This window comes from Eubalaena glacialis, chromosome 13 (assembly GCF_028564815.1).
Source record: "Eubalaena glacialis isolate mEubGla1 chromosome 13, mEubGla1.1.hap2.+ XY, whole genome shotgun sequence".
In the NCBI taxonomy this organism is placed as follows: Eukaryota; Metazoa; Chordata; class Mammalia; order Artiodactyla; family Balaenidae; genus Eubalaena; species Eubalaena glacialis.
Genome location: NC_083728.1, coordinates 15647247 through 15717827, shown reverse-complemented (window position 1 = coordinate 15717827; position 70581 = coordinate 15647247). Strand labels below are relative to the sequence as shown.

Genomic DNA, 70581 nt, shown 5'->3' with positions numbered 1-70581 from the left:
ATGAGAATCCCAGATGTTGTAGGGTTGACATGAGGCTAAATGAAATCATACATGTGAAATGTCTCAGGAGAGAGTAGACCCTCCACACAGAGTGGCTAGTTTTGTGAGTACCCCGCTCCCTCTGAGGGATTCTCCATCTCTGGCCCTGGCGCCCCCTACGGGCCTTCAGAGAGCCCCGCCTCCAGACATGGGGTCCCTGCACCCCACACAGGAGTGACCTAGCCCTTGGCCTCAGAGCCCTCAATCCTTAGGTGACCCCGCACAGCTGAGCATCTAGGAGCTTCTGATGTTTAAGCAGGAGGTCCCCTCTCTGGCCACTGAGTCTCAATGCTTAGCACAGAGCTTCCCCTCAAATGTCAGCCTTCAGTGGTCTCCCCACCTCCAGCACGTTGTACCCCACACCTGAAGCTCCAAGGGTCATCACTTTTAGGCACCAGAGACCCCCAAACTTTATTCACCACGGGTCTCCCCACTCTGGCCCTGGGGATGCTCGGTTCTCTGTTCCCAGAACTAAGCCTTTGTCATACTGTGCCAGGCCTCTCCCCTGGGACCTGGTGGGGAGGCTCAGCAGCAGGTCAAGGAGGAGGCCAGCAGCGAGGGGACCGGGGCTGCACGTAGGCATAGTGCTTGCTTGCAGCGGGCGCAGGAGTGAGGGGCTGCCCACGTGGAGGTTTTAACGGTGTGCCTCGGGGGTAGGGGGCAGGGGAGTAGCCTGGGGGGGGCGGGTCTGAGTCAGCTGGAGTACAGGGCTCAGCGGACAAGGCAGGCCGGCTGGCTGCCACCTTTGCCATTTCCCAGTCCCCGGGGATCAGGTGTCACCCTGGCCCCAGTGGGAACCAGGAACCTAAGCTGCTTCCTGGCCGGGTGCAGCTCCACCAGCTGCAGCTGGACCCTTGTCCACTCCTCCTTCCCCACCTCCCTCCTGGGGCCCGTGGGCAGGGCAGCAGGAGGCCAAAGGCTAGATCCAGGACTCCGGGGTTCCCATTCCAAGACTGAGAGGTCCCGTGGGAAGGTCCTACACAAGTCCCATTTGAAGCTGTAGAGAAAAGGTTTGATCCCAGGTCTCTATCCCACCAAGCCCTTGTTTTTTCCCTTCCATCATATATACTGCCCAGGTGTCTTCTTCGTGACACATCTAGGGTGCACAGTTGGTGTAGAGAAAGTAACGAAAGGAGCCCTCGACACTGGCCTTGGGGTGAAGGCTCTGGGTTTGTCTCCCACCTCCACCACCTCCCAGCTGAGGGTCCTTGAATGAATCACTTCCTTGTTCTGAGCTGCCACGTTGTCACCTCCAAAGATCGGTGAGTGGTGGATTTCCCTGGGTGGCGCAGCGGTTAAGACTCTGAGCTCCCAATGCAGGGGGCCCGGGTTCAATCCTTGGTCAGGGAACTGGATCCCACACTCATGCCACAACTAAGAATTCATATGCCATAACTAAGGAGCTGGCGAGCCACAACTAAGGAGCCCGCCTGCTGCAACTAAGACCCGGCTCAACTAAATAAATAAATAAATATTAAAAAAAAAAAGAAAAAAGATGTGTGAGTGGTCCAAAAATGGTGTCTCCTGTTAGTAAGGAGACTGCTGAGTATACACCAAGCTTTACCATGCAGGCTGGTAAATGCCAAAACACAGTTACCCAGCAAGACGTGCCTTCCAGCTTCCTTTCTGACCCAAAAATCTGAGGTCTGGGGACTTCCCTGGTGGTCCAGTGGGTAAGACTCCACGCTCCCCATGCAGGGATCCCTGGTCGGGGCACTAAATCCCGCATGCCGCAACTAAGAGTTTGAATGCTGCAACTAAGACCCGGCTCAGCCAAAATAAATAAATAAATAAAGATTACAAACAAACAGACAAAACCCAAAAATCTAAGGTCTGTAAGCTCCAGGAGGTCTCTGCTGCTGGAGGGCAGAAGGGGTCGGGGGCAGTGACCACTGGGATGACAGGTGAGTAGGAGCTGGTGACAGAAACACATCCAGCCACTGTCCCCACAGATGGGTCCCAGGGGAAAGAGGCTGAGAATGCCTCCCCACTTCCCATGTTCAGCCTGGGGACTGGAGACAGGTCTTGGTTGAGAGGGGCCAGGGCTGTTTACTCGGCACAGGGAACAGTCAACAGCCATGACGCAGGAGCCAGGTAGGGGCGCAGCCCAGGGCGGCTCCTGGAACTCAGTCTAGGGCAGCAGAGGACCCTTTGATGAGCAGCCGGTTTTAGCCTGTGGACCCAGCTGCTTACTGGAACTTCAGCTTTGGACACTGCTGCCCACGGATTTCTTCTGGCACCTAGCCAGCTCCCCAAGCCAGGAAACTGCCCGGCCTCACCCCTCCCCAGCACTCTTGGGCTCCCCTGCTGACTTGATCTCTTTTACAAGAATGTGGATTTTCTGAAGCCAAGGGGATGGGGCGGGGCACACGGATGGAGGAGAAAGTTTTTGCCTAAGTGTTTTACTGGCGCCATGGACTCAACATTGACCAGACTGAACTCTTTGCCCTTCCCGCAAGGACTTGCTTCGCCTCCCTTCTCCCAGGAAGTTGCCTGCTGTCCGTGCTTCTTCCCTTTCCTCACCCCCAGGAACAATCTCGTAGCAAAGCCTGTTGGTTGTTCCTCCTCACTGTCTCCTCTGCAGCCTCTGCTCTCTGCTGAGTCCAGGACACTCTCGTGTGCCCTCTGGACACTTGTCACGAACCCACTGCCTCGGCCCCACCCCCCCTCTCCATCCTCCACCAGGGTCTCCTAAGCTGTCCAGGTCCTTCCTCTGGCTTCGGATAAAGCCCCAAACTCTTAGCTCGTCTCACAAGGCTCCTCAGGTCTGGTCCCCATGTTTATACCCAGTACCATCTCGTCCCATCCTCCCACTCATTCTCACACACCTTCTCTTCCTCCTCATTCATCTCTTGCTTTTCCATTTGCTGAGAACACTTTCCCCACCTTCCTCTCAGGGCCTCTTGCTCATCCCTCAGGCCTCAGCTGAAAGTTCACTTCCTCAGGGCGTCCCTTCATCCAACTCCCACCACCTCCACACTTGTCCAGTCCTCTGCTAACCCTCCCTTCACACCCTGTGCTTCCTTCTCAATAAAGTGATCACATTTCTTTCTTTTTTTAAAATTAATTAATTAATTTATTTTTGGCTGGGTTGGGTCTTCTTTGCTGCACACGGGCTTTCTCTAGTTGTGGCAAGCGGGGGCTACACTTCGTTGCGGTGTGCGGGCTTCTCATTGCGGTGGCTTCTCTTGTTGTGGAGCACGAGCTCTAGGCGCGCGGGCTCAGTAGTTGTGGCCCATGGGCTTAGTTGCTCCGCAGCATGTGGGATCTTAGTTCCCAGAGCAGGGCTCAAACCCGTGTCCCCTGCATTGGCAGGCGGATTCTTTTTTGTTGTTGTTAAATTTTTGAATTTTATTTTATTTTTTATACAGCAGGTTCTTATTAGTTATCCATTTCACACATATTAGTGTATACATGTCAATCCCAATCTCCCAGTTCATCCCACCACCACCCCCTCCCCGCCACTTCCCCCCTTGGTGTCCATACGTTTGTTCTCTACATCTGTGTCTCAACTTCTGCCCTGCAAACCGGTTCATCTGTAACATTTTTCTAGTGGCAGGCGGATTCTTAACCACTGCGCCACCAGGGAAGTCCCATGACCACATTTCTTATTTGTACATTATCTCAGAATTTCTTGCTGGAAAATGGACTACAGGAGAGAAGAGACTGAGTCAGCTTTGTGTACTTCAGTAGCTGAATAAATATTATAAATTAATTATTCATGTTAACCTATGATTTATAAACCCACATTGTGTACACACAACAACAACAGTTTTTAAAGGCAGTTACCCAAAGACTTCAATATTCCTGCCTCACAGGGAAGGGGGTGTGCGCAGCTTCAGGTGGAGGTCGCACTTCCTCATGCTGCCTCCAGGGGGCAGGCAGGGCCTTCCTTAAAGTGTGGTTCCTAATGGCTGAAGAACAAGTGACCTGATCCCAAAGAGAATCAGCAGAAGCCCCCAATCCCACCTACATTTCTGAGACACCAGAGCGTCAAATAAAGGGTGGGATGAGGTGGGCAAGGAACTGGAACTGGGTGAGACCTATCACTGAAGCAAAAGGGCTTTAAGTGACCTCTGAGGAAGAAAGGGACCATTTCAGGAAACAGTGACACTCCTTGGGCACTGAGGAATTTCCTGAGGGGGCTTATGAAAGGTGACATCCCCCCAAATTCTATTTGTTCTTTTTTTTTAATGCAGTGGACAGCACACTTTAAAAGCAGCCAGGGGGGCTTCCCTGGTGGTCCAATGGTTAAGACTTTGCCTTCCAATGCAGGGGGTGTGGGTTTGATCCCTGGTTGGGAAGCTAACATCCCACATGCCTCGGGGCCGAAAAACCAAAACATAAAACAGAAGCAATACTGTAACAAATTCAATAAAGACTTTAAAAATGGTCTGCATCCAAAAAAAAAGAAAAATCTAAAAGCAGCCGGGAACGAAGGAAACCAATACTCCATGTGCTTTTAAAAATGGGTTGGTCACAAAGCACTGAGCTGATCTCCCTGTGCTATGCAGCTTCTTCCCACTACCTACCTATTTTACATTTGGTAGTGTATATATGTCCATGCCACTCTCTCACTTCGTCCCAGAGGGGTGGGATAGGGAGGGTGGGAGGGAGACGCAAGAGGGAGGGGATATGGGGATATATGTATACATATAGCTGATTCACTTTGTTATACAGCAGAAACTAACACAGCATTGTAAAGCAATTATACTCCAATGAAGATGTTAAAAAAAAAATGTGGGTTGGTCTGCATGCACAAAAATAAACTCAAAATGGCTTAAAGACTTAAACATAAGACATGATACCATAAAACTCCTAGAAGAGAGCATAAGCAAAACATTCTCTGACATAAATCGTACAAACGTTTTCTTAGGTCAGTCTCCCAAGGCACTAGAAATAAAAACAAAAATAAACAAATGGGACCTGACCAAACTTACAAGTTTTTGCACAGCAAAGGAAACCATAAAAAAAAACCAAAAAACCGAAAAGACAACATACAGAGTGGGAGAAAATATTTGCAAATGATGCAACAAACAAAGGCTTGCATCTTTGTAAATGCAAATCAAAACTACAATGAGGTACCACCTCACACAGGTCAGAATGGCCTTCATTAAAAAGTCTACAAATAACAAATGCTGGAGAGGGTGTGGAGAAAAGGGAACCCCCCTACACTGTTGGTGGGAATGTAAGTTGGTGCAGCCACTACGGAAAATAGTATGGAGGTTCCTTAAAAAACTAAAAATAGAATTACCATATGACCCAGCGATCCCACTCCTGGGAATATACCCAGATAAACTGTAATTCAAAAAATACATGCAGGGACTTTCCTGGTGGTGCAGCGGTTAAGAATCCGCCTGCCAATGCAGGGGACACGGGTTCAATCCCTGGTCCGGGAAGATCCCACGTGCCATGGAGCAACTAAGCCTGTGCGCCACAACTACTGAGCCTGCGCTCTAGAGCCCGCGAGCCACAACTACTGAAGCCCACACGCCTAGAGTCCGTGCTCCGCAATAAGAGAAGCCCCCGCAATGAGAAGCCTGCACGTCACAATGAAGAGTAGCCCCTGCTCCCTGAAACTAAAGAAAGCCCGCGTGCAGCAACGAAGACCCAACACAGCCAAAAATAAATAAATTTATCAAAAAAAAGAAAAGACTATAGCCAAAAAGACAAAAAAAAAAAAAAAATACATGCGCACCTATGTTCATAGCAGCACTGTTCACAATAGCCAAAACATGGAAACAACCTAAATGTCCATTGACAGATGAATGGATAAAGAAGATGTGGTACATATATACAATGGAATATTACTCAGCCATAAAAAGAATGAAATAATGGCATTTGCAACAACATGGATGGACCTAGAGATTATCGTACTAAGTGAAGTAAGTCAGAAAGAGAAAGACAAATACCCTATGATATCACTTATATGTGGAATCTAAAATATGACACAAATGAACTTATCTACAAAACAGAAACAGACTCAGAGAGAGAACAGACTTGTAGTTGCCAAGGGGTAGGCGGGGAAGGAGAGGGATAGACTGGGAGTTTGGGGTTGGTAGATGCAAACTATTAAATTTAGAATGGATAAACAACAAGGTCCTACTGTATAGCACAGGGAACTATATTATATCCTGTGATAAACCATAATGGAAAAGAATATAAAAAAAGAATGTCTACGTGTGTATAACTGAGTCACTTTGCTGCACAGCAGAGACTGGCACAACATTGTAAATCAATTATACTTAAATTAAAAGAAAAAAAGTGGGTTGGTCAGAAGTGTTCAAAGAACTTCAGCACCATAATCAATGTAGTTCCCAAAATACCCGTGTTTTTCTTAAGGCAGATACTAGCATCCTATTTTTCAAAGAAAGAAACTGTGGCTCAGAGAGGTGAAGGGACTTTCCCAAGATCACACAGCAACATCCACACCTAGTGAAGTCAAATTCCTCTGATTAGTAATAAGTCCTTTTCCATTACACTGTTATAAAATAATAATTATTAATATATTAAATAAATTATTTGTTACAATTTGCAACTTATTTACTACTTTTATTGTTATCAGAACAGTCATTCATTGAGGGCTTAGTCTCAACACTTGTGCAAGGCATTTTACAAATATCACATCCTCTTAATTCTCATCATAGTTCTCTGAGATTGATAGAGAAGGAGAAAAGCAACCTCTGATTCGGGGGCTGACCTGGCACCATCACTGGCCTTAAGTTCTCCTGATGAATGTAAACATTTCACAAGACATCAACATCAAACAAGGCCATTCTGGGACCATGATATATCATGACAAAAATAGGACACTCTGTAATCATGTTTAAACACAGACAAAACCAGCTAAATTATACAAGCCACCCAAATGACCAAGCATCCCCCTATTCTGCCTCATATGAGTAACTGATGCTGCTTTACCAAATACAGCTCTAACTTCTATCTAGTCTTCCCTTCTTACAGTTAAGATAAAGACACCCATTCGGAGAACTGCCCCACTTCCTGACAGCATTCATCCAGAGGAAAGCCAGCTTCCTGAAACCCTCCCCAAAATCACCCAACACAAGCCCACGTCCTGTAAGTTCTTTCTAACATTCTCTTAATAAGATACCATATTGTTTTCCAAGGTGATTGCTCTTCCTTGCTGCAGTGAGTAATAAACCCAACTGGTTCAACTAGGAACAGGAGTGATTTTAGTGGTCTCTGGCTAGAGACATTAGCAAGTACAAGCATTATCCTTATTTTAAAATTAAAGAATGTAAAGCTCAGAGATGTTGAGAAATTTGCCCAAGACTACAAAGAAGTGAGTAACAGAACCAGCACTAATCTGTATCCTTGTTTATTTAAATACTACACTTTTTGTGGTCCCCGTGACTCAATTTCCTCATCTGTAGTGAACCAGATACTCTCTGTTCTCCAAAGGTGCCTCCATCCCACATCTTCCCAGAGGCAGGAGCATGAAAACATTGTCAAAGTCACTCTACCTGGGAGAGCTTGGACCTCCTGTGTTAGGAAACTCATACAGCAGTTAAGTGACATTGCTATGTCGCCGTTTCCTCCCTTGAAGGATTCTTAGGATGATTAATCGAAGAATGCAGGCAAAATGCTAACACAGAGCCTGGCGCACAAAAAGGGTAGTTGCCCTTCCTTAACTGAAGTAAGAAGCCCCCTCTCCACATGTGACCTCAGGCAAGGGGATTCCTCAGAAAAATGGACAATTAAGCCACATGCTTCTTCTTTTCTCCTTCTGAGAGTCCAGGAGAACAACATGCACCCAAATTTGACCTGGCCCAAGAAGTAAGGAACGAAAGCTTTCATGTTGAGGTGTCTGTCCCACGGGTTTTTGTGTAGCTTGGGGTGGCCATTAAGAGGTAGACGGTGCTGTAATGGGTTTGCTTCCTATACCTGGTAGGGCCCAGTCTGAGGACAGGAAAAGGGGAGGTGACAACTGCTCTGCAGAATAGTGAGAAGGACCACCATTTCCATGGACCCTATTGGTTCAGGTTCTTAGTTGCAAACCACAGAATCCACTCCACTTAGTTTAATTTGAATATGAATTTATTGGAATATAAGACAGACAGTTTGAAGCCATAGAAAGGAAAATGTGCAACATCACTGTGAGGGAAAGGGGCTTCTTTATTGAAAAGATCTCTCCCACTGTGAGGAATGTGCATCTGCATTCATTCCTTCCTTCCTCAAATAATTATGGATGGTCTCCTTCGTGCCAGGAACTGTGCTAAGTGCTAGGGATCAAGGGAAGACTTGTTCTCACGGTGCTTAGAGCCGACTGGACGAGACAGAGCTAAAGCAAGTAGACCCATGGGGGGAAGGAAAGAGGCAGGGTTCTGCTGAGGAGGGTAGGGTTGAGAAGGACTCAGAGGAGACTGAACTGTTTCAGAAGCAGCCACAGCCCAGCCCCGTGTGCGTCCTCCTTGGACTTCAGAGTTTCGGGGGAGCACAGTTCGCAGGTCCTCTGCAAAAAGAAAGGAACTTGCTGATTGACATCTCTGAAGCCCCAGACCTGGACACCGCTGACCTTGACAGATCCTAGACTTTCCCAGAAATATGCAGCCAAAGTCCGCTCCAGAACCGGAATGACCAACAAGAAGGAAGTGAGTTTCCAAGCCTAGGTGGGGAGTTCAGGAGCTCTGCAGACCTGCTCTGTAGGGTGGCTGACTCAGTGTTCCCATCTGAGAAAAGGGGAGTGTGTGAGGAGGCTCAGATTCTCATGACGGGGCTTCTAGGGGTGACCTTCTGCCAAGCTGGCCCGTGGAGGACGTGCTCAGTGTGTGGTTTCACAGGACTCTGCAGCCACTTCTCCTGGGTGGCAGCGAGGAGGAAAGACACTGTGCAGGTGTGAATGGTGTGTGGCCCCCTGAGCACCATCTCTTTCCCCAGCCCTTCCCCTCCCACCCCGCCCTGCCCCCTTTCTTACCCCCGGATCCCCGCATGACCACCGCAGGTCTTCATGCAATCCTCTGCTGTCAGGAAGTTGTTCTTCTTCCCACGGCAGCCTCCATATATAAAGATCTCGCAGTGCCCAGACTTGGCGTTGTAGAAGTACCTGATCTTCCGGGCCCTGCAGGGACCCGTGTAATGAGGCTCCAGGCAGAAGGCAGGCCGAGAACCTGCTGGGATGGGAGGGGCTATGGGTCAGTTATGAGGGTGGTCATCACAGCTCGGTCTACAAGGTCAACCACTGAAACCACCAGTTTTCGATAGAGAATGTTAGGGTTCTGGGGGCTGGTCAAATTGAAAAGGTCATTGACAACCTGCTTTCTGGGACATTATTATTAATGTTGCTAGGCGTGACCACGATATGGTAATCATGTAAAAGTTTATATCTCCTGCTTGAAGTATTTAAGATTAATTGGTATGATGCCTTTGATTAGCTTCAAAAAACTACCCATGTTGGGGCTTCCCTCGTGGTGCAGTGGTTAAGAGTCCGCCTGCCAATGCAGGGGACACGGGTTCGAGCCCTGGTCTGGGAAGATCCCACCTGCCGCGGAGCAACTAAGCCCGTGTGCCACAACTACTGAGCCTGCGCTCTAGAGCCCGCGAGCCACAGCTACTGCAGCCTGTGCGCCTAGAGCCCGTGCTCTGCAACAAGAGAAGCCACCGCAATGAGAAGCCCACGCACCGCAACGAAGAGTAGCCCCCCCCCACCCCCCCGCTCACTGCAACTAGAGAAAGCCCACGTGCAGCAACAAAGACCCAAACCAGCCAAAAACAAACAAACAAAAAAACTCTACCCATGTCAATTATATCTCAATAAAGTTGGAAGAAAAAAAAAAAACCTCTACCAAAAAAAAGGAGGGCACAGGTAAAAAAATATTCACCATATATCAATAATTACTGGAGCTGGTACCTGGGTTTTATAATACTATTCTCTGCACTTATGTGTATGGTAAAAGGTTTCCACCATTAATAAAAATGTGAAGACATCAGGCTGTAATGGAGAAAGGCATGAAGAAAACATACCAGTGTGTTCACTTTTGTTACCTCATGGGGACTGTATAAATTGAATATTGACACTATATTGATATTGTGATTTATAATAAGAAATATATACATTTGTTCTTTGTCATTTTCCTGGCACGGAGTTCCTAAGAACCTTGGTATTTCTTAAATGCTGAGAGCAATAATGGTGTCTTTTGTTATGTGAAGTAGGTGACTTTTGGGAAGACCCTAGTAACCCCAGAATGGGCTCTGGTTGCCAGGGGAAACCACTGCCTGACAGGAAGTTTGCAACTTTCATTCCTACTCTCCTCCAAGGCCTTCCATCCACCGTCCCCCAACCCCAAACCTCAGGGATTGGAGAGGAGCTGGAGGTTGAATAGTCACCAATGGCTAATGATTTAATGCATCATGACTAGGTAATGAAGCCTCCATAGAAACCTAAACACAGCAAGACATTCATGTTATTCAAAAGAACTGGCATCGACCCAAGGTACAACATAGGTACACGTTCTATCATTGCTCGGCAGGACCACTGCAGCAGCCTGCTCCCTGGGCCTCTCTGTCTCTGCCCTTCGCCCCCTAGAGGCCATTCTGCACACTGCAGCCGCGGGGATCCTGTTACAACTTGAGTCCTACCTCATTGCTCCCACGACAAATCTCTCAGTGACTCCCCATCTCTCTGAGTCAAATTCTGATTCTTATAAAGTCCTACTTGCCCCCACGGCCTCTCTGCCTCATCTCCTTCCACGTCCCCCCCACCCCCACCCACTCAGCTCCAGCCACCCTGGTCCTGGCTGCTGCTCAAACACACCAGGCACGTTCTTGCTGCAGCCTCTGCTCCAGTGCCTCCTCATCACAGACGGTTTCGCTGATCAGTCTACAGAAAGAACACAGCCTCCTTTATCCCCATCACTCTCTACCCTCAAAACACTCATAACCTAGCATAGTATTTCCCCCTTTTGCTATTGTCTGTCTCCCTCCTAGAAGGCAAGGTATTTTGCCTTTTTTTTTTTTTTTTTTTTTGCCATATTTTGTCTACAGTTCTTTCCCCACACCAAGAACCATGCTTTGTAGGGACTTAATAAATATATGGCAAGGGAATAAATCTCCCATTTCATGCTCACGCCAAGCTCACAGTCACTGAATAGAATGGATATAACTGAATTCCTGTTAGTGCAAAGTCTACTTGATGATGGGGCAGGTCTACATAATTATCAATCTACCTTTAACATTCTGTATCTTAAAAGGATAATAAAATAATAGTCAAAAGGGGACAAAGGAGGGACTTCCTTGGTGGTCCAGTGGTTAAGACTCTGTGATCCCAATGCAGGGGTCCTGGTTCAATCCCTGGTCAGGGAACTAGATCCCACATGCTGCAACTAAGAGTTCAAATGCCACAACTAAAGATTCTGCATGCCCGCATGCTGCAACCAAAAGATCCTGCATGCCACAACTAAGACCTGGTACAGCCAAATAAATAAATATTTTTTTAAAAGGTTGGCGGGGCAAGGGAAAGGGCCTTGAGCCTTTACGAAGATTGTATCAGCCTTGGTCCCAGGAGCCAACTCACACAAGCGCTGTGTTTCTTGCTTTCCCTGCAGTTGCTCAGCTCAGTGGTCCCACAACTTTCTGATTAATTTTAATACTAAAGGAATAATCATTATTTGACACCTAAATATTTTTTCTTGCCCAAAGGAGGTGGGTAGAGAAATTTTTTCAGATTAACACACCTTGGTGGAAAACGGACAAAATTGGCCATGAAGTGTGATTAAACTCTTTAAATTCATGACTGGTAAGCTGTTCAAAGAACCCATGTAACATGGTTCCCCTGTTCAGTGAGGAAACTGCAGATGACTTGCCCCAGGACACATGGCATGTGGGTCGTAGGGTCAGGACAAGCTACCATCATGCCACAACCCATTTGATAAACTACCTGATTCTGCCAGGAATTCTGAAAATACAGATAACTGGTAAGAGTTTCTGGGTGCAGTGTCCCATGTTCATTACTCCCCTATCTCTGAGTCTCACCTGAGCCCCCGAATCACAGGGAAGAGTGAGTCTGGGTTTTTCCCTGACACAAAATATGTGGTGTCTCTACCAACATTTACCAATTCCCCAAACATCCACTGGGCATCCCACAAGTCAATTCACTTCTGACACTAAATCCGTGGAGTTAGTGCATATCCCACAGGTTGAGGGCTCAAGACTGTCCTTGCTTCAAACGCCAGCCATGTGATCCTGAGTTACACTTGTAACCCACTGGCTAAAAAATCATAGGTTCCATGACCCCACCTCCATGTTCAATAACCAATAGAAGCGGTGACCGAAATCAGGAAAACACTTTACTTACCGTTCTCATGTTATTATAAAGGATAAAACTCAGGGACAGCGAAATGGAGGAGATGCGTAGGGCAAAGGGGGAGGAGAGGTGTGCAGAGGCTCCGTGCCCTAGTGGAGCACACCACCCTCACAGCACCTCCATCTGTTCACCACCCCGAAAGCTCTCTGAACCCCAATATTTATGGATTTTTATTGAAGTGTCAATAAATAGACATATTGATTGAATCATTGGCCATTGGTGATTGATCTCCATCTCAATACCCTCCCCTCACCCCAGAGGTGCTGGGATGTGGGGTGATGAAAGTTCTAGCCTCTAAACACATGATTGGGTTTTTCTGGAGACCAGCCCCACTCTGAAGGTCTCTCAGGTCCCATTCCTTTACTCACCTCATTACCATAAAAAAGACAGTAAATTCCAGGAGTTTCAGGAGGTTTGTTCCAGGAACCAGGACAAGGATCAAATATTGACCTTTTTATTACACTACAGTGAAGTTCAGGGACACGGCACTGACCAGGAATAGAGGGTGTCAGAGATGGGATTCCTGATCTGGTAGAGGTCAGCGGGATATATATTTAAAATTTTTGACTTTTAATTTTTTTCCTATTGAGAGTCATGAAATGTCCCTGGAGTTAAAACTGCCCAACTTCCCAGGAGAAATCCAGAGAGGGCTGTCAGCACCCACCCCACCCCTGCTCCCCAGCTCCTTCCATGGACTCCCCTCATCCCCCCCAGCCTGCAGAGGTGAGGTGAGCTGGGACTTACCTTTGGCATGGCTCTTGTGTTTACCCCCCAGGGTGCTGGCCACCAGGGTGACCAGGAGGACGAGAAGGGTGACGGAGAGGCAGAGCCGTCTCATGTTCGGGGCCTCGCAGGAGGGCTTCTGAGGAAAGCTGGGGGCTGACAGAGCTTTTCATATCCCAGCTGAGGGGTGGGACAGGCAATAAGGAGGGGAGTGAGGAAGGGGAGGAGCTGGGGTCAGTCCTGTTTATTGCGTAATCTCCCCACCTAACCAGGCTTCCTGCTTCTGCCTGCTGGGGCCAAATGCCCAGTGACAGCACTTCTCAGACTTGACTCTGCCTGTGGGTCTCGTGGAAACACAGATTGTGATTCCAGAATTTTGGAATTTTGTCCAATATGTTGACTCAGGGAGCATCCCAGCACCTAGAGCAGTGCATGGCAGGTGATGGACGGTCAGTGAGTGGATGAGAGCCAATCAAAGGACAGATAAGTGAACAGAAGTATGTTAGCTCAGGTCCTTCTTTTCAGCTCCTGCAGGTGTCATCCCATCTCAGCATCAATACATGTCACCTGCACCCCTACCCCTACCTAACTCAGAAGACAGGTGTGACGCAGGACACCTTCCTGTAACCGCTGCCACAGCTTCTCAACTGGATGGACACTTGCTGTTTACCTGGCACTGAGGTCCAGGTTGAAGCTGAACTGGAGGAAGGCGTGTCCTCTGGGGAAGCAACCGTGTTTTCTGGGTAGAAAAAGGAGTAAGGGGTGTGGGCAGAGGGGGAGCAGGGAGCTGAACACATCACCACAGCACGACCTCCCACCGCCCCTCACCTGGTTTCAGAAACAGGAGAGCTGCCTGCCTGAGTGGACCTCAGGGGAGCTTGGAAGATCACCTGCAAGATTCCCCCTCCTCCTGCTCTCTCCTGCTGTGGTTTTGGCAGTTTTAGACCTCAGTTTGGGTACCAGCTCTGTCTTTTCCTAACTTTGTGCCTGAGGACTTAAACCTCCCAGAGCCCCAGTGTCATCAGGTGTCACCTGATATCTGTGCTGCCCACATCACAGGGTTGCTATGGAAGCAGTGGAGGCAACAGACATAAATTCCTTCTCCCTGCAAAGTCAAAGTCCTTGTAATGAGAATAATAGTGAGTAATGACAGCAGAAAAAACGTAGCTTCTTCTATGTGTCAGGCATTATCCTAAGCACTTGACACATATTAACTCATCAAATCCTCAAAAATCCTAAAAGAGGGGAGAGAAACTGTTGGTACTTCCTCATGTTACAGAGGAGGAACCTGAGATAACAAGAAATAATTTGGCTAAAGTCATACCTTGTAGAGAGAGGATTTGAACCCAGGGATCTGGCTTCCGAGTCTGTGCACGTGCACTCTGCTGCATTGTAAGCTGTAAACTATAGTGCACGTGTGAGGGCTTACACACCCCCAGTCTCTTCACTCACTCCCATACATTCACTCCCAGTTACAACCGTGTAGCACCAAGCCCCACCCCCCTCACTCATCCACACACAGACACGCATTCTTCCACTAACACACACACACACACACACACACACACCCCCTGCGCTCCACTTCCAGGGTCAAGGAGAAGGGAGCTGGCTCAATGCCCAGAAGCCCCAGGAGCAAGCCCAGCCAAATGTCAAACGGGCACAGAGCTGGGTGATGAGCTGCAGGGGACAGGAGGGGCTGCCTTCCTGGCACAAAGTCACCCTTTCCCTTGAGAAGGGCAGGAGCTCTCAATACCTAGCTGCCCCCGCACAGAAGGGCATCGGGAGCGGGGTACTCACAAATCAAGCCACTGTGTGTGGAGGGTCTACTCTCTCCTGAGACATTTCACATGTATGATTTCATTTAGCCTCATGTCAACCCTACAACATCTGGGATTCTCATCCCATTTTGCCAGCGAGAAAGCAGAGGCTCAGAGAGGTAAAGCGACTTGCTCAGGACCCACAACCAGCTGATGGCACAACTGGGAGTCTAGCTCAGGAGGCCCTCTGGTCCTGCCCCCTTCTTGCCTCAGTCTGTCCATCTGAGACCAGGGTGCAGCAGAGACCCCCCCCCCTAACGGCAGAGACTCCTCTTTTCTCCCCCCTCCCCTCTCATCTGTCTGTCTTTCTCTCCCAATGTCTTCCTCCCTCTGGTCCAGGTTAGAGGCCCCCAGACCCAGGAGCCCCCGAGGGGCCTGTCCTCCCTTCACCTCCCACCTCCCTGCTCATGAGTGACTGAGTCTCTAGTTTCAAACCTTCCCGGCCCCTGGGGGCATCTTCAGAGAAATCACAAGGCGGGAACATCACAGGGGTTGTATTCTGGATAAAGACCAGTGATCCCAACACTGTGGGACCCCAGGTCATATCTCTGCTTCTAGTCTTCAGTTTTTCCCTCTGAAAAATGAGAAACTTGGATTCCATGTTATCTAAGGCCCCTTCGTGAAATGGATGGAATGCACCCGGGGCAGGCAGAAGATGTTTATCTTTTTGTGACGCTGTGCCCGGTGAGAGGTACATTCATATCCAAGACTTGGGTGTCCACTTTCTGGCTACGTGATATCACAGCACCTCACTTTTTGGAGCTACATAGTCTTCCTCCTTAAAACTGGTGTCATGGGGCTTCCCTGGTGGCGCAGTGGTTAAGAATCTGCCTGCCAATGCGGGGAACACGGGTTCAAGCCCTGGTCTGGGAAGATCCCACATGCCGCGGAGCAACTAAGCCCGTGAGCCACAACTACTGAGCCTGCGTGTCTGGAGCCTGTGCTCCACAACGGGAGAGGCCGCGACAGTGAGAGGCCTGCGCACCGCAATGAAGAGTGGCCCCCGCTCACCGCAACTGGAGAAAGCCCTCGCACAGAAACGAAGACCCAACACAGCCAAAAATAAAATTAAATAAATAAATAAATAAAAAGTTGAACCTTCTTTTAAAAAAAAAACAAAACTGGTGTCATGAATACTGTTTTTTAAAGGATTATTTTAAGGATTAAAAGGAAAAGCATAAAGCACAGGTTCAAATCTGGCTAGAATATAAGTATTTTTAGCCCACACAACATTTTACAATTTTGAAACATTTGCCAGGATTTAACAGCGGGGAATTTCATATAAAAGTATATTTCTAGTATTGTTGGAAAAAGTGAATGATCTGGCTACACAGTCCTGCAATTTAACAAGAGCAGTGGGTCTCAAACTTGAGTGAGCATCAGAATCACTTAGCCAGTCGTTCAAACACACACTTGAGATCCCACCCTCAGAGTTTTGATCACTAGGACAGGGGTGGGACCTAAGTATCTGCATCTAACCAGCTTCCGGGGCTGCTGACGGCGCTGCTCAAGGGACCACACTTTGAAAACCATGAGCTAAGCTAAGTAGAGCTGCTCTCTTCCCATGAGGGGAGCGTTCCCCCCAGTTTCCATAATCCCCACCATGCCTTATGGTCCCCGCAGCCCCACTCCCACTCCAAATATTTCCGTCCACATCAATCACCTGGCCTGGAAGGAATTCAAAATTGTGACCCCTGGGCTGGGCTCACAGTAAGTGTTCAGTAAAAGGTAGCTTGTTCTTATTTAACCATCTTATGAAGTAAGTATTATTATTCCTATTTTACAGATGAAGCAACTGAAATTCAGCTAAGGGAAAGTGATTTGCTGGAGGAAAAACAGCAGAAAATCAGAAAGAAGACACTTGCCAAAAACTGTAAGTCGTGGCCCCGGTTATTTCAATATTACAAATACACAAACACACAAACAGCACACAGGCAAATGTATCTGATATTAACATAGATGATGCATCAAAGATTGTGGACGTGACTTCATGAGAGTAAAATCATATTTATCAAAAAAGGAAGAAAAGAAATAGAAAGGGAAAAAAGAAAGGTTAAAATAGGAGGAGACATGAGTCAGCTGTAGACATGCCCACTTTAAGGTGATTGTAAACAAGAGAACATTGAAGATCTGAGAAATTCCCAGGAACAAACAGGGTACTTTTCACCATACAATGGAGCTTTCTCCTCTTGGACTCTTGGATACATTCAAACTCCCTTCTCTCCATGGAAACTTCTCTCTCTGAGTATATGGGCTATTTTGTTGCTTTGTCACCTAGCATCTGTTTGTCCTTTTCCTGATACAGTAGCCTGATTTTGCTTGAGGAGTGACTCTTCCTCCACCCAGGACTGGTGGGATTGGGCCGCCTGTCAATCAAAGTGCCTGCCCTACCCCCAGACCAAGAGTGGCCAATCAGATGCTCTCCCTGGAATTTAATCTTGATCAAGGAATCCCAAAAGACCTAAAAATGGAGGTCATTCAGAGGCGGCCTGGGAAGACCTTAGTTCTTCCTTGCTTACCATCCTTTCCAAGCTGGGATCTTCCAGCACGCCCTTCAGTACGTGAGCTGAGCTAAATCATTAAGTGCTATGGCTGCCAACAGAAGAGTCCGAAAGGATCTCACTTAAGGGTACAATCAGGAAGGGAGAATGGATGCCCACTACATCCCCACACTGTTGTCACAAATTCCTTCTCTGCTTCCAATAGCCAGAGTCAGTTTCTGTTGCTCATAACCAGCGAGATCTGCTGCCTTTACCAGGGTCACCACCAAGGTCCGCATTTTTCTATCCAGTGGCCGTTTCTCAGCCATCCTCCTCCTCTAACTCACAGGTAAGCCTCTCAAGGCATAAATGCAAACAAAATTCTTTACCAAAATTTGTGTCCACTTGGTCTCAGCACACACACAAAAATGATGAAAAGCAGAGGTTCCCTATTTGAAGAACTTTGAATATTCTCTGGTGAATCTCTGGGGCTTTTGAATGCACAGATCTGAAACGCCTTGCAAGGAAAATCATGGGAGACAGAGAGTGATGAGTTCGAATATCAGCTTCTGCCAGTATTGGTTATGTGACCTTGGAGAAGGGCTGAAACCTCTGCGCTTCAGCTTGTATCACTCTAAAACAGAAGAAAAACTTATTAAAATTGTTGTCATATTGAGAGATGAAGATGTATGTGCAGGACTTGACACATAGTAGGTTGTCAATAAGCGGTAACGGGTGTTTTATATTATTAGTTCTACCTCTCTCAGAGTTTAAGTCGACGAGAGATTCTTATCGACTCAGTGACGTTTACCAGCACATCACGACAGGGAACTGCCTCTGCTACTTTTACCCTCTGAGGTACCAGCAATACCCACCTTCTCTGAGCCTCAGTTTCCTTCTATGTAATTGGAAGGATGACTCCCTCTCTATGGACATCATTCAAGGTCTATATGTGCTCACAAATGTATAACACTAGCAAATTGAATAGGCCGCACTGCTAGTAAATTGGCAGAGCCAGAGTTTGAAGCCGTGGACTCTGATCAAAGGTTTCAGTCATCACATATTTTATCCCTAATAAACATTTCATGAACAAGTGAATGAATGAATCAATGTCTACTCAACATCTCTGCCTAAGTGTTCTAGAAGCACCACGGACTCAACATTGACCAAACTGAATTTATTGTCCTTCCTTCTAAAGACTTGCTTCCCCTACCTTCCCCCAGAAGGCTGAGTGTTGTCCTTCATTCTACCTTTTCCTCACTCCCTGTGAGCAATCTCATAACAAAGTCTGTTGGTTGTACCTCCTCAGTTCTCAGATGAAAGTTCACTTCAGAATAAGATGAAGACACCTGATCATAGAACTGCCCCACTTCCTGACAGCATCATCCTGAGCAAAGCCAGCTTCCTGAAACTCTCCCGCAAATAACCTTACAGAAGCCCACATCCTGTAAGTCCTTCAAACATCCACTTAATGAGATGCCATATCATTCATTGTCCATTGCTGCAGTGAGTAATAAACCCAACTCGTTCAGTTTGTAAGTGGACTGTTTCTAGTGGTCTGTGGTTGGAAACATTGACAGGTATAAGCCTTTTTCCTTATTGTGTAATTAAGGAATGCAAAAGTGAGAGACACTGAGATATTTGCCCAAGACTGCAAGGTATTGGGCAACAGAAGCAGCTCTATCTGTGTTCTGGTTCAAAAACTACCTCTGTTTTTTGAGTGTTCTATGCCTCAATTTCCTCATCTGTATTGAGGCAGATAGGCTCTGCACTCCTAAAGTTCCTCCTGCTCACTTCCTCCCAGAGCCAGGAGCATGAAAGCAGTGTTAAAGTTGCTTTACTTGGGAAGCTGGGACATCCCTTTGGCTCAGGACCACTAGATTATGAACACATCATTCCCACAATGCCTTGCAGCTGGGAAGGTCTAATAATGAGCTGTAGTGCCTCCTGGGAAATACCTCAATGAGTCTTGGGTTCCTGCCCACCACCTACCTCCTACCCCCTCCTCTCAGCCACCCTCATTCAGCTGTTTAAATTTCCACACTATCTGATTGCCACAGCTCTTTCCCAACTGGGGGAAGCAAGTTGGGAGGGTGACCTGGGAGCCGTGATACTACTGACCATCCTCCTCTTCTTACACTAAATTCTCTTCTCCAACCCAGTGAAGGAGCACCTTGTGAGGGTGCCAACAATTGTAGCAGCCTCGGCATAAAATGTAGTGAACTGCAAAAAAGGGATTTCCCCCAACTTTCAGTTTTGACAATCTGAAGCTGGTGGTAGGAACTTAGCAAATGTTTTCCAAGAAACTAAAAGACACTTGGTGGGAGAGAGGGGTCCTCCCTTGATACCCATCTCCAAGTGTCTGTAGGACTGTTTTAGGACAAATGCAGCAGAATTGGTCAACAGGTCTTGGGAGCAGAGGCTAGACCACTGTTGAATGGCAGATCCAGAAGGGAGAAGGACTCCTTTTGGTTCAGTGGAACAAACCACTGTTCTATTGATGAGTGCTGCCATCTGACACCTGATGCCCAAGAGAAAATGAGATCTGCATAGGAGGTGGTATGAAAACAGAGGTTGAAAGAATCTATAGGAAATGGAAGATACAATAAGAAAGACAGATATATAGAAGTATTGAAGATCATTTCAATAAACCAGTAAATAGATTAAAAAACAATATATAAAAGCTATCATAACAGAATAAACACTGAAACCATCAGTATGAAGATGTAAAGAAGGACATCAAAATCACAAAATGTGGGGGATGGAAGTATAAAAATGTAGATCTTTTAGAATGTGTTTCAACTTGAGTTACTTTCAGTTTAAAACAAGGAGGTACAGTTTTGGGTCAAAGTACTTGAACTTCGTGGTTACCACAAATCTAAAACAGACAATAAAGTCACAGAAAGTAAAAACAAAGAAACTCATGCATACTAAAAGAAAATCATCACAGCACAAAAAGGAAAACCAAAAGAAGAAATGAACAGAGAAAAACTACAAAAACAACTGGAAAACAAGGATTTAAAGGACAAATCCTATCAAAATACTCAAGACATTTTCCACAGATCTAGAACAAATGATCCTAAAATTTATACAGAACCACAAAAGAAACAGAATTGCCAAAGTAACCCTGAAGGAAAAAAATGAAGCATGAGTCATCACCCTTCCAGACTTCAGACTATACTACAAAGCTATAGTAATCAAAACAGTGTGAGTTTGACAGAAAAACAGACATATAGATCAATGGAACAGAATACAGAGCCCAGAAATACATACATGCACGTATGGTCAATTAATGTATGACAAACGAGGCAAGAATATACAATGGAGAAAAGACAGTCTCTTCAGCAAATGGTGTTAGGAAAGCTGAACAGCCACATGTAAATCAATGAAATTAGAACACTCCCTCACAACGTATACAAAAATAAACTCAAAATGGATTAAAGACCTAAATATAAGATGTGACACCATAAAACTAGAAGAGAACATAGGCAAAACATTCTTGGACATAAATCGTAGCAATATTTTTATGGATCAGTCTCCCATGACAAAAGAAATAAAAGCAAAAATAAATAAATGGAACCTCATCAAATGTAGAAGCTCTTGCACAGCAAAGGAAACCATTGACAAAACAAAAAGGCCACCTACAGAATGAGAGAAAATATTTGCAAAAGATGCGACAACCTGGCAGCTAATATCCAAAGTATACAAACAACTCATGCAACTCAATATTGAAAAAACAAAAAATCCAATCAAAAAATGGGCAGAGAACCTAAATAGACATTTCTCCAAAGAAGACCTACAGTTGGCCAAGAGGCATAAAAAGAGATGTCAACATTGTTAAATATTAGAGTACAGTAATGGAAATCAAAACCACAATGAGGTATCACAACACAACAGTCAAACTGGCTATCATCGAGAAGTCTAAAAATAATAAATGCAGGAGAGAGTGTGGGGAAATGGAACCCTTGTACACTGTTGGTGTGAATGTAAATTGGTGCAGCCCCCATGGAAAACCATATGGAGGTTCCATAAAAAACTAAAAAGAGAACTAGTATATGATCCAGCAATCCCACTCCTGGGTATGTATCCAGAAAAATGAAAACTCTAATGTGTAAAGATACATGCACATCAATGTTCATAGAAGCACTTTTTGTAATAGCCAAGACATGTAAACAATGTTAGTACCCATCAACAGATGACCGGCTTAAGAAAGGTGGTATGAAAATAGAAATGGACTCATAGACATAGAACACAAACTTATGGTTATCAAAGAGGAAAGGGGGGGGGAGGAATAATAATTTGGGGAAAATGACAAGCACAGGCCTGGCAAATGGCCAGTGGTCACTAAATGTGAGGTTGATCCTCTTTAGCTGGAGTAGGAAGCCCCCTCCCTCCACACGACGACAGGGAAGGGGGTTCCTTGGACAAGTGGACAATTGAGCCTCATGCTCCTTCCTTTCTCCGTCTGAGAATCCAGGAAAATAACCTGCCCCAAAGTTTGACCTGGCCCAAGAAGTAAAGGACAAAAGCGATCTTGTTGAGGTGCCTGTCACCCAGTTTTTGTGTATATTGGGGTGGCCATTAAAAGGTAGATGTCGCTATAAGGGGTTGGCTTTCTATACCTGATAGGTCTCAGTCTGAGGGCATGAAACGGGGAGGTGCCCACCACTCTGCAGAAGAATGAGAAGGACCACCATTTCCATGGAACCTATGGGTAAAGGTTCTTAGCTGCAAACAACGGAATCCATTCCAGTTAGTTTAATTAGAATATGAATTTATTTAAAAATGAGGCCAGACTATTTGAAGCCACAGACGTTGGACATCAATGTGGGGGAGGGACTTCTTTAGTGAAAATACCTCTCCCACCACCAACGCTGAGAACTGGATGCCAGAAATTCTACTTATGCCAGAAATTCTACTTTTGCCAGCACAGGAGAGCAGAGATGGTGGGGTGGAGGATGAAGGTGAGGATGCAGTAAGGAAGAAGGTTAGGACAAGAATCGTGAATTCAGATCCCAGGCTCTACAGTCACTCCAGTCATGAGGAACTTTGCTCCTGCATTCATTCATTCCTTCCTCAAATATTTATGGACTGTCTCTTCTGTGCCAGGCTCTGTGTGAAGCGCAAGGGATAAAGAGAAGACTTGCTCTCATGGTGCTTAGAGCCAACTTGATGAGACAGAGCTAAAGCAAGTAGACCCATGGGGGAAGGAAAGAGGCAGACTTCTGCTGAGGAGGGTAGGGTTGAGAAAGCAGAAGAGGAGGCTGAAAATTTTCAGAAGCAGCCAAAGCCCAGCCCTGCGTGGGTCCTCCCTGGACTTCAGCATCTCGGGGGAGAATGGTTCACAGGTCCTCTGCAAAAGGAAACGAACTTCTGATTGACATCTCTGAAGCCCCAGACGTGGAAACTGTACACACTGATAGGTCCTAGACCATCCCAGAAATGAGCAACCATAGCCCTCCCAGGACCGGGATGACCAACAGGAAGTAAGTGAGTTTTCCAAGCCTAGGTCGGATGCTCAGGGAACACTGCAGACCTGCTCTATAGAGTGGCTGACTCAGTGTTCCCTTCTGAGAAAAGGGGAGGAGGCTCAAATTATGAAGACAGGGTTTCTAGGGGTGACCTTCTGCCAAGCTGGCCCATGGAGGACGTGCTCAGTCCATGGTTTCAAAGGACATTGCTGCCACTTCCTGGGAGGCAGAGAGGAAAAAAGTCACTGTGGGGGTGTGAGGGGTGTGGGGCCCCCTGAGCTCCACCTCTCTCCCCAGCCCTTCCCCTCCCAACCTGCCCTGCCCACTGTCTTATCCCAGGGCCTGATGGCACCACCGCAGGTCCTCACGCAGTCCTCCCCCATCTTGAAGTTGTTGTTCTTAGCATTGCAGCCGCCATATAAAAAGGTCTCGCAGAACCCGGACTTGGCATTGTAGAAATACCTGATGATTTTGGCCTTGCAGGGACCTGTGTATGGAGGCTCCAGGCAGAAGTCAGGCTGCAGGACTGCATGGATGGGAGGGGCTCTGGGTCAGATACGAGGATGGTTATCACAGCTTGCTCTACAAGGTCAACAACTGAAACCACCAGTTTGTTTGCAATAGGGAGTGGTAGGGGTGCAGGGATGTGAAATGTGAAAAGACCGTTTGATATCCTGCTTTCCAGGACATTATCATTAATGTTGTTAGGCATGACAGTGACAGGGTAATATTGTAAATAATTACATACCCTTAATGAATATTTACAGATTAATTGGCATGATGCCACTGATTAACTTCAAAAAACAACAAAATAAGAGGACATATATTAAAAATATTCTCCATATATTGATAATTATTGGAGCTGGACGATGGGTCCATGGGTTTTATAGTCCTATTCTCTGTACATGATTGTGTGGTTGAAAATTTCCACCATTAAAAAAGAAAGTGTTACCGAGCCCAAGCTCATCCTGCTGGCCGTATGACAACCAATAAGTTGGGAGATGGGTTGTTGGAACAAAGAATAAGGATTTGGATCAGAAAGCTAGCCGCAGGAAAAGAAGGCAAACTAGTGTCTAAAAAGAACCCCATCTTCCCTCAAGTCCAATTCGGTCCCTTTTTATACAGAAGAGGGGGAGCGGGAGGGGCTCCCTGTGGCAACGACAAATGGCTGAGCCCGACCACTGCGGCGGGGCGGAGGCTCATTGACAGTTGCTCGGTTCTGGGAGGGACCCGATGCTGTGCCGACCAATGGCTGAGTGGGGCTGCTATAGCTCCCTCCTACCCCACCGCTGTTACAAAAGTGTGAGGAATCATGCTGTAATGGAGTAAGGCATGGAAGAAAACACACCAGTGTGTTTACTTTGGTTACCTCATGGGGACTGGAATAATGGAATATTGAGGGAATAATGATATTGTGACTTATATAAGAAATATTAATTTGATCTTCATCCCATTCCTGGCACAGGGCTCCTACAACCGTTGGAATTTCGTAAGAGATGAGAGTAAAAAGGGAGTCTTTTATTATGTGAGGGAGGTGACTTTTGTAAAGCCCCTACCTAACCGAAGAATGGGGATTGGTTGCCAGGGGAACCAACTGCTTGATTAGGGGGTGGGAATTTTGATTCCCACTTTCCCCCTTTCCCTGCCCCCCCACCTCAGGCGCAGGAGAAGGGTTGGAGGTTGAATCAATCACAAATGGCTAAAGATTTAATGACTCATGATTATGAAGCCTCCATAGAAACCTCAACAGAGCAAGACAGTCATATTATTCAAGAGAACTGGGATCCACCCAGGGAACAACATAGGTACACGCTCCATCATGGCTCACCTGGACCACAGCAGCAGCCTGCCCATGGGCCTCTGTCTCTGCCCTCGCCCCCTAGAGGCCACTCTCTGCACTGCAGCCACAGGGACCCTGATACAACTTGAGTCCTATACCATTGCTCCCAACACCAATCCCTCAGTGAGTGCCCAGCTCTCTCAGAGTCAAACTCTGATTCTTATAAAGTCCTACAAGGCTCCTCACAACTTGCCCCATGGCCTCTCTGCCTCATCCCCTCCCGCTCTCCTTCCCTCCACCCATCAATCTTCAGCCACCCTGGACCTTGCTGCTGATGAAACACACCAGACATGTTTTTTTTTTTTTTTTTGCAGCCTCTTCTCAACGCCTCCTTATCACAGAGGGTTTCACTGACCAGTCTACAGAAGGAGCATAGCCTCCTTTATCCCCATCACTCTCTTTCTTCAAAACACTCATCACGACCTGACACAGTATTTTGCCCGTTCTTTATTGTCCGTCTCCCTCCTAGAAGGCAGATTATTTTACTATATTTCACTTACAGCTGTTTCCCTACACTAAGAATGATGCTTTTTAGGGACAAGAAGCATAAATATATGATAAATATTTGTCAAGGGAATGAATTTCCAATTTCCTACTCATGCCAAGTGCACAGTCATTGAAGAGAGTGGATATAGTAACATTCCTGTTAGTGAAATGTCTATTTGGTGATGAGGCATGTCTATATAATTATGAGACCACCTCTAACACTGTATATCCTAATAAGAAAATAATAGTCTGACTTGGGGGCAAGGGGAAGGGCCTAGAGTTTTGACTAATATGATACCAGCCTAGAAAAAACAGTCTTGGCCCAACGAGCAAACTCACGGAAGTACTGCATTTCTTGCTCTCCCTGCAGTTGCCTCAGGAAGGGAAGAAGTTCAGCTGTCACTCAACTTTCTGATTCATTTCTTTATTTTATTTTATTTTATTTTTAATGACTGGTGGAACTGGTGTGATAGGATCAGTGTGCCACGCTCCTTTTTCTTTTTTTTTTTTTTTAATTTTATTTATTTATTTATTTATTTATGGCTGTGTTGGGTCTTCGTTTCTGTGCGAGGGCTTTCTCTAGTTGCGGCAAGTGGGGGCCACTCTTCATGGCGGTGCGCGGACCTCTCACTGTCGCGGCCTCTCTTGTTGCGGAGAACAGGCTCCAGACGCGCAGGCTCAGCAATTGTGGCTCACGGGCCTAGTCGCTCCACGGCATGTGGGATCTTCTCAGACCAGGGCTCGAACCCGTGTCCCCTGCATTGGCAGGCAGATTCTCAACCACTGCGCCACCAGGGAAGCCCTCTTTATTTTTTAAAAATAAATTTATTTATTTATTTGTTTGTTTCTTTATGGCTGCGTCGAGTCTTCGTTGCTGTGCGCCGGCTTTCTCTATATGCGGCGAGTGGGGGGCTGTTCTTCGTTGCGGTGCGTGGGCTTCTCGTTGTGATGGCTTCTCTTGTTGTGGAGCATGGGCTCTAGGAGTGCAGGCTTCAGTAACTGTGGCATGCGGGCTCAGTAGTTGTGGCCCGTGGGCTCTAGAGCGCAGGCTCAGTAGTTGTGGAGCACAGGCTTAGTTGCTCCGCAGCATGTGGGATCTTCCCCAAATAGGAATCAAACCCAAGTTCCCTGCATTGGCAGCCAGATTCTTAACCACTGTGCCACCAGGGAAGCCCCTGATTCATTTCATAATAGAGAAATGATCATTATTTGACATAAATTTTTTGGGGGGAAGGTGGAGAGGAAATGTAGGTAGACAAGTCTTTCGGACTAAGACATTGTGGTGGAAAATGGCCATGATTGACCATGAAATGGGTAAATGCTTTACACTCATGATTGGTAATCCTTTCAAAGAAGTCACGTAACATGGTCCCACTGTTCAGGTAAGGAAACTGCAGAAGACTTGCCCCAGGACACATGGCATGTGTGTGGTAGGATCAGGACAAGATACTATCATGTCACAACCGATTTAATAAAGTACCTGATTCTGCCAGGAATTCTGAAAATGCAGATAACCAGTAAGGACTTCTGAGTGCACTGTCCCACATACAATAGTCCCCTGTCCCCAAACCTCACCCCAGCCACAAATTATAGAGAAGAGTGAGTCCGGGTTTTGTCCCTGACTGCAAATATGTGGTGTCCCTACCAACACCCACTGGGCGGCCCACAAGTCAATTCACTTCTGACACTAAATCTGCGGAGGGAGCCCACACCCCACAGGTTGAGGGCTCAGTCCCTGAGGACGGCCTCCACTTCAAGTGCTGATCACAAGCCCCGGTGTCACCCATACACGTGACCAACTGGCTATAAATTCAGAGGTTTCATGACCCCACCTCCCATATTCAGTAATCATTAGAACCACTCACAGAACTCAGGAAAGCCCTTTACTTACCGTCCCCAGTTATTGTAAAGGACAAAGCTCCGGGACAGCCCTATGGAGGAGATGCATAGGGCAAAGGGGGAGCTGGGGGTGCCGAGCCTCCATGCCCTCTAAGAACACACCCCCCTCACAATCCCTTCATGTGTCCACCTCCCCTGAAGCCCTCTGAGCCCAGGGTTTATGGGTTTTAATTAAGGGTTTGAGGTAGGCAATTTGATTGAATCATTGGCCATTGGTGACTGAACTCTACCTCAGTACCCTCTCCTCTCCCCAGAGGGGCTGGGGGTGAAGGTTCTAACCCTCTAATCGCCAGGTGGGATCTTCCGGCGTCCAGTCCCATCCAGAAGCTATCTAGGGTCCCATCCTTGACTCCTCTCATGACCTACGAAATCAGTAAATTCCAAGAGTTTCAGGAGGCCTGGGCCATGAACCAGGACAAGGATCAAATGTGAATCTTTTCTTTACATTAAAGTGAGGCTCAGGGACAAGGTCAGGAACAGAGGGTCTCAGAGATGGGGTCCCTGGTCTGGTACGGTTCGGTGGGTTCCTTTTTTTAAAATCTGAAACATAATGATTCCTTTTGAGAGTCATGAAATATCCCTGGAGTTACAACTGCCCAACTTCCCAGGAGAAATCCAGAGAGGGTTGTCAGCACCCACCCCACCCCTGCTCCCCAACCCTTCCATGGACTCGTCTCATTCCCTCCCACCCTGCCCCAGCCTGTAGAGGAGAGGTGAGCCGGGACTTACCCTGGGCCTGTTTGCTGGTTTCACTCCCCGGGTTCCGGCCAACAGGGTGCCCAGGAGGACGAGAAGGGCTGCAGAGAGGCTGACCTGACTCATCTTCGTGGCCTTGCAGGAGGGCTTCTGAGGAAAGCAGGGGCTGACAGAGCTTTTCACACCCCTGGTGAGCGGTGGGAACAGGGGATAAGGAGGGGAATGAGGAAGGGGAAGAGCTGGGGTCAGTGCTGTTCCTGGAAATCTCCCCACATAACCAGGGTTACTGCTTCTACTTGCTGGGGACAAATGCCCAGTAACAGCACTTCTCAAACTTGGCTCTGCCTGTGGGTCTTCTGGAAACACAGACTGTGATTCCACAGGTGGAATTTTTATCCGATTTGTTCCTCACAGAGCATCCCAGCACCTAGAGCAGTGCATGGCACGTGATGGCCGGTCAGTGGGTGGATGAGAGCAAATCAAAGGACAGAAATGAACAGCAGTGTGTTAGCTCAGGTCCTCATTTTCAGCCTCCTGCAGGTGTCATCACATCGGCTGATCAATGCCCTTCACTCCCTTCCACCCCCACCTACCTCAGAAGACAGGTGTAACATAGGGCCGCTTCCTGCATCCACTGAAGCAGCATCTCAACCCTATGGACGCAAGCTCTTTACCTGGCACTGGTCCAGGGGAATGGTGAGCTGGGTGAAAACTATCTCCATCTGGGGCACAAACGCTGATTTTCTGGGTAGAAAAAGAGTAAGGGGTGTGGGCAGAGGGGAAGCAGGGAGCTGAACACGTCTCCACAGCACGACCACTCACCGACCCTCCTGTGGTATCACCAACAAGAAAGCTGCCTGCCTGAGTGGATCTCAGGGGCTGGAGTGGATCTCAGGGGAACTTGGAAGATCACCTGCAAATCACCACCCACTCTGGACTCTCCACCACTGGTTTTGGGATTGGAGGACCTCAGTTTATGTCCCACCTCTCCCTTTTCCTAACTTTGTGGCCCGCGGCCAGAAATCTCCCACAGCTCCATGTCTTCAGGTGTCACATGAGATCCATGCTGCCCACGTCGTGGGGTTGCTGTAGAAGCAGAGGAGGAAACAGACATATATTCCTTCTCCCTGCACAAAGTCCTTGTAATAAGGATAATAGTGAGTTATATGACAGTTAACACTTAGTTCCTTTGATCAGGGGGTCAAATAATGGCAACTTGGGGTGGGAAAAGGGTAGGACAGGGGTAAGGTCAATCACTGAAGCAAGAGGGCTTTCGGTTACCTCTGACGAAGAAGGAGACCTATTTGAAGAGAGACTCTGACTCTCCTCTGGCACTGGGGGAACTTCCTGAGGGCGGACTTCTAGAAGGGGACACTGCAACAATCAATGTTATTTGTTCCTTTCTTTTCTACAGTCGACAGCACATTTAAAAAGCAGTCAGGGCCCATGGAAGCTGAAACTCTATGTGCTTCTAGACAATTTGCTTTGGTCTGTGGTGTTCAAAGAACCTTAGGAGGATAATCGACATGGTCCTCAAAAGGACCCAGACTTGGGGATTTCTTAAGGCAGATACCATCATCCTCTTTTTCAAAGAAAGAATCTGTGGCTCAGAGAGGTGAAGTGACTTGCCCAAGGTCACACAGCACATAGTGAGTTACTGAAGCCAATCTCTTTTCATGAACACCAAGTCATTTTCCCATTACACTGTTATAAATTAATAATTATTAATAATAATTAGATAACATATATTTATAGTAGTACTCTTACTCCTATCAGACCTGACATTCACTAAAAGGTTACTCTGCCAATACATGTACAAAGCATTTAACAAATATCTTATCTTTTTAATTCTCACCACAAATTTATGAGATTGATAGAGAAAGAGAATAGCAACCTCTGAGTTCCAAGACCTGACCTGACATTACAGTGGGCCTTATGTTCTCCAACTTAACAGAAACATTTCAGAAACCTTCAACATCAGACAAGGCAATTCTGTGTCCATGATGGATCAAGACAAAAATAGGAAATTCGGTATTGATGTTTGAACACAGACAAAATGAGGTAAATTATACAAACCACCAAAATATCCAAGCATCTCCCTATATTGAGTGACTGCTACTTCTTTACCAAGTATAGCTCTAACCTCTATCTAGTCTTCCCTTCTTAGAGTTAAGATAAAGATACACATTCAGAGAACTGCCCCACTTCCTGACAGCATCCATCCAAAGCAGAGCCAGCTTCCTGAAACACCACCCCCAAATCACCTAACACAAGCCCACATCCTATAAGCTCTTTCTAACATTCTCTTAATGAGACATCTTATTGTTATCCAAGGTGATTCCCATTCTTTACTGCAGTGAGTAATACACCCAACTAGTTCAACTGAACCAGATTCCTCTCTCTACACTCTATGACTTTAGGCAAAGTGCTTTATTTCTTGTTATCTCAGGTTCCTCCTCTGTAACATGAGGAAGTACCAACAGTTTCTCTCCCCTCTTTTAGGATTTTTGAGGATTAGATGAGTTTATGTGTGTCAAGTGCTAAGGATAATGCCTGACACATAGAAGAAGCTACGTTTTTTCTGCTGTCATTACTCACTATTATTCTTATTACAAGGACTTTGACTTTGCAGGGAGAAGGAATTTATGTCTGTTGCCTCCACTGCTTCCACAGCAACCCCGTGATGTGGGTAGCACGGATCTCAGGTGACACCTGATGACACTGGGGCTCTGGGAGGTTTAAGTCCTCAGGCACAAAGTTAGGAAAAGGCAGAGCTGGTACCCAAACTGAGGTCCAAGAATGCCAAAACCACTGCGGGAGAGAGCAGGAGGAGGGGGGCTCTTGCAGGCGATCTTCCAAGCTCCCCTGAGGTCCACTCAGGCAGGCAGCTCTCCTGTTTCTGAAACCAGGTGAGGGGAAGTGGGAGGTCACGCTGTGGTGATGTGTTCAGCTCCCTTATTCCCCTCTGCCCACACCCCTTACTCCTTTTTCTACCCAGAAAAGAGGGTTGCAGCCCCAGGAGGACAGTGTTTTTCCCTAGCTTGCTTCTGCCTGGGCCAGTGCCAGGTAAACAGCAAGCGTTCACCCAGTTGAGAAGCTGTAGCAATGGTTGCATGAAGGTTTCCTGTGTCACACCTCTCTTCTGAGGTAGGTTGGGGTAGTCCTTGTGGGGGTCGGACATTGACGCCCAGATGTGATGACACCTGCAGGAGGCTGAGTAGGAGGACCTGAGCTAACACACTGCTGTTCACTTATCTGTCCTTTGATTTGCTCTCATCCACTCACTGACCGTCCATCACCTGCCATGCACTGCTCTAGGTGCTGGGATGCTCCCTGAGTCTACATATTGGGCAAAAGCCTGAAATCCGAAGAGGAGCCACGCAGGGCTGGGCTGTGGCTGCTTCTGAAACAGTTTGGTCTCCTCTGAGTCCTTCTCTACCCTACCCTCCTCAGCAGAACCCTGCCTCTCTCCTTCCCCCCTTGGGTTTACTTGCTTTAGCTCTGTCTCATCCAGTCGGCTCTAAGCACCATGAGAGCAAGTCTTCCCTTTATCCCTAGCACTTAGCACGGTTCCTGGCATGAAGGACACAGTCCATAAACATTTGAGGAAGGAAGGAATGCAGACAGGAGCACATTCCTCACTACCCGAGTAACTATAGCGCGTACGGTATGAAGCCAGGATTCTTGTCTTAACCCACATCCTCACTGCATCCTTACCTTCATCCCCCACCCCACCATCACTGCTCTCCTTGTGGGTGGCCAAGGTGGAACTTCTGGCATCCAGTTCTCGGCGTCAGTGGTGGCAGCGGTCTTTTCAATAAAGAAGCCCCTTTCCCTCTCAGTGCTGTTGCACATTTTCCTTTCTGTGGCTTCAAACTGTCTGGCTTATATTTCAATAAATTCATATTCAAATTAAACTAACTGGAGTGGATTCTGTGGTTTGCCCCTAAGAACCTTCACCACTAGGGTCCACGGAGATGCTGGTCCTTCTCACTATTCTGCAGAGCAGTGGGCACCTCCCCTTTTCCTGTCCTCAGACTGGGCCCTGCCAGGTATAGGAAGCACACCCATTACAGCACCATCTACCTCTGAATGGCCACCCCAAGCGACACCAAAACCCAAATGAGAGACACCTCAACATGAAAGCCTTCTTTCTTTACTTCTTGGGCCAGGTCAAATTTGGGTGTAGAGGTTGTTCTCCTGGACTCTCAGAAGAACAAAGAAAGGAGCATGAGACTCAGTTGTCCATTTGCAGTAGGAATCCCCTTGCCTGAGGTCACATGTGGGAGGGGGCTTCTTACTTCAGTTAAAGAAGGTCAGCTACACTTTTTGTGTGCCTGGCTCTGTGTTAGCATTTTGCCTGCATTCTTCTGTTAATCATCCTAAGAATCCTTCAAGGGAGGAAACAGTGACACGGAGATGTCACTTAGCTGCTGTATGAGTTTCGTAGCACAACAGGTCCCAGCTCTCCCAAGTAGAGCGACTTTGACAATGTTTTCACGCTCCTGCCTCTGAGAAGATGTGGGATGGAGGCACCTTCGGAGAACAGAGAGTATCTGTTTCACTACAGATGAGGAAATTGAGGCATGGGGACCAAAACAAGCATAGTATTTAAGTAAACAAGAGGGACTTCCCTGGTGGTCCACGGGGTAAAACACTGCGTTTCCAATGCAGTGGTCCGGGTTCTATCCGTGGTCAGAGAATTAGATCCCACACGCATCCCGCAACTAACAGTTCCCATGCCACAACTAACAGTTCCCATGCCACAACTAACAGTTCCCATGCCACAACTAACAGTTCCCATGCCACAACTAAGAAGTACACGTGCTGCAACTAACAGTGCGCATTCTGCAACTAAGATCCCACCTGCCTCAACGAAGACCCTGTGTGGCCAAAATAAATAAATAAATAGGAATTTTCCAATAGACAGTAGAGTTTAAAATATTAAAAATTCAGTCAGTCAATCAATCAATACACAAGAACACTGATGGTGTTGGTCCAGTTACCCAGGACTCTGGCTTCAGAGTCTGTGCACGAGCACTCTGCTGCATTGTAAGCTGTAAACTATAGTGCACGTGTGAGGGCTTACACACCCACAGTCTCTTCACTCACTCCCATACATTCACTCCCAGTTACAAACATGTAGCAACAAGACCCCGACACACACACTCATCCACACACAGACAAGAATTCTTCCACTAACACACACACACACACACACACACACACACACACACCCTGTGCTCCACTTCCAGGGTCAAGGAGAAGGGAGCTGGCTCAATGCCCAGAAGCCCCAGGAGCAAGCCCAGCCAAATGTCAAACGGGCACAGAGCTGGGTGTTGAGCTGCAGAGGACGGGAGGGGCTGCCTTCCTGGCACAAAGTCACCCTTTCCCTTGAGAAGGGCAGGAGCTCTCAATACCGAGCTGCCCCCGGACAGAAGGGCATCGGGAGCGGGGTACTCACAAAACAAGCCACTGTGTGTGGAGGGTCTACTCTCTCCTGAGACGTTTCACATGTATGATTTCATTTAGCCTCATGTCGACCCTACAACATCTGGGATTCTCATCCCATTTTGCCAGCGAGAAAGCAGAGGCTCAGAGAGGTAAAGCGACTTGCTCAGGACCCACAAGCAGCTGATGGCACAACTGGGATTCTAGCTCAGGAGGCCCTCTGGTCCTGCCCCCTTCTTGCCTCAGTCTGTCCATCTGAGACCAGGGAGCAGCAGAGACCCCCCCCTAACGGCAGAGACTCCTTTTTTCTCCCCCCTCCTCTCTCATCTGTCTGTCTTTCTCTCCCAGTGTCCTCCTCCCTCTGGTCCAGGTTAGAGGCCCCCAGACCCAGGAGCCCCCGAGGGGCCTGTCCTCCCTCCACTTCCCACCTCCCTGCTCAAGTGACTGAGTCTCTAATTACAAACCTTCCCGGTCCCTGTGGGCATCTTCAGAGAAATCACAAGGTGGGAACATCACAGGGGTTGTATTCTGGTTAAAGACCACGGATCCCAACCAACACTGTGGGACCCCTGGTCATATCTCTGCTTCTAGTCCTCAGTTTTTCCCTCTGAAAAATGAGAATCTTGGATTCCATGCTATCTAAGGCCTCTTCTTGAAATGGATGGAATGCACCCGGGGCAGGCAGTAGATGTTTATCTTTTTGTGACGCTGTGCCCTGTGAGAGGTACCTTCATATCCACGACATGAGTGGCCAATTTCTGGCTACGTGATATAACAGCACCTCACTTTTTGGAGCTATATAGACTTCCTCCTTCCTTGTTTTAATTTTGTTAATTAATTTATTTATTTGGCCGTGCCACGCATCACATGGGATATAGTTCCTCAATCAGAGATCAAACCCGCATCCCCTGCATTGGAAGCGCAGAGTCTTAATCACTGGACCGCCAGGGGAGTCCCTTAGTCTTCCTCTTTAAAAGTGGTGTCATGAATACTGGGTTTTTTAGGATTATTTTAAGGATTAAAAGGAAAAGCATAAACCAGAGCTTGCAATCTGGCTAGAATATAAGAATTTTTAGCCCACACAGTACATTTTATAATTTTGAAACATTTGCCAAGATTTAACAGTGGGAGATTTCATATAAAAGTGAATTTCTAGCATTGTTGGGAAGGTAAATGATCTGGCAACACAGTCCTGCAATTTAACAAGAGCTGTGGCTCTCAAACTTGAGTGAGCATCAGACTCACTCAGCCAGGCGTTCAAAGACCGATTTGAGATCTCCACCCCCAGAGTTTTGATTCACTAGGACAAGGGCAGGACCTGAGTTTCTGCATCAGACAGGTTTCTGGGGCTGCTGATGGGGCTGTTCAAGGGACCACACTTTGAAAACCATGAACTAAGCTAAGTAGAGCTGCTCTCTTCCCATGAGGGGAGCGTTCCCCCCAGTTTCCATAATCCCCACCATGCCTTATTGTTCCTCCTTCCCCCACCCCCATTTCAGCTACTTCCATCCACATCACTCAGCTGACCTGGAAGGAATTCAAAATTGTGACCTCTGGGGTGGGCTCGCCGTAAGTGTTCAGTAAAAGGTAGCTTGTTCTTATTTAACAGTCTTATGAAGTAAGTATTATTATTCCTATTTTACAGATGAAGCAACTGAAATTCAGCTAAGGGAAAGTGACTTGCTGGAGCAAAACCAGCAGAAAATAGAAGAAAGACACTTGCCAAAAACTGTTATTCATGTGGCCCCTGTTATTTCAATGTTACGAATACACAAACACAAAAACAACCCACAGGAAAATGTATCTGATATTAACATAGATGATGCATCAAAAATTGTGGATGTGACTTCATGAGTGTAAAATAACATTTATCAAGAAAAGGACGAACAGAAATAGAAAACAGAAGAAGGAAGGGTTGAAAGACGAGGTGCCATGAGTCAGCTGCAGACATGCCCACTTTAAGGTGACAGTAAACAAGTGAACACTGAAGATCTGAGAAATTCCCAGGAACAAACACTGTATGGTGAAAGGGTGCCTTTCATCATACAGTGGAGCTTTCTCCTCTGTGACTGTTGGACCCATTTGAACTCCCTACTCTCCATGGAAAATTTTCTTTCTGAGTATGTGGGATAATTTGTTGCTTTCTCACCTAGCATCTGTTTGTCCTTTTCCTGATACAGTAGCCTGATTTTGCTTGAGGAATGACTCTTCCTCCGCCCAGGACTGGTAGGATTGGGGCACCTTCAATCAAAGTGCCTGCCTTACCCCCAGACCAAGAGTGGCCAATCAGATGCTCTCCCTGGAATTTATCTTGATCAATGAATCCCAAAAACCTAAAAATAGAGGTCATTCAGAGGTGACCTGGGAAGACATTAGTTCTTCCTTGCTTACCATCCTATGTAAGTGGGAGGATGACTCCCTCTCTGTGGACACTGTTCAAGGTCTATCTGCACACAAAAATGTATAGCACCAGCAAATCGAAGAGGCCACACACCTAGTAAATTGGCAGAGCCAGAGTTTGAAGCCATGGACTCTGATCAAAGGTTTCAGTCATCACATATTTTATCCCTAATAAACATTTCATGAACAAGTGAATGAACAAATCAACGTCTACTCAACATCTTTGCCTATGTGTTCTACAAGCACCATGGACTCAACATGGACCAAACTGAATTTATTGTCCTTCCTTCTAAAGACTTGCTTCCCCTACCTTCCCCCGGAAAGCTAAGTGTTGTCCTTCGTTCTACCTTTTTCTCACCCCCTGTGAGCAATCTCATAGCAAAGTCTGTTGGTTGTACCACCTCAGTTCTCAGATGAAAGTTCACTTCAGAATAAGATGAAGACACCTGATCATAGAACTGCCCCACTTCCTGACAGCATCCATCCAGAACAAAGCCAGCTTCCTGAAACTCTCCCGCAAATAACCTTACAGAAGCCCACATCCTGTAAGTCCTTCAAACATCCTTTTAATGAGACGCCATATCATTCATTGTCCTTTGCTGCAGTGAGTAATAAATCCAACTCGCTCAGCTTGAAAGGGGGCTGTTTCTAGTGGTCTGTGGTTGGAAACATTGACAGGTATAAGCCTTTTACCTTATTGTATAATTAAGGAATGTAAAAGTCAGAGACATTGAGATATTTGCCCAAGACTACAAGGTATTGGACAACAGAACCAGCTCTACCTGTGTTCTGGTTTATTACACTACCTCTGTTTTTTGAGTTTTCTATGCCTCAATTTCCTCATCTGTATTGAGACAGTTAGGCTCTGCTCTCCTAAGGTTCCTCCAGCTCACTTCTTCCCGGAGCCAGGAGCATGAAAATAGCGTTAAAGTTGCTCTAATAAGGAAGTTGTGACATCCCTTTGACTCGGGACCACTAGATTATGCACAAGTCATTCCCACAATGCCTTGCAGCTGGGAAGGTCTAATAATGAGCTGTGGTACATCTTGGGAAATACCTCGATGAGTCTTGGATTCCTGCCCACCACCTACCTCCTACCCCCTCCTCTCAGCCACCCTCATTCAGTTGTTTAAATTTCCACACTACCTGATTGCCACAGCTCTTTCCCAACTGGGGGAAACAAGTTGGGAGGGTGACCTGAGAGCCCTGATCCTACTGACCATCCTCCTCTTTTTACGCTAAATTCTTTCCTCCAACCAGATAAGAGGGCACCTTGTGAGGGTGCCAACAATTCCAGCAGCCTCAGCATAAAATGTAGTGAGCTGCAAATAAGGGCTTCCCCCAACATTCAGTTTTGAGTATCTGAAGCTGGTGGTGGAAACTTAGCAAATGTTTTCCAAGAACCTAAAAGACACCTGGTGGGAGAGAGGGGTCCTTCCTTGATTCCCATCTCCCAGTGTCTGTAGGACTGTTTTAGGACAAAGGCAGCAGAATTGGCCAACAGATTTCTTGGGAGCAGAGTCTAGACCAGTTTTGAATGGCAGAGCCAGAGGGGAGAGGGGATCCTTCTGGTTCAATGGAACAAACCTGTGTTCTATTGATGAATGCTGCTATCTGTCACCTGATGCCCAAGAGAAAGTGAGATTTCCATAGGAGGTGGTATGAAAACTGAGGCTAGAAGAATCTATAGGAAGGGGAAAATCACAATAAAAATGACAAATATATCTAAGAATTAAAGATCATTTAGATAAACCTGTACATAGATTAAAAAACAAAAAATTGTAAAAGCAATGATAAGAAATAAACAGTGGAAGGATCAGCATGAAAATGTAAAGTAGGGCATCAAAATCACAAAATGTGGAGAATGAGAGTATAAAAATGTAGATCTTTTACAATGTGTTTGAACTTGAATGACTTTCAGTTTAAAGCAAGGAGGTATTGTTATGGTTCAACACACTTGAACTCGATGGTTACCACAAATCAAACACATACAATAGAGTCACAAAAACTAAAAACAAAAGAACTCAAACATACTGAAAGAAAATCATCAAACCACAAACAGAAAAACCAAAAGAAGAAATGAACAGGGAAGAACTACAAAAACAACTGGAAAACAAGGATTAAAAGGACAAATCCTATCAAAATACTCAAGACAGTTTTCACAGATCTAGCACAAATAATTCTAAAATTTATATAGAACCATAAAAGACCCAGAATTGCCAAACTATTCCTGAGGGAAAAAAACAAAGCTTGAGTCATCACCCATGCAGACCATAGAGTATACTACAAAGCTATAGTAAGCAAAACAGTGTGATATTGCCAGAAAACAGATATATAGACCAATGGAACAGAATAGAGAGCCCTGACATAAACACATGCACCTATGGTCAATTTATGTACAACAAAGGAGGCAAGAATATACAATGGAGAAAAGACAGTGTCTTCAGGAAATGGTGTTGGGAAAGCTAAACAGCTACATGTAAATCAATGAAATTAGAACACTCCCTCACACCATATACAAAAATAAACTCAAAATGGATTAAAGACCTAAATATAAGACATGACACCATAAAACTCCTAGAAAAGAACAAGGGCAAAACATTTTTGGACATAAATCACAGCAATATTTTTATGGATCAGTCTCCCATGCCAAAAGAAATAAAAGCAAATATAAATAAATGGAACCTCATCAAACTTAAACGCTCTTGCACAGCAAAGGAAACCATCAACAGAACAGCAAGACAACCTACTGAATGAGAGAAAATATTCGCAAAACATGAAAGGAACAAGGGCTTAATATCAAAGTATACAAACAATTCATGCAACTCAATATTAAAAAAACAGAAAATCCAATCAAAAAATGGGCAGAAGACCTAAATAGACATTTCTCCAAAGAAGACCTACAGATGGCCAGAGACACAAAAAGAGATGTCAACATTGTTAAATATTAGAGTACAGCAATGAAAATCAAAACCACAATGAGGTATCATATCACACCAGTCAAAATGGCTATCATTGAGAAGTCTACAAATAATAAATGCTGGAGAGAGTGTGGAGAAAAGGAAACCTTTGTACACTGATGGTGTGAATGTAAATTGGTGCACTCTCCACGGAAAACAGTATGGAGGTTGCTTACAAAACTAAAAACAGAACTACAACATGATCCAGCAAGCCCACTCGTGGGTATATATCTGGAGAAAAGATAACTTTAGTTTGAAAAGATACCTCCACCTCAATGTTCACAGAAGCCCTGTTTACAATAGCCAAGACATGTGCATTGTAAGTGCCCATTAACAGACGACTGGCTTAAGAAATGTGGTATGAAAATAGAAATGGACTCACAGTCATAGAAAACAAACTTATGGTTATCAAAGAAGAAAGGAGGGGGAGAGGATTTGGGAAAATGACAAGCACAGAGCCTGACAAATGGCATGTGCTCATTAAAGGTGAGCTTGATCCTCATTAGCTAGATTAGGAAGCCACCTTCCCACACAAGGTAGGGATGACAGAGAAGGGGTTTCCTTGGACAAGTGGACAATTGAGCCTCATGCTCCTTCCTTTCTCTTCTGAGAATCCAGGAAAATAACCTGCCCCAAAGTTTGACGTGGCCCAAGAAGTAAAGGGTAAAAGCAATCTTGTTGAGGTGTCTGTAACCATTTTTTGGTGTATATTGGGGTGGCCATTAAGAGATAGATGCCACTATAAGGGGCTGGCTTCTTATTCCTGGTATGTCTGAGGGCAGAAAACGGGGAGGCGCCGGCTGCTCTGCAGAAGAATGAGAAGGACCACCATTTCCATGGAACCTATGGGTTAAGGTTCTTAGTTGCAACGACAGAACCCACTCTAGTTAGTTGAATTAGAATATGAATTTTTTAAAATATAAGGCCAGACTGTTTGAAGCCACAGATGTTCAACATCAATGTGGCAGAGGGGCTTCCTTAGAGGAAAAACCTCTCCCATCACCAATGCTGAGAACAGGATGCCACAAATTTTACTTTTGCCAGCACAGGAGAGCAGAGATGGTGGGGTGGAGGATGAAGGTGAGGATGCAGTGAGGAAGAAGGTTAGGACAAGAATCGCGATTTCAAATCCCAGGCTCTACAATCACTCCAGTCATGAGGAGCTTTGTTCCTGCATTCATTCATTCCTTCCTGAAATATTTATGGACTGTCTCTTTTGTGTCAGGCTCTGTGCGAAGTGCGAGGGATAAAGAGAAGACTTGTTCTCATGGTGCTTAGAGCCAACTTGATGAGACAGAGCTAAAGCAAGTAGACCCATGGGGGAAGGAAAGAGGCAGATTTCTGCTGAGGAGGGTAGGGATGGGAAGGAAGAGGAAGAGGTGAACTATTTCAGAAGCAGCCACAGTCCAGCCCTGGGTGGGTCCTCCTCAGACTTCAGCAGCAGTTTACAGGTCCTCTGCAAAAGGAAGTAAACTTGCTGCTTGACCTCTCTGAAGCCCCAGATCTGGACACTGTACACCCTGATAGGTCCTAGACCATCCTAGAAATGAGCAACCACAGTCCTCCCAGGACCGGGATGACCAACAAGAAGGAGATGAGTTTTCAAAGCCTAGCTGGGATGCGCAGGAACACTGCAGACCTGCTCTATAGAGTGGCTGACTCAGTGTTCCCATCTGAGAAAAGGGGAGGAGGCTCAGATTATGAAGACGGGGCTTCTAGGGGTGACCTTCTGCCAAGCTGGGCCATGGAGGACGTGCTCAGTCCATGCTTTCAAAGGACATTGCTGCCACTTCTCCTGGGAGGCAGAGAGGAAAAAAGTCACTGTGGGGGTATGAGGGGAGTGGGACCCCCTGAGCTCCACCTCTCTCCCCAGCCCTTCCCCTCCCACCTGCCCTGCCCCCTGTCTTACCCCAGGGCCTGATGGTACCACCGTAGGTCCTCACAAAGTCCTCCCCCATCTTGAAGTTTTTGTTCTTAGCATTGCGGCCACCGTATACAAAGGTCTCGCAGAACCCGGGCTTGGTGTTGTGGAAGTACCTGATGATTTTGGCCTTGCAGGGACCCGTGTATGGAGACTCCAGGCAGAAGACAGGCTGCAGGACTGCAGGGATGGGAGGGCCTCTGGGTCAGATAGGAGGATGGTCATCACCACTTGCTCTACAAGGTCAACAACTGAAACCACCAGTTTGTTTGCAGTAGAGAGTAGTAAGTGTGCCAGAATGTGAAATGTGAAAAGGCCATTTGATATCCTGCTTTCCAGGACATTATCATTAATGTTTTTAGGCATGACAATGACAGGGTAATATTGTAAATAATTACATACCCTTAATGAATATTATAGATTAGTTGGCATGATGCCACCTATTAGGTTCAAAGAACAACAAAAATGGAGGATGTATATTAAGAAAATTCTCCATATGTGGACAATTATTGGAGCTGGGCAATGGGTCCATGGGTTTTATAATACTATTCTCGTACTTGTGTGTGTGGTTGAAAGTTGCCACCATTAAAAAGAAAGTGCTGAGGACTTCCCTGGTGGCGCAGTGGTTAAGAATCTGCCTGACACTGCAGGGGACATGGGTTTGATCCCTGGTCCAGGAAGTTCGCACATGCCGCGGATCAACTAAGTCCGTGTGCCACCTACTGAGCCTGCGTTCTAGAGCCCGCGAGCCACAACTACTGAGCCCGCATGCCACAACTACTGAAACCCACGTGCCTAGAGCCCATGCTCTGCAAAGAGAGAAGCCACCACAATGAGAAGCCAGAGCACCACAATGAAGAATAGCCCCCGCTCCCTGCAACTAGAGAAAGCCCACGCAGCAACAAAGACCAAACGCAGCCGTAAATAAATAAATAAATAAATAAATATTTAAAACAGGTGTGAAGGAATCATGCTCTAATGGAGAAAGGCATGGAAGAAAACACACCAATGTGTTTACATTGATTAACTCATGCGGGCTGGAATAATGGAATATTGAGGGAAGATTGATATTGTGACTTATATAAAAATTTGAATTTCGTCTTCATCCCATTGCTGGCACAGAGCTCCTAAAACCGTTGGAATTTCCTAAGAGATGAGAATGAAAAAGGAGTCTTTTATCACGTGAGGGATTTGACTTTCGTAAAGCCCCAACCTAAAACAAAAATGGGGACTGGTTGTCAGGGGAACCAACTGTCTCATTAGGGGATGGGAATTTTCATACCCACCCTTCAACCTTTTTCTGTCCCCACACCTCAGGCGCAGGAGAGGGGTTGAAGGTTGAATCAATCACAAATGGGTAAAGATTTAATGAATCATGACTTGTGATGAAGCCTCCATAGAAATCTCAAGAGAGCAAGTCATTCATATTATTCAAGAGAACTGGGATGGACCCAGGGAACAACATAGGTACATGCTCCATCATGGTTCACCTGGACCACAGCAGCAGCCTGCCCATGGGCCTCTGTCTCTGCCCTCGCCCCCTAGAGGCCACTCTCTGCACTGCAGCCACAGAGACCCTGATACCACCCTGAGTCCTATCCCATTGCTCCCAACACCAATCCCTCAGTGACTCCCCAGCTGTCTCACAATCAAATTTGGATTCTTATAAAGTCCTACAAGGCTCCTCACAACTTACCCCCATGGCCACTCTGGCCTCATCCCCTTCCGCTCCCCTCCCCTCCACCCACTCAGCTCCAGCCACCCTGGTCCTGGCTGCTGCTCAAACACAGGAGGCACGTTTTTTTTCTGCAGCCTCTTCTCAACACCTCCTTATCACAGAGGGTTTCACTGACCAGTCTACAGAAGGAGCATAGCCTCCTTTATCCCCATCACTCTCTTTCTTCAAAACACTCATCACGACCTGGCATAGGATTTTCCCCTTTTTTACTGTCCGTCTCCCTCCTAGAAGTCAGATTATTTTACTATATTTTGTTTACAGCTGTTTCCCTACACTAGGAACGATGCATTTTAGGAACAAGAAGCATAAATATTTGATAAATATTTGTCTAAGGAATGAATTTCCCATTTCATACTCATGCCAAGTGCACAGTCATTGAACAAACTGGAAATAGTAACATTCTTGTTAGTGAAATGTCTATTTGGTGATGGGGCATGTCTATATAATTATGAGACAACCTCTAACATTGTATATCCTAAAAGGAAAATAAAATAGTAGTCTGTTGGGGGGCAAGGGGAAGGGCCTAGACTTTTGACTAATATGGTACCAGCCTGGAAAAAAGTCTGGGCCCCACGTGCAAAAACACAAAAGTACTGCATTTCTTGCTCTCCCTGCAGTTGCCTCAGAAAGGGAAGAAGTTAGGTGTCACTCAACTTTCTGATTAATTTCATAATAAAGAAATGATAATTATTTGACATAAGTTTCTTTTGGGGAGGGTGGTGAAGAAATGCAGGCAGACAAGTCTTTCCAACTAAGATATTTAGGTGGAAAATGGACATCACTGACCATGACATGGGGAGACTCTTTACACTCATGATTGGTAATCCTTTCAAAAAACTCATGTAACATGGTCCCGCTGTTCAGGTAAGGAAACTGCAGAAGGCTTGCCCCAGGACACATGGCATGTGGGTGGTTGGATCAGGACAAGATACTATCATATCACAACCCATTTAATAAAGTACCTGATTCTGCCAGGAATTCTGAAAAGCAGATAACCAGTAGGGACTTCTGAGTACAGTTTCCCACCCACATACAATAGTCCCCTGTCCCCAAACCTCACCCCAGCCACGTATTACAGAGAAGAGTGAGTCCGGATTTTTTCCCTGACAGCAAATATGTGGTGTCCCTACCAACACCCACTGGGCGGCCCACAAGTCAATTCACTTCTGACACTAAATCTGCAAAGGGAGCTGACACCCCACAGGTTGAGGGCTCAGTCCCTGAGGACGGCCCCCACTTCAAGTGCCGATCACAAGTCCTGGGGTCACCCATACACGTGAGCAACTGGCTATAAATTATAAATTCAGAGGTTCCATGACCCCACCTCCCATATTCAATAATTTATTAGAACCACTCACAAAACTAAGGAAAGCCCTTTACTTACTGTCCCCAGTTATTGTAAAGGATAAAGCTCCGGGACAGCCCTATGGAGGAGATGCGTAGGGCAAAGGGGGAACTGGGGGGGCCGAGCCTCCATGCCCTCTAACACCCCCCTCCACAATCCCTTGATGTGTTCACCTCCCCTGAAGCCCTCTGAGCCTAATGTTTATGGGTTTTAATTGAGGGTTTGAGGTAGGCAATTTGATTGAATCATCGGCCATTGGTGACTGAACTCTACCTCAGTACCCTCTCCTCTCCCCAGAGGGGCTGGGGGTGAATGTTCTAACCCTCTAATCGCCAGGTGGGATCTTCTGGAGTCCAGTCCCATCCAGAAACTATCTAGGGTCCCATCCTTGACTCCTCTCATGACCTACGAAATCAGTAAATTCCAAGAGTTTCAGGAGGTCTGTTTTAGGAACAAGGACAAGGATCAAATATGGATGTTTTCTTTACATTAAAGTGAGGTTCAGGGACAAGGCGGTGACCAGGAACAGAGGGTCTCAGAGATGGGGTCCCTGGTCTGGTACGGTTCAGTGGGTTACTTTTATTAAAACCTGAAACATAATGATTCCTTTTGAGAGTCATGAAATGTCCCTGGAGTTACAACTGCCCAACTTCCCAGGAGAAATCCAGAGAGGGCTGTCAGCACCCACCCCACCCTTGTTCCCAGCCCTTCCATGGACTCGCCTCATTCCCTCCCACCCTGCCCCAGCCTGTAGAGGAGAGGTGGGTCGGGACTTACCCTGGGCCTGTTTGCTGGTTTCAGCCCCTGGGGTGCTGGCCACCAGGGTGCCCAGGAGGACGAGAAGGGCTGCAGAGAGGCAGAGCTGGTTCATCGGCGTGGCCTTGCAGGAGGGCTTCTGAGGAAAGCTGGGGGCTGACACAGTTTTCCATATCCCAGCTGAGTGGTGGGAACAGGGGATAAGGAGGGGAGTGAAGAAGGGGAGAAGCTGGGGTCAGTGCTGTTCCTGGAAATCTCCCTACATGACCAGGCTTCCTGCTTCTGCCTGCTGGGGCCAAATGCCCAGTAACAGCGCTTCTCATACTTGCCTGTGGGTCTTGTCTAAACACAGACTGTGATTCCACAGGTGGAATATTTGTCCGATTTTTTCCTCACGGAGCATCCCAGCACCTAGAGCAGTGCATGGCACGTGATGGCCGGTCAGTGGGTGGATGAGAGCAAATCAAAGGACAGAAATGAACAGCAGTGTGTTAGCTCAGGTCCTCATTTTCAGCCTCCTGCAGGTGTCATCACATCAGCGGATCAATGCCCTTCACTCCCTTCCGCCCCCACCTACCTCAGAAGACAGGTGTAACACAGGGCCGCTTCCTGCATCCCTTGAAGCAGCATCTCAACTCTATGGACACAAGCTCTTTACCTGGCACTGGTCCAGGAGAATGGTGAGCTGGGTGAAGACTATCTCCATCTGGAGGACAAACCCTGATTTTCTGGGTAGAAAAAATTTAAGGGGCGTGGGCAGAGGGGAAGCAAGGAGCTGAACACGTCTCCACAGCATGACCATTCACCGACCCTCACCTGGTTTCACCAACAGCAGAGCTGCCTGCCTGAGTGGCTCTCAGGGGCTGGAGTGGATCTCAGGGGAACTTGGAAGATTGCCTGCAACATTCCTCTTCCCATTCTGGTCTCTCCACCAGTGGTTTTGAGATCGGAGGACCTAAGTTTGCATCTCACATCTCCCTTTTCCTAACTTTGTGATCTGGGGCCAGAAATCTCCAAGAGCCCCGTGTCATCAGGTGCCACATGAGACCCGTGCTGCCCACGTCGTGAGGTTGCTGAGGAAGCAGTGGAGGCAACAGACATATTCCTTCTCCCTGCAAAGTCAAAGTCCTTGTAATAAGAACAATAGTGAGCTATATGAGAGTTAACACTTAGCTCCTTTGACCAGAGGGTTAAATAATGGCAAGGTGGGGTGGGAAAAGGGCAGGACAGGGGTAAGGTCAATCACTGAAGCAAGAGGGCTTTCGGTTATCTCTGATGAAGAAGGAGACCTATTTGGAAGAGAGACTGTGACTCTCCTCTGGCACTGGGGGAACTTCCTGAGGGCGGACTTCTAGAAGGGGACACTGCAACAATCAATGCTGTTTGTTCCTTTCTTTACTACAGTCGACAGCACATTTAAAAAGCAGTCAGGAGCTAAGGAAACTAAAACTCCATGTGCTTCTAGACAACTTACTTTGGACTGTGGTGTTCAAAGAACCTTAGGAGGATAAACCACATGGTCCTCAAAAGGACCCAGACTTGGGGATTTCTTAAGGCAGATACCATCATCCTCTTTTACAAAGAAAGAATCTGTGGCTCAGAGAGGTGAAGTGACTTGCCCAAGATCACACAGCAACATGGTGAGTTACTGAAGCCAATCTCTTTTCATGAATACCAAGTCATTTCCCCATTACACTGTTATAAATTAATAATTATTAATAATATTTAAATAACTTACATATTTATAGTATTACTCTTACTGTTATCAGATCTGATATTCATTAAAAGCTTACTCTGCCAATACATGCAGAGTAAGCATGTATTTAAAGCATTTAACAAATATATCGTTTTAATTCTCACCACAACGTTATGAGATTGATAGAGAAAGAGAATAGCAACCTCTGAGTTCCAAGACCTGACCTGGCATCACAGTGTGCCTTGTGTTCTCCTCCTCAACAGAAATATTTCAGAAACCTTCAACATCAGACAAGGCCATTCTGTGTCCCTGCTGGATCAAGACAAAAATAGGACATTCAGTAATGATGTTTGAACACTGACAAAGTGAGGTAAATGATACAAACCACCAAAATATCCAAGCATCCCCCTATATTGAGTGACTGCTACTACTTTACCAAGTATAGCTCTAACCTCTATCTAGTCTTCCCTTCTTAGAGTTAAGATAAAGATACCCATTCAGAGAGCCGCCCCACTTTCTGACAGCATCCATCCAGAGCAGAGCCAGATGCCTGAAACACCGCCCCCAAATCACCTAACACAAGCCCACATCCTATAAGCTCTTCCTAACATTCTTTTAATGAGACATCATATTGTTTTCCGAGGTGATTCCTATTCCTTGCTGCAGCGAGTAATAAACCCAACTAGTTCAACTGAACCAGATTCCCCTCTCTACACTCTATATGACTTTAGGCAAAGTGCTTTATTTCTTGTTACCTCAGGTTCCTCCTCTGTACGATGAGAAAATACCAACAGTTTCTCTCCCCTCTTTCAGGATTTTTGAGGATTAGACGAGTTAATATATGGCAAGTGCTAAGGATAATGCCTGACACATAGAAGAAGCTACGTTTTTTCTGCTGTCATTACTCACTATTATTCTTATTACAAGGACTTTGACTTTGCAGGGAGAAGGAATTTATGTCTGTTGCCTCCACTGCTTCCACAGCAACCCTGTGATGTGGGCAGCACGGATCTCAGGTGACACCTGATGACACTGGGGCTCTGGGAGGTTTAAGTCCCCTGGCACAAGGTTAGGAAAAGACAGAGCTGGTACCCAAACTGAGGTCCAAGAATGCCAAAACCACTGGGGGAGAGAGGAGGAGGAGGGGGAATCTTGCAGGCGATCTTCCAAGCTCCCCTGAGGTCCACTCAGGCAGGCAGCTCTCCTGTTTCTGAAACCAGGGGAGGGGCGGTGGGAGGTCATGCTGTGGTGACGTGTTCAGCTCCCTTCTTCCCCTCTGCCCACACCCCTTACTCCTTTTTCTACCCAGAAAAGAGGGTTGCAGCCCCAGGAGGACAGTGTTTTTCCCTAGCTTAGCTTCTGCCTGGACCAATGCCTGGTAAACAGCAAGCATACACCCAGTTGAGAAGCTGTGGCAATGGTTGCATGAAGGTTTCCTGTGTCACACCTGTCTTCTGAGGTAGGTTGGAGTAGTCCTTGTGGGGGTTGGACATTGACGCCCAGATGTGATGACACCTGCAGGAGGCTGAGTAGGAGGACCTGAGCTAACACACTGCTGTTCACTTATCTGTCCTTTGATTTGCACTCATTCCCCCACTGACCGTCCATCACCTGCCATGCACTGCTCTAGGTGCTGGGATGCTCCCTGAGTCAACATATTGGACAAAATTCCACCTGTGGAATCACAATCTTTGCTTCCAAGGCCCACAGGCATAGTCAAGTCTGAGAAGTCCTGTCACTGGGCATTTGGCCCCAGCAGGCAGAAGCAGGAAGCCTGGTTAGGTGGGGAGATTACGCAATAAACAGGACTGACCCCAGCTCCTCCCCCTTCCTCACTCCCCTCCTTATTGCCTGTCCCACCCCTCAGCTGGGATATGAAAAGCTCTGTCAGCCCCCAGCTTTCCTCAGAATCCCTCCTGCGAGGCCACGAACATGAGACGGCTCTGCCTCTCCATCACCCTTCTCGTCCTCCTGGTCACCCTGGTGGCCTGCACCCTGGGGGGTAAACACAAGAGCCATGCCAAAGGTAAGTCCCAGCTCACGTCACCTCTGCAGGCTGGGGCGGATGAGGGGAGTCCATGGAAGGGGCTGGGGAGCAGGAGTGGGGTGGGTGCTGACAGCCCTCTCTGGATTTCTCCTGGAAAGTTGGGCAGTTTTAACTCCAGGGACATTTCATGACTCTCAATAGGAAAAAAATTAAAATTAAAATTAAAAAAATATATATCCCACCAAATTTACTGGATCAGGAATCCGATCTCTGAGACTCTCTATTCCTGGTCAGTGCTGTGTCCCTGATCTTCACTGTAATGTAATAAAAAGATCAATTTGATCCTTGTCCTGGTTCCTAGAACAGACCTCCTGAAACGTTTGGATTTACTCTTTTTCATAGGTCACAAGATGAGTCAAGGAAGGCGATCCGAGAGACTTTCAGTCTGGCCTTCAAAAACACTCAAACACGCGTTTAGAGGTTAGAACTTTCAACACCCCGCATCCCAGCACCTCTGGGGAGAGGGGAGGGTATTGAGGTGGAGATCAATCACCAATGGCCAATGATTCAATCAACATGTCTATTTATTGGCACCTCAATAAAAATCCATAAATATTGGGATTCAGAGAGCTTTCGGGGTGGTGAACAGATGGAGGTGCTGTGAGGGTGGTGTGCTCCACCAGGGCACGGAGCCTCCGCACACCTCTCCTCCCCCTTTGCCCTACGCATCTCCTCCATTTCGCTGTCCCTGAGCTTTATCCTTTATAATAACATGGGAACAGTAAGTAAAGTGTTTTCCTGATTTCGGTCACTGCTTCTATTGAGTTATTAAACATGGAGGTGGGGTCATGGAGCCTCCGATTTTCAGCCAGTCGGTCACAAGCATGAGTGACTCTGGACCACGTGGCTGGCATTTGAAGTGAGGACAGTCTTGAGTCCTCAACCTTTGGGATCTGCAGTAACTCCACCGATTTAGTATCAGAAGTAAATTGAGGGACTTCCCTGGTGGTCCACTGGCTAACACTCCCCCCTTCCCATGCAGGGCTCCTGGGTTCGATCCTTCGTCATGGAATCAGATCCTACATGCCAGAAATAAGAGTTCCCATGCTGCACCTAAAGTTTCTTCATATCGCAACTAAAGATTTTGCATGCCGCAACAAAGATCCCACATGCATAACGAAGATCCAGCAAGCTGCAACAAAGATTCCGCATGCCTCAACCAAGATCTTGCATGCGGCCACGAACATCCCACACGGGGCAACTAAGATCCCGCACATGGCCACGAAGATCCCGTGAGCTGCAACTAAGACCTGCCACAGCCAAATACATACATACATACGTACATATTAAAAAAAAAAAAAAAAGAACTAAATTGACTTGTGGGATGGCTACTGGTTATTGGGGAATTGGTTAATGATGGTGGAGACAGCACATACTTGGTGCCAGGGAAAAACCCAGACTCCCTCTTCCCTGTGATTTGGGGGCTCAGGTGAGGCTTGGGGATAGGGGAGTAATGACCGTGGGACACTGCACCCAGAAAACCCTTACCAAGTTACCTGTATTTTCAGAATTCCTGGCAGAATCAGGTAGTATATCTAATGGGTTGTGGCATGATGGTAGCTTGTCCTGACCCTGTCACCCACATGCCGTGTGTCCTGGGGCAAGTCATCTGCAGTTTCCTCCCTGAACAGGGGAACCATGTTACACGGGTTCTTTGAACAGCTTACCAGTCATGCATTTAAAGAGTTTAATCACATTTCATGGCCAACTTTGTCCATTTTCCGCCAAGATGTGTTAATCTGAAAAAAACTTCTCTATCCACTTCCTTTGGGCAAGAAAAAATATTTAGGTGTCAAATAATTATTCCCCTAGGATTAAAATTAATCAGAAAGACATGGGACCACTGAGCAGAGCAACTTCAGGGAAAGCAAGAAACACAGCGCTTGTGTGAGGTGGCTCCTGGGACCAAGGCTGATACAATCTTAGTAAAGTCTCAAGGCCCTTTCCCTTGTCCTCTTTTGACAATTATTTTATTACCCTCTCAGGATATAGAATGTTAGAGGTAGATTGATAGCTATGTAGACCTGCCCCATCATCAAGTAGGCTTTGCACTAACAGGAATTCCATTATATCCATTCTATTCAATGACTGTGAGCTTGGCATGAGCATGAAATGGGAGAGTCATTCCCTGGCCATATATTTATTAAGTCCCTACACAGCATTGTTCTTGGTGTGGGGAAAGAGCTGTAGACAAAATATGGACAAATACCTTGCCTTCTCGGAGGGAGACCGACGATAGCAAAAGGGGGAATACTCTGCCAGGTTATGAGTTTTTGAAGGTAGAGAGCGATGGGGATAAAAGAGGCTGTGCTCTTTCTGTAGACTGATCAGCGAAACCCTCTGTGATAAGGGGGCGTTGGAGCAGAGGCTGCAGAAAGAACACGCCTGGTGTGAACGAGCAGCAGCCAGGACCAGGGTGGCTGGAGCTGAGTGGGTGGGAGCGGAGGAGAGGGGAAGGGATGAGGCCAAAGAGGCCATGGGGACAGGTCCTGACCAGCCTTGTAGGATGAGAATCGGAATTTGACTCTGAGAGAGATGGGGAGTCACTGAGGGACTGGTCATGGGAGCAATGGGATAGGATTCCTGTGGCTGTAGTTCGGAGAGTGGCCTCTAGGGGACCAAGGGCAGAGACAGAGGCCCAGTGAGCAGGCTGCTGCAGTGGTCCAGGTGAGCCATGATGGAACGTGTACCTATGTTGTTCCCTGGGTCGATGCCAGTCCTTTTGAATAACATGAATCTCTTCCTCTGTTGAAGTTTCTATGGAGGCTTCCTTATCTAGTCATGATGCATTAAGTCATTAGCCATTGGTGATTGCTCAACCTCCAGCTCCTCTCCGATCCCTGAGGTTGGGGGGCGGGCTGAACTGTGGATGGAAGGCCATGAGGGAGGGTAGGAATGAAAGTTGCAACCCTCCTGTCAGGCAGTGGTTTCCCCTGGCAACCAGAACCCATTCTGGGGTTACTAGGGTCTTCCCAAAAGTCAACTACTTCACATAACAAAAGACACTTTTATTGCTCTCAGCACTTAAGAAATACCAAGGTTTGTAAGAACTCTGTGCCAGGAATTACAAAGAACAAATATATGTATATATATATATATTGCTTATTATAAGTCACAGTATCAATATAGGGTCAATATTCAATTTATAGAGTCCCTGTGCGGTAACAAAAGAGAACACACTGGTATGTTTTCTTCATGCCTTTTTCCATTACAGCATGATGTCTTCACATTTTTATTAATGGTGGAAACCTTTTACCATACACATAAGTGCAGACAATAGTATTATAAAACCCAGGTACCAGCTCCAGTAATTATTGATTTATGGTGGATATTTTTTACCTGTGTTCTCCTTTTTTCTTTTTCTTTTTTTTGTTAGAGTTTTTTTGAAGCTAATCAAGGGCATCATACCAATTAATTTTAAAATACTTCATGAAGGAGATATAAATTTTTACATGATTACCATAGCATGGTCATGCCTAGCATCATTAATAATAATGTCCCAGAAAGCAGGTTGTCAAATGGCCTTTTCAATTTGACCAGCCCCCAGAACCCTAACATTCTCTGTCTCAAACAAACTGGTGGTTTCAGCTGTGACCTTGTAGATTGAGCTGTGATGACCATCCTCCTAACTGACTCAGAGGCCCTCCCATCTCAGCAGGTTCTCAGCCTGCCTTCTGCCTGGAGCCTCATTACACGGGTCCCTGCAGGGCCCGGAAGATAAGGTACTTCTACAACGCCAAGTCCGGGCACTGCGAGATCTTTATATATGGCGGCTGCCGAGGGAAGAAGAACAACTTCCTGACTGCAAGGACTGCATGAAGACCTGCGGTGGTCTCGCGGGGATCCAGGAGTTAGAAAGGGGGCGGGGCAAGGTGTGAGGGGAAGGGCTGGGGAAAGAGATGGCGCTCAGGGGGCCACACACCATTCACACCTGCACAGTGTCTTTCCTCCTCGCTGCCACCCAGGAGAAGTGGCTGCAGAGTCCTGTGAAACCACTGAGCACGTCCTCCACGGGCCAGCTTGGCAGAAGGTCACCCCTAGAAGCCCCGTCATGAGAATCTGAGCCTCCTCACATGCTCCCCTTTTCTCAGATGGGAACACTGAGTCAGCCACCCTACAGAGCAAGTCTGCAGAGCTCCTGAACTCCCCACCTAGGCTTGGAAAACTCCTTCCTTCTTGTTGGTCATTCTGGTCCTGGGTGGGCTGTGGTTGCATATTTCTGGGAGAGTCGAGGATCTGTCAAGAAGGATGGTGTCCAAGTGTGGTGCTTGAGAGAGGTCAATCAGCAAGTTCCTTTCATTTTGCAGAGGACCTGCGAACTGTGCTCTCCAGAAACTCTGAAGTCCGAGGAGGAGCCACGAAGGGCTGGGCAGTGGCTTCTTCTAAAACAGTTTTGTCTCCTCTGAGTCCGGCTCAACCCCACCCTCCTCAGCAGAATCCTGCCTCTCTCCTTCCCCCCATGGGTCTACTTGCTTTAGTTCTGTCTCATCCAGTGGATTCTAGGCACCATGCGAGCAAGTCTTCCCTTTATCCCTAGAACTTAGCACAGTTCCTGGCACGAAGGAGACAGTCCATAAATATTTGAGGAAGGAAGGAATGAATGCCGGAACACATTCCTCACGACCCGAGTAACTATAGAGCATAGCGTTTGAAGCCAGGATTCTTCTCTTAACACGCATCCTCACTGCATCCTTACCTTCCTCCCCTTACCCCCATCACTGCTCTCCTTATGGGTACCCTAGGTGGCATTTCTGGCATCCAGTTCTCAGCAACAGTGGTGGCAGAGGTCTTTTCAATAGAGAAGCCCCTTTCCGCCATGATTTTGTTGCACATTTTTCTTTCTGTGGCTTCAAACAGTCTGGCTTATATTTCAATAAATTCATATTCAAATTAAACTAACTGGAGTAGATTCTGTGGTTTGCCCCTAAGAACCTTCACCACTAGGGTCCACGGAGATGCTGGTCCTTCTCACTATTCTGCAGAGCAGTGGGCACCTCCCCTTTTCCTGTCCTCAGACTGGGCCCTGCCAGGTATAGGAAGCACACCCATTACAGCACCATCTACCTCTGAATGGCCACCCCAAGCTACACAAAAACCCGGGTGAGAGACACCTCAACATGAAAGCCTTCTTTCTTTACTTCTTGGGCCAGGTCGAATCTGGGTGTAGAGGTTGTTCTCCTGGACTCTCAGAAGAACAAAGAAAGGAGCATGAGACTCAGTTGTCCATTTGCAGTAGGAATCCCCTTGCCTGAGGTCACATGTGGGAGGGGGCTTCTTACTTCAGTTAAAGAAGGTCAACTACACTTTTTGTGTGCCTGGCTCTGTGTTAGCATTTTGCCTGCATTCTTCTGTTAATCATCCTAAGAATCCTTCAAGGGAGGAAACGGTGACACGGAGATGTCACTTAGCTGCTGTATGAGTTTCCTGACACAGCAGGTCCAAGGTCTCCCAAGTAGAGCGACTTTGGCAATGTTTTCATGCTCCTGCCTCTGAGAAGATGTGGGATGGAGGCACCTTTGGAGAACAGAGAGTATCTGGTTCACTACAGATGAGGAAATTGAGGCATGGGGACCACAACAAGAATAGTATACAAATAAACAAGAACACAGATGGTGCTGGCTCTGTTACTCACTTCTTTGTAGTCTTGGGCAAATTTCTCAACATCTCTGAGCTTTACTTTCTTTAATTATAGATAAGGATAATGCTTGTACTTAATGTTTCTAGCCAGCGACCACCAGAAACACTCCTGTTCCACAACAAGCCTAGTATTTAAATAAACAAGAGGGCCTCCCTGGTGGTCCAGTGGGTAAAACTCTGTGCTCCCAATGCAGGGTGCCCGGGTTCGATCCCTGGTTGGGGAGCTAGATCCCTCACGCATGCCACAACTAGCAGTCTGCATGCCGCAACGAAGATCCCTCCTGCCTCAACGAAGACCCGGCGCAGACAAAGTAAATAAATGAATAAATAAATGGAAATGAATTGTCCAATAGACAGTAGAATTTGAAATAGTAAAAAATCAATCAATCAATCAATTAACAAGAACACAGGTGGTGCTCGCTCTGTTTCCCGGACTCTGGCTTCAGAGTCTGTGCACGTGCACTCTGCTGCATCGTAAGCTGTAAACTATAGTGCACGTGTGAGGACTTACACACCCACAGTCTCTTCACTCACTCCCACACATTCACTCCCAGTTACAACCGTGTAGCACCAAGCCCCACCCCCCTCACTCATCCACACACAGACACGCATTCTTCCACTAACACACACACACACACACACACACACCCTGTGCTCCACTTCCAGGGTCAAGGAGAAGGGAGCTGGCTCAATGCCCAGAAGCCCCAGGAGCAAGCCCAGCCAAATGTCAAACGGGCCCAGAGCTGGGTGATGAGCTGCAGGGGACAGGAGGGGCTGCCTTCCTGGCACAAAGACACCCTTTCGCTTGAGAAGGGCAGGAGCTCTCAGTACCGAGCTGCCCCCGGACAGAAGGGCATCAGGAGTGGGGTACTCACAAAACAAGCCGCTGTGTGTGGAGGGTCTACTCTCTCCTGAGACATTTCACATGTATGATTTCATTTAGCCTCATGTCAACCCTACAACATCTGGGATTCTCATCCCATTTTGCCAGCGAGAAAGCAGAGGCTCAGAGAGGTGAAGCGACTTGCTCAGGACCCACAAGCAGCTGATGGCACAACTGGGATTCTAGCTCAGGAGGCCCTCTGGTCCTGCCCCTCTTCCTGCCTCAGTCTGTCCATCTGAGACCAGGGCGCAGCAGAGGCCCCCCCTAACGGCAGAGACTCCTCTTTTCTCCCCCCTCCCCTCTCGTCTGTCTGTCTTTCTCTCCCAGTGTCCTCCTCCCTCTGGTCCAGGTTAGAGGCCCCCAGACCCAGGAGCCCCCGAGGGGCCTGTCCTCCCTCCACTTCCCACCTCCCTGCTCAAGTGACTGAGTCTCTAATTACAAACCTTCCCGGTCCCTGTGGGCATCTTCAGAGAAATCACAAGGTGGGAACATCACAGGGGTTGTATTCTGGTTAAAGACCACGGATCCCAACCAACACTGTGGGACCCCTGGTCGTATCTCTGCTTCTAGTCCTCAGTTTTTCCCTCTGAAAAATGAGAAGCTTCAATTCCATGCTATCTAAGGCCTCTTCTTGAAATGGATGGAATGCACCCGGGGCAGGCAGTAGATGTTTATCTTTTTGTGACGCTGTGCCCTGTGAGAGGTACCTTCATATCCACGACATGAGTGGCCAATTTCTGGCTACGTGATATAACAGCACCTCACTTTTTGGAGCTATATAGACTTCCTCCTTCCTCGTTTTAATTTTGTTAATTAATTTATTTATTTGGCCGTGCCACGCATCACATGGGATATAGTTCCCCAATCAGAGATCAAACCCGCATCCCCTGCATTGGAAGCGCAGAGTCTTAATCACTGGACCGCCAGGGGAGTCCCTTAGTCTTCCTCTTTAAAAGTGGTGTCATGAATACTGGGTTTTTTAGGATTATTTTAAGGATTAAAAGGAAAAGCATAAATCAGAGCTTGCAATCTGGCTAGAATATAAGAATTTTTAGCCCACACAGTACATTTTATAATTCTGAAACATTTGCCAAGATTTAACAGTGGGAGATTTCATATAAAAGTGAATTTCTAGCATTGTTGGGAAGGTAAATGATCTGGCAACACAGTCCTGCAATTTAACAAGAGCTGTGGCTCTCAAACTTGAGTGAGCATCAGACTCACTCAGCCAGGCGTTCAAAGACCGATTTGAGATCTCCACCCCCAGAGTTTTGATTCACTAGGACAAGGGCGGGACCTGAGTTTCTGCATCAGACAGGTTTCTGGGGCTGCTGATGGGGCTGTTCAAGGGACCACACTTTGAAAACCATGAACTAAGCTAAGTAGAGCTGCTCTCTTCTTATGAGGGGAGCGTTCCCCCCAGTTTCCATAATCCCCACCATGCCTTATTGTCTCCTCAGCCCCACTCTCACTCCAAATATTTCCATCCACATCAATCACCTGGCCTGGAAGGAATTCAAAATTGTGACCCCTGGGCTGGGCTCACCGTAAGTGTTCAGTAAAAGGCAGCTTGTTCTTATTTAACCGTCTTATGAAGTGTTATTATTCCTATTTTACAGATGAAGCAACTGAAATTCAGCTAAGGGAAAATGACTTGCTGGAGCAAAAAACAGCAGAAAATAGAAGGAAAACACTTGCCAAAAACTGTTATTCATGTGGCCCCAGTTATTTCAATATTACAAATACACACACAAACAACACACAGGCAAATGTATCTGATATTAACATAGATGAGGCATCAAAGATTGTGGACGTGACTTCATGAGTGTAAAATCATTTTTTTTTTTTTTTTAAGTATTTATTTATTTATTTATGGCTGTGTTGGGTCTTCGTTTCTGTGCGAGGGCTTTCTCTAGTTGTGGCAAGCGGGGGCCACTCTTCATCGCAGTGCGCGGGCCTCTCACTATCGCGGCCTCTCTTGTTGCGGAGCACAGGCTCCAGACGCGCAGGCTCAGTAATTGTGGCTCACGGGCCTAGGTGCTCCGCGGCATGTGGGATCTTCCCAGACCAGGGCTCGAACCCGTGTTCCCTGCATTAGCAGGCAGATTCTCAACCACTGCGCCACCAGGGAAGCCCTAAAATCATTTTTATCAAGAAAAGGAAGAAAGGAAATAGAAAACAGAAGAAGGGAAGGTTAAAAGAGGAGGTGCCATGAGTCAGTTGTAGACATGCCCACCTTAAGGTGACAGTAAACAAGTGACATTGAAGATCTGAGAAATTCCCAGGAACAAAGATTATGCCTTTCACCATACAATGGAGCTTTCTCCTCTGTGACTGTTGAACCCATTCAAATTCCTTTCTCTCCAAGGAAACTTCTCTCTCTGAGTATATGGGCTATTTTGTTGCTTTGTCACCTAGCATCTGTTTGTCCTTTTCCTGATACAGTAGCCTGATTTTGCTTGAGGAATGACTCTTCCTCCACCCAGGACTGGTGGGATTGGGCCGCCTGTCAATCAAAGTGCCTGCCCTACCCCCAGACCAAGAGTGGCCAATCAGATGCTCTCCCTGGAATTTAATCTTGATCAATGAATCCCAAAAGACCTAAAAATGGAGGTCATTCAGAGGCGGCCTGGGAAGACCTTAGTTCTTCCTTGCTTACCATCCTCTCCAAGCTGGGATCTTCCAGCACGCCCTTCAGTATGTGAGCTGAGCTAAATCATTAAGTGCTATGGCTGCCAACAGAAGAGTCCGAAAGGATCTCACTTAAGGGTACAATCAGGAAGGGAGAATGGATGCCCACTACATCCCCACACTGTTGTCACAAATTCCTTCCCTGCTTCCAATAGCCAGACTCAGTTTCTGTTGCTCATAACCAGCGAAATCTGCTGCCTTTACCAGGGTCACCACCAAGTTCCGCATTTTTCTATCCAGTGACCTTTTCTCAGCCATCATCCTCCTCTAACTCACAGGTAAGGCCCTCATGGCATAAACGCGAACAAAATTCTTTACCAAAATTTGTTTCCACTTGGTCTCAGCACACACAAAAAAATAATAATGAAAAGCAGAGGTTCCCCATTTGAAGAACTTTGAATATCTTCTGGTGAATCTCTGGGACTTTTGAACGCACAGATCTCAAACGTCTTTCAAGGAAAATCATGGGAGACAGAGAGTGATGAGCTTGAATATCAGCCCCTTCCAGTATTGGTTACGTGACCTTGGAGAAGGGCTGAAACCTCTGAGCTTCAGCTTGTATCACTCTAAAACAGAAGAAAAACTTATTAAGAGATTAAGATGTATGTGCAGGGCTTGGCACATAGTAGGTTGTCAATAAGTGGTAACAGGTGTTTTATATTATTAATTCTACCTCTCTCAGCGTTACTTGGACATTCTCATCAACTCAGTTACTTTTACCAGCACATCACGACAGGGAACTGCCTCTGCTACTTTCACCCTCTGAGGTACCAGCAATACCCACCTTCTCTGAGCCTCAGTTTCCTTCTATGTAAATGGAAGGATGACTCCCTCTCTATGGACACAATTCAAGGTCTATATGTGCTCACAAATGTATAATGCTAGCAAATTGAATAGGTCACACTGCTAGTAAATTGGCAGAGCCAGAGTTTGAAGCCATGGAGTCAGATCAAAGGTTTCAGTCATCACATATTTTATCCCTAATAAACATTTCATGAACAAGTGAATGAATGAATCAATGTCTACTCAACATCTTTGCCTAAGTGTTCTAGAAGCACCACGGACTCAACATTGACCAAACTGAATTTATTGTCCTTCCTTTTAAAGACTTGTTTTCCCTACCTTCCCCCAGAAGGCTGAGTGTTGTCCTTCATTCTACCTTTTCCTCACTCCCTGTGAGCAATCTCATAGCAAAGTCTGTTGGTTGTACCTCCTCAGTTCTCAGATGAAAGTTCACTTCAGAATATGATGAAGACACCTGATCATAGAACTGCCCCACTTCCTGACAGCATCCATCCTGAGCAAAGCCAGCTTCCTGAAACTCTCCTGCAAATAACCTTACAGAAGCCCACATCCTGTAAGTCCTTCAAACATCCTCTTAATGAGATGCCATATCATTCATTGTCCATTGCTGCAGTGAGTAATAAGCCTAACTCGTTCAGTTTGTAAGTGGACTGTTTCTAGCTGTCTGTGGTTGGAAACATTGACAGGTGTAAGACTTTTTCCTCATTGTGTAATTATTGTCTCCCCACATAAGCAGGCTTCCTGCTTCTGCCTGCTGGGGCCAAATGCCCAGTAACAGCGCTTCTCAATGATCCCCTGCAAACCACCCCCCACTCTGGTGTCTCCACCAGTGGTTTTGGGATTGGAGGACCTCAGTTTGCGTCCCACCTCTCCCTTTTCCTAACGTTGTGACCCGGGGCCAGAAATCTCCCAGAGCCCCGTGTCATCAGGTGCCACATGAGACCCGTACTGCCCACGTCGTGAAGTTGCTGAGGAAGCAGTGGAGGCAACAGACATATATTCCTTCTCCCTGCAAAGTCAGTCCTTGTAATAAGAACAATAGTGAGCTATATGACAGTTAACACTTAGCTCCTTTGATCAGGGGGTAAAATAAAGGCAAGGTGGGGTGGGAAAAGGGCAGAACCGGGGTAAGGTCAATCACTGAAGCAAGAGGGTTTTTGGTTACCTCTGACGAAGAAGGAGACCTATTTGGAAGAGAGACTGTGACTCTCCTCTGGCACTGGGGGAACTTCCTGAGGGCGGACTTCTACAAGGGGACACTTCAACAATCAATGCCATTTGTTCCTTTACTACAGTCGACAGCACATTTAAAAAGCAGTCAGGAACCAAGGAAACTAAACCTCTATGTGCTTCTAGACAATTTGCTTTGGTAAGTGGTGTGCAGAGAACTTTAGCAGCCTAATCAACATGGTCCTCAAAGTACCCAAACCCGGAGATTTCTTAAGGCAGATACCATCATCCTCTTTACAAAGAAAGAATCTGTGGCTCAGAGAGGTGAAGTGACTTGCCCAAGATCACACAGCAACATAGTGAGTTACTGAAGCCAATCTCTGTTCATGAATACCAAGTCATTTTCCCACTCACTGTTATAAATTAATAATTTTTAAATAACATATATTTAGAGTAGTACTCTTACTGTTATCTGATCACACATTCACTAAAAGGTTTCTCTGCCAATACTTGTACAAAGCATTTAACAAATATCATATCTTTTTAATTGTCATCACAACTTTATGAGATTGATAGAAAAAGAGAAAAGCAGCCTCTGAGTTCCAAGATCTGACCTGACATCACAGTGTGCCTTATGTTCTCCTACTCAACAGAAACATTTCAGAAACCTTCAACATCAGACAAGGTCATTCTGTGTGCATGATGGATCAAGACAAAAATAGAACATTCGGTAATGATGTTTGAACACAGAAAAAAAGAGGTTAATTATACAAACCACCAAAATATCCAAGCATCCCCCTGTATTGAGTGACTGCTACTTCTTTACCAAGTACAGCTCTAACCTCTATCTAGTCTTCCCTTCTTAGAGTTAAGATACCCATTCAGAGAGCTGCCCCACTTCCTGACCGCATCCATCCAGAGTAGAGCCAGCTTCCTGAAACACACCCTCCTGCCAACCAAATCTCCTAACACAAGCCCACATCCTATAAGTTCTATCTAACATTATCTGAATGAGACATCATATTGTTTTCCAAGGTGATTCCTATTCCTTGCTGCAGTGAGTAATAAACCCAACTAGTTCAACTAGGAAAGGGAGTGTTTCTAGTCGTCTCTGGCTAGAATAGTTTAAAAGTGCAAGCATTATCCTTATTTTATAATTACAGAAAGTAAAGCTCAGAGATGTTGAGAAATTTGCCCCAGACTACAAGGAGGTGAGTAACAGAACCAGCATCATCTGTGTTCTTGTTTATTTGTATTCTATGCTTGTTGTGGTCCCCATGCCTCAATTTCCTCATCTGTAGTGAAACAGATACTCTCTGTTCTCCAAAGGTGCCTCCATCCCACATCTTCCCAGAGGCAGGAGCGTGAAAACATTGTCAAAGTCGCTCTACTTGGGAGAGCTGGGACCTGTTGTGCTACGAAACTCATACAGCAGCTAAGTGACATCTCCGTGTCACCGTTTCCTCCCTTGAAGGATTCTTAGGATGATTAACAGAAGAATGCAGGCAAAATGCTAACACAGAGCCTGGCGCACTAAAAGGGTAGTTGCCCTTCCTTAACTGAAGTAAGAAGCCCCCTCCCACATGTGACCTCAGGCAAGGGGATTCCTACTGCAAATGGACAACTGAGTCTCATGCTCCTTTCTTTGTTCTTCTGAGAGTCCAGGAGAACAACCTCTACACCCAAATTTGACCTGGCCCAAGAAGTAAAGAAAGAAGGCTTTCATGTTGAGGTGTCTCTCACCCGGGTTTTGGTGTCGCTTGGGGTGGCCATTCAGAGGTAGATGGTGCTGTAATGGGTTTGCTTCCTATACCTGGCAGGGCCCAGTCTGAGGACAGGAAAAGGGGAGGTGCCCACTGCTCTGCAGAATAGTGAGAAGGACCAGCATCTCCGTGGACCCTAGTGGTGAAGGTTCTTACTTGCAAACAACAGAATCCACTCCAGTTAGTGTAATTTGAATATGAATTTATTGAAATATAAGCCAGACAGTTTGAAGCCATAGAAAGAAAAATGTGCAACATCACTGCGAGGGAAAGGGGTTTCTTTATTGAAAAGACCGCTGCCACCACTGATGCTGAGAACTGGATGCCAGAAATTCCACCTTGGCCACCCACAAGGAGAGCAGTGATGGTGGAGAGGGGCATGAAGGTAAGGATGCAGTGAAGATGAGGGTTAAGATAAGAACCCTGACATGAGGAATGTGCTCCTGCATTCATTCCTTCCTTCCTCAAATAATTATGGACGGTCTCCTTTATGCCAGGACCTGTGCTAAGAGCTAGGGATAAAGGGAAAACTTGCTCTCATGGTGCTTAGAGCCGACTGGATGAGACAGAGCTAAAGCAAGTAAACCCAAGGGGGGAAGGAGAGAGGCAGGGTTCTGCTGAGGAGGGTGGGGTTGAGAAGGACTCAGAGGAGATCAAACTGTTTCAGAAGCAGCCACAGCCCAGCCCTGTGTGCGTCCTCCTTGGACTTCAGAGTTTCGGGGTGGTACAGTTCGAAGGTCCTCTGCAAAAAGAAAGGAACTTGCTGATTGACATCTCTGAAGCAGACTTGGACACCGCTGACCTTGACAGATCCTAGACATTCCCAGAAATATGCAGCCAAAGTCCACCCAGGACCAGAATGACCAACAAGAAGGAAGGCGTTTTCCAAGCCTAGGTGGGGTGCTCAGGAGCTCTGTAGACCTGCTCTGTAGGGTGGCTGACTCAGTGTTCCCATCTGAGAAAAGGGGAGCATGTGAGGAGGCTCAGATTCTCATGACGGGGCTTCTAGGGGTGACCTTCTGCCAAGCTGGCCCGTGGAGGACGTGCTCAGTGTGTAGTTTCACAGGACTCTGCAGCCACTTCTCCTGGGTGGCAGCGAGGAGGAAAGACACTGTGCAGGTGTGAATGGTGTCTGGCCCCCTGAGCTCCACCTCTTTTTCTCAGCCCTTCCCCTCCCACCCTGTCCTGTCCCCTTTCTTACCCAAGGGTCCCCACATGACCACCGCAGGTCTTCATGCAGTCCTCTGCCGTCAAGAAGTTGTTCTTATTCCCACGGCAGCCGCCGTACATAAAGATCTCACACTGCCCGGACTTGGCGTTGTAGAAGTACCTGACCTTCTGGGCCCTGCAGGGACCCGCATACTGAGGCTCCAGGCAGAAGGCAGGCTGAGAATCTGCTGGGATGGGAGGGGCTATGGGTCAGTTATGACGGCCATCATCGCAGCTCGGTCTACAATGTCAACAACTGAAACCACCAGTTTGTCTGCGATAGAGAATGTTAGGGTTCTGGGGGCTGGTCAAATTGAAAAGGCCATTTGACAACTTGCTTTCTGGGATATTATTATTAATGTTCCTAGGTGTGACATGGTATGGTAATCATGCACAAATTTATATCTCCATCATGAAGTATTTTAAGATTAATTGGTATGATGCCTTTGATTAGCTTCAAAAAACTCTACCAAAAAAGAATAAAAAACGGCAGACAAGGTAAAAAATATTCGTCATATGTCAGTAATTATTGGAGCTGGTACCTGGGTTTTATAATACTATTCTCTGCACTTATGTGTGTGGTAAAAAGTTTCCACCATTAATAAAAAAGTGTGAAGGAATCAGGCTGTAATGGAGAAAGGCATGAAGAAAACATACCAGTGTGTTCTCTTTTGTTACCTCACAGGGACTCTATAAATTGAATATTGACCCTATATTGATACTGTGACTTATAATAAGCAATATATATATATTATATATATATATTATATATATATAATATATATATAATATATTATATATATATATATGCTCTTTGTCATTTTCCTGGCACAGAGTTCTTACAAACCTTGGTATTTCTTAAGTGCTGAAGCAATAAAATTGTCTTTTGTTATGTGAAGTAGTTGACTTTTGGGAAGACCCTAGTAACCCCAGAATGGGTTCTGGTTGCCAGGGGAAACCACTGCCTGACAGGAGGGTTGCAACTTTCATTCCTACCCTCCCTCATGGCCTTCCATCCACAGTTCAGCCCGCCCCCCAACCTCAGGGATCGGAGAGGAGCTGGAGGTTGAGCAATCACCAATGGCTAATGACTTAATGCATCATGACTAGATAAGGAAGCCTCCATAGAAACTTCAACAGAGGAAGAGATTCATGTTATTCAAAAGGACTGGCATCCACCCAGGGAACAACATAGGTACACGTTCCATCATGGCTCACCTGGACCACTGCAGCAGCCTGCTCACTGGGCCTCTGTCTCTGCCCTTGGTCCCCTAGAGGCCACTCTCTGAACTGCAGCCACAGGGATCCTATCCCATTGCTCCCATGACCAGTCCCTCAGTGACTCCCCATCTCTCTCACAGTCAAATTCAGATTCTCATCCTACAAGGCTGGTCAGGACCTGTCCCCATGGCCTCTTTGGCCTCATCCCTTCCCCTCTCCTCCGCTCCCACCCACTCAGCTCCAGCCACCCTGGTCCTGGCTGCTGCTCGTTCACACCAGGCGTGTTCTTTCTGCAGCCTCTGCTCCAACGCCCCCTTATCACAGAGGGTTTCGCTGATCAGTCTACAGAAAGAGCACAGCCTCTTTTATCCCCATCGCTCTCTACCTTCAAAAGCTCATAACCTGGCAGAGTATTCCCCCTTTTGCTATCGTCGGTCTCCCTCCGAGAAGGCAAGGTATTTTTCTGTATTCTGTCTACAGCTCTTTCCCCACACCAAAAACCAAGCCTGTAGGGACTTAATAAATATATGGCCAGGGAATGACTCTCCCATTTCATGCTCATGCCAAGCTCACAGTCATTGAATAGAATGGATATAATGGAATTCCTGTTAGTGCAAAGCCTACTTGATGATGGGGCAGGTCTACATAGTTATCAATCTACCTCTAACATTCTATATCCTGAGAGGGTAATAAAATAATTGTCAAAAGAGGACAAGGGAAAGGGTCTTGAGACTTTACTAAGATTGTATCAGCCTTGGTCCCAGGAGCCAACTCACACAAGCGCTGTGTTTCTTGCTTTCCCTGCAGTTGCTCAGCTCAGTGGTCCCATGTTTTTCTGATTAATTTTAATCCTAGGGGAATAATTATTTGACACCTAAATATTTTTTCTTTCCCGGAAGAGGTAGGTAGAGAAATTTTTTCAGATTAACACATCTTGGTGGAAAATGGACAAAATTGGCCATGAAATGTGTTTAAACTCTTTAAATTCATGACTGGTAAGCTGTTCAAAAACCCATGTAACATGGTTCCCGTTTTCAAGTGAGGAAACTGCAAATGACTTGCCCCAGGACACACGGCATGTGGGTGACAGGGTCAGGACAAGATATATCATGTCACAACCCATTAGATAAACTACCTGATTCTGCCAGGAATTCTGAAAATACAGGTAACTGGTAAGAGTTTCTGGCTGCAGTGTCCAACTTTCATTATTCCCCTGTCCCTAAGCCTCACTGGAGACCCCAAATCACAGGGAAGACGGAGTCTGGTTTTTCCCTGACACCAAATATGTGGTGTCTCTACCAACACCAAACAATTCCCTAAACACCCACTGGGCATCCCAGAAGGCAATTTACTTCTGATACTAAATCCATGGAATTAGTGCCGATCCCGCAGGTTGAGAGCTCAAGACTGTCCTCACTACAAATGCCAGTCACGTGATCCGGAGTCACTCATGCTTGTGACCGACTGGCTAAAAATCGGAGGCTCCGTGACCCCACCTCCATGTTCACTAACCAATAGAAGTGGAGACAGAACTCAGGAAAACCCTTTACTTACTGTTCCCAGGTTATTATAAAGGATAAAGCTCAGGGACAGCGAAATGGAGGAGATGCGTAGGGCAAAGGGGGAGGAGAGGTGTGCGGAGGCTCCGTGCCCTAGTGGAGCACACCACCCTCACAGCACCTCCATCTGTTCACCACCCCGAAAGCTCTCTGAACCCTAAGATTTATGGATTTTTATTGAGGTGTCAATAAATAGGCATATTGATTGAATCATCGGCCATTGGTGATTGATCTCCATCTCAATACCCTCCCGTCTCCCCAGAGAGGCTGGGATGCGGGCTGTTGAAAGTTGTAACCTCTAAACACATGACTGGGTTTTTTTGGAGACCAGCCCCATCCTGCAGGTCTCTCCGTGGCCTTCCTTTACTCACCTCATTACCATAAAAAAAAACCCAGTAAATTCCAGGAGTTTCAGGAGGTCTGTTCCAGGAACCAGGACAAGGATCAAATATTGATCTCACTACAGTGAAGTTCAGGGACACGGCACTGACCAGGAATAGAGAGTCTCAGAGATGGGATCCCTGATCTGGTAGAGGTAGGCGGGATATATATTTTTTAATTTGAATTTTAATTTTTTTTCCTATTGAGAGTCATGAAATATCCCTGGAGTTAAAACTGTCCAACATCCCAGGAGAAATCCAGAGAGGGTTGTAAGCACCCACCCCACCCCTGCTCCCCAGCCCCCTCCGTGGACTCCCCTCATCCCTCCCCAACCTGCAGAGGAGAGGTGAGCCGGGACTTACCTCTGGCATGGCTCTTGTGTTTACCCCCCGGGGTGCAGGCCACCAGGGTGCCCAGGAGGACGAGAAGGGCGATGGAGAGGCAGAGCCGTCTCATGTTCGTGGCCTCGCAGGAGGGCTTCTGAGGAAAGCTGGGGGCTGACAGAGCTTTTCATATCCCAGCTGAGGGGTGGGACAGGCAATAAGGAGGGGAGTGAGGAAGGGGGAGGAGCTGGGGTCAGTCCTGTTTATTGTGTAATCTCCCCACCTAACCAGGCTTTCTGCTTCTGTCTGCTGGAGCCAAATGCCCAGTAACAGCACTTCTCAGATTTAACTATGCCTGTGGGTCTCATGGAAACAAAGATTGTGATTCCACAGGTGGAATTTTGTCCAATATGTTCACTCAGGGAGCATCCCAGCACCTAGAGCAGCGCATGGCACGTGATGAGTGAATGAGAGCAAATCAAAGGATGGATAAGTGAACAACAGTGTGTTAGCTCAGGTCCTCCTTTTCAACTCCTGCAGTTTTCATTACAGCTGGGAATTATGCGCTTCACCCCCTCCCCTACCACTACCTAACTCAGAAGACAGGTGTGACACAGGACACCTTCCTGCAACCATTGCCACAGCTTCTCAACTGGATGGACACTTGCTGTTTACCTGGCACTGGCCCAGGCAGAAGCCCTCCTGGGGCAGCAACCCTGTGTTCTCAGTAGAAAAAGGAGTAAGGGGTGTGGGCAGAGGGGAAGCAGGGAGCTGAACACGTCTTCACAGCATGACCTCCCATTTCCCCTCACCTGGTTTCAGAAACAGGAGAGCTGCCTGCCTGAGTGGACCTCAGGGGACCTTGGAAGATCGCCTGCAATCGCCTCCCTCCTCCTGCTCTCTCCCCCAGTGGTTTTGGAACCATAGGACCTCAGTTTGGGTACCAGCTCTGCCTTTTCCTAACTCTGAGCCCTGAAGACTTAAATCTCCCAGAGCCCTGTGTTTTCAAGTGTCACATGAGGTCAATGCTGCCAACATCATGCTTTTCTGTGGAAGAAGTGGCGGCAATAGACATATATTCTTCTCCCTGAGAAGTCAAAGTCCTTTGTAATAATAATAATAAGAATAATAATAAGTCATTACAGCAGATAAAACTTAGCTTCTCCTATGTGTCAGACACTATCCTAACTACTTGACATATAATCCTCAAAAATCTTAAAAGAGGTGGTGAGGAATTTTTGATATTTCCTCATGTTACACAGGAGGAACCTGAGGTAACAAGAAATAATTTGCCTAAAGACATAGAGTGTAGAGAGAGCATCTGAACCCAGGGATCCGGCTTCAGAGTCTGTGCACATGCACTCTGCAGCATTGTAAGCTGTAAACTATAGTGCATGTGTGAGGGCTTACACACCCCCAGTCTCTTCACTCACTCCCATATATTCACTCCCAGTTACAACCATGTAGCACCAATGCCCCCTCAACTCACTCATCCACACATATTCAAGCAATCTTCCATTAACACACACACAAACACTCACACACACACACTCACACACACACACCCTGGGCTCCACTTCCAGGGTCAAGGAGAAGGGAGCTGGCTCAATGCCCAGAAGCCCCAGGAGCAAGCCCAGCCAAATGTCAAACGGGCACAGAGCTGGGTGATGAGCTGCAGGGGACGGGAGGGGCTGCCTTCCTGGCACAAAGTCACCCTTTCCCTTGAGAAGGGCAGGAGCTCTCAATACCGAGCTGCCCCCGGACAGAAGGGCATCGGGAGCGGGGTACTCACAAAACAAGCCACAGTGTGTGGAGGGTCTACTCTCTCCTGAGACATTTCACATGTATGATTTCATTTAGCTTCATGTCAGCCCTACCACATCTGGGATTCTCATCCCATTTAGCCAATGAGAAAACAGAGGCTCAGAGAGGTGAAGCGACTTGCTCAGGACCCACAACCAGCAGATGGCATCCAGTTCTGGGATTCTAGCTCAGGAGGCCCTCTGGTCCTGCCCCTCTTCCTGCCTCAGTCTGTCCATCTGAGACCAGGGCGCAGCAGAGGCCCCCCCTAACGGCAGAGACTCCTCTTTTCTCCTCCTCCCCTCTCGTCTGTCTGTCTTTCTCTCCCAGTGTCCTCCTCCCTCTGGTCCAGATTAGAGGCCCCCAGACCCAGAAGCCCCCTGATGGGCCTGTCCTCCCTCCACCTTTCACCTCCCTGCACATGAGTGACTGAGTCTCTAGTTTCAAACCTTCCCGGCCCCTGGGGGCATCTTCAGAGAAATCACAAGGCGGGAACATCACAAGGGTTGTATTCTGGATAAAGACCAGTGATCCCAACACTGTGGGAACCCAGGTCATATCTCTGTTTCTGATCCTCAGTTTTTCCCTCTGAAAAATGAGAAACTTGGATTCCATGCTATCTAAGGCCATTTCCAGAAGTGGATGGAATGCACCTGGCAGGCAGATGATGTTTATCTTTTTGTGACGCTGTGCCCTGTGAGAGGTACATTCATATCCACGTGATGAGTCATAGCCACTTTCTGGCTACGTGATATCACAGCACCTCACTTTTTGGAACCACATAATCTTCCTCCTTAAAAATGGTCTCATGAATACTGTTTTTTTAAGGATTATTTTAAGGATTAAAAGGAAAAGCATAAACCACAGGTTCAAATCTGGCTAGAATATAAGTATTGTCAACCCATACAGTGCAATTTACAATTTGAAACATTTGCCAAGATTGAACAGTGGGGGATTGCTTAAAAAAGTAAATTTCTAGTATTGTTGGGAAAAGTAAACGATCTGGCTGCACAGTCCTGCAATTTAACAAGAGCAGTGAGTCTCAAAATTGAGTGAGCATCAGAATCACTTAGCCAGTTGTTCAAACACACGCTTGAGATCCCACCCCCAGAGTTTTGATCACTAGGACAGGGGTGGGACCTAAGTATCTGCATCTAACCAGCTTCCCGGGCTGCTGACGGCGCTGCTCAAGGGACCACACTTTGAAAACCATGAGCTAAGCTAAGTAGAGCTGCTCTCTTCCCATGAGGGGAGCGTTCTCTCCAGTTTCCATAATTCCCACCATTCCCTATCGTCGCCCCAGCCCCACTCCAAATACCTCCATCCTCAACACTCAACTGATCTGGAATGAATTTTAAATTGTGACCTGTGGGGTGGGCCCACAGTAAGTGTTCAGTAAAAGGTAGCTTGTTCTTATTTAACCATCTTATGAAGTAAGTATTATTATTCCTATTTTACAGATGAAGAAACTGAAGTTCATCTAAGGGAAAGTGACTTGCTGGATGAAAAACAGCTGAAAATCACAAGGAAGAACTTGCCAAAAAATGTTAGTCATGTGACCCCGCTAATTTCAATGGTATAAATACACAAACACATAAACAACACACAGGCAAATCTATCTGATATTAACACAGATGATGCATCAAAGATTGTGGACGTGACTTCATGAGTGTAAAATCATATTTATCAAGAAAGGGAAGAAGAAAAAGTTAAAATGGAAGGTTACATGAGTCAGCTGCAGACATGTCTACTCTAAGGTAACTGTAAACAAGTGACATTGAAGATCTGAGAAATTCCCAGGAACAAACAGGATGCCTTTCACCATACAATGTAGCTTTCTCCTCTTGGACTGTTGAACCCATTCAAACTCCCTTATCTCCAAGGAAATTTCTCTCTCTGAGTATATGGGTTATTTTGTTGCTTTGTCTCCTAGCATCTGTTTGTCCTTTTCCTGATACAGTAGCCTGATTTTGCTTGAGGAATGACTCTTCCTCCACCCAGGACTGGTGGGATTGGGCCGCCTGTCAATCAAAGTGCCTGCCCTACCTCCAGACCAAGAGTGGCCAATCAGATGCTCTCCCTGGAATTTAATCTTGATCAATGAATCCCAAAAGACCTAAAAATGGAGGTCATTCAGAGGTGGCCTGGGAAGACCTTAGTTCTTCCTTGCTTACCATCCTTTCCAAGCTGAGATCTTTTAGCACTCCCCTCAGTCCGTGAGCTGAACTAAATCAATTAGTGCTATGGGTGCCAATAGTAGAGTCCAAAAGGATCTCACTTAAGGGTACAATCAGGAAGGGAGAATGGATGCCCACTACATCCCCACACTGTTGTCACAAATTCCTTCTCTGCTTCCAATAGCCAGACTCAGTTTCTGTTGCTCATAACCAGCAAGATCTGCTGCCTTTACCAGGGTCACCACCAAGTTCTGCATTTTTCTATCCAGTGGCCTTTTCTCAGCCATCCTCCTCCTCTAACTCACAGGTAAGGCTCTCAAGGCATAAATGCGAACAAAATTCTTTACCAAAATTTGTTTCCACTTGGTCTCAACATAAAAAAATGATGAAAAGCAGAGCTTCCTATTTGAAGAAATTTGAGTCTCCTCTGGTGAATCGTCGGGGCTTTTGAAGACACAGCTTTTAAACCTCTTTCAAGGAAAATCATAGGAGACAGAGGGTGTTGAGTTTGAATCCCAGCACCTGCCAATATTGGTTATGTGACCTTGGAGAAGGGATGAAACCTCTGAGCTTCAGCTTGAATGACTTTAAAATGGAAGAAAAACCTATTAAGGTTGTTGTGATGTTTAGAGATGAAGATGTATGTGCAGGGCTTGGTACATAGTAGGTTGTCAATAGTGGTGATGGGTGTTTTACGTTATTAATTCTACCTCTCTCAGAGTTACTTAGACATTCTCATCGACTCAGTGACTTTTACCAGCACATCAGGACAGGGAATTCACGTTGCTACTTTCACCCTCTGAGGCACCAGCAATACCCACCTTCTCAGAACCTCAGGTTCCTCCTATGTAAATGGAAGGATGACTCCATCTCTGTGGA

The 70581-nt window shown here is 46.7% G+C and overlaps 4 protein-coding genes and 1 pseudogene across 4 annotated transcripts; 1 reads left to right on the top strand and 4 right to left on the bottom strand.

Annotated features, from left to right (window-relative positions):
• Positions 1 to 750: 750 nt before the first annotated feature.
• Positions 751 to 13196, bottom strand: LOC133104133 (spleen trypsin inhibitor I-like). The gene is made up of 3 exons (XM_061209808.1): positions 13103 to 13196; positions 8975 to 9167; positions 751 to 922 (listed from the first exon to the last, which is right to left on the bottom strand). The coding sequence occupies exons 1-3, from the start codon at positions 13194 to 13196 to the stop codon at positions 751 to 753; spliced, it is 459 nt and encodes a 152-aa protein (XP_061065791.1).
• A 9247-nt stretch (positions 13197 to 22443) lies between these two features.
• LOC133104389 (serum basic protease inhibitor-like) lies at positions 22444 to 27896 on the bottom strand. Its single transcript, XM_061210105.1, has 3 exons — positions 27804 to 27896; positions 23172 to 23367; positions 22444 to 22490 (listed from the first exon to the last, which is right to left on the bottom strand). Exons 1-3 carry the CDS (start codon positions 27894 to 27896, stop codon positions 22444 to 22446), a joined length of 336 nt encoding a protein of 111 aa, XP_061066088.1.
• A 12442-nt stretch (positions 27897 to 40338) lies between these two features.
• On the bottom strand, positions 40339 to 44456 carry LOC133104132 (pancreatic trypsin inhibitor-like). Its single transcript, XM_061209807.1, has 3 exons — positions 44363 to 44456; positions 40491 to 40682; positions 40339 to 40376 (listed from the first exon to the last, which is right to left on the bottom strand). Exons 1-3 carry the CDS (start codon positions 44454 to 44456, stop codon positions 40339 to 40341), a joined length of 324 nt encoding a protein of 107 aa, XP_061065790.1.
• A 3513-nt stretch (positions 44457 to 47969) lies between these two features.
• Positions 47970 to 52139, top strand: LOC133104131 (spleen trypsin inhibitor I-like; annotated as a pseudogene).
• A 128-nt stretch (positions 52140 to 52267) lies between these two features.
• LOC133104129 (spleen trypsin inhibitor I-like) lies at positions 52268 to 65858 on the bottom strand. The gene is made up of 5 exons (XM_061209806.1): positions 65765 to 65858; positions 62248 to 62426; positions 62179 to 62191; positions 61461 to 61544; positions 52268 to 52320 (listed from the first exon to the last, which is right to left on the bottom strand). The coding sequence occupies exons 1-5, from the start codon at positions 65856 to 65858 to the stop codon at positions 52268 to 52270; spliced, it is 423 nt and encodes a 140-aa protein (XP_061065789.1).
• Between the last annotated feature and the right edge of the window lie 4723 nt (positions 65859 to 70581).

Bases quoted from the DNA above. Each gene is read 5' to 3' on its own strand.
- LOC133104132 (XM_061209807.1), bottom strand. From the start codon at position 44,456: ATGAACCAGCTCTGCCTCTCTGCAGCCCTTCTCGTCCTCCTGGGCACC. The intron at 40,683-44,362 runs GTAAGTCCCGAC...CCATCCCTGCAG, and splicing joins AACCAGCAAACAGGCCCAGG to TCCTGCAGCCTGTCTTCTGC. The intron at 40,377-40,490 runs GTAAGACAGGGG...TCTGCCTCCCAG, and splicing joins TGGTACCATCAGGCCCTGGG to GAGAAGTGGCAGCAATGTCC.
- LOC133104389 (XM_061210105.1), bottom strand. From the start codon at position 27,896: ATGAGTCAGGTCAGCCTCTCTGCAGCCCTTCTCGTCCTCCTGGGCACC. The intron at 23,368-27,803 runs GTAAGTCCCGGC...GCAGTCCTGCAG, and splicing joins AACCAGCAAACAGGCCCAGG to CCTGACTTCTGCCTGGAGCC. The intron at 22,491-23,171 runs GCAGGGCAGGTT...CGCTTCACACAG, and splicing joins GCCCTGGGATAAGACAGTGG to AGCCTGGCACAGAAGAGACA.
- LOC133104133 (XM_061209808.1), bottom strand. From the start codon at position 13,196: ATGAGACGGCTCTGCCTCTCCGTCACCCTTCTCGTCCTCCTGGTCACC. The intron at 9,168-13,102 runs GTAAGTCCCAGC...CCATCCCAGCAG, and splicing joins ACACAAGAGCCATGCCAAAG to GTTCTCGGCCTGCCTTCTGC. The intron at 923-8,974 runs GTAAGAAAGGGG...CACGGGCCCCAG, and splicing joins GGTCATGCGGGGATCCGGGG to GAGGGAGGTGGGGAAGGAGG.
- LOC133104129 (XM_061209806.1), bottom strand. From the start codon at position 65,858: ATGAGACGGCTCTGCCTCTCCATCGCCCTTCTCGTCCTCCTGGGCACC. The intron at 62,427-65,764 runs GTAAGTCCCGGC...CCATCCCAGCAG, and splicing joins ACACAAGAGCCATGCCAGAG to ATTCTCAGCCTGCCTTCTGC. The intron at 52,321-61,460 runs GTCAGGGTTCTT...CCTTCTTGACAG, and splicing joins TGCAGGAGCACATTCCTCAT to ATCCTCGACTCTCCCAGAAA.